The sequence below is a fragment of the Gymnoscopelus braueri genome, assembly GCF_963280865.1.
Source record: "Gymnoscopelus braueri genome assembly, chromosome: 18".
NCBI lineage: Eukaryota > Metazoa > Chordata > Actinopteri > Myctophiformes > Myctophidae > Gymnoscopelus > Gymnoscopelus braueri.
The window spans coordinates 22,669,467-22,741,555 of NC_137618.1; the positions used below are offsets into that span (position 1 = coordinate 22,669,467).

Here is a 72,089-nt window from a genome sequence, read left to right on the forward strand (position 1 = left end):
ATTTCACGGAGAGTCCCCTTCTCAGCCTGTCAGGTCTTTGCTACAGTATGTGCTGTATAGTGAAATGGATTAACCTTTGACACCGTGGCAAAGATGCAATGCCATTCTGATTATGCATTTGCTAGCAAAGAGCACTGATGTATGATATCAAGTCATAACATTGACAATAACCAACTGGAAAGGATTTTGATATATTTTCCTAACAATGATTTAAAATGTTCACAAAACACTTTTGGCATTTCCAAAATGTGTAAATCGTATGCTAAATGAGTATAAACTTCAAAAGTATAAAACGTATTAATTAAATAGTAACAGTTTCTTAGTACTGGCCTAACTAGTGTAGCCTTAGCATGTCTAATAACATTGTATTTACATGCACCACAACGTTTAATGAAACATAATGTTGGAAGCAGTATTTTCCAAATTCTTTTCATTTCCCTCAAGCGGTGGACACACTGTGTTGTACTGTAACCCTGCATTTTGCCTGATGACTCAAAGATTTAGCTAACGACTCCCTGAAGGTGCTTATCGCCCTCTGGCTAATCTGGTCAGCGAGATACATGTACAAGGATTCCAGATTTATTGTTGCTGCACCTCCCACCGATCGCAAACACGCCTTACATACAGTATGGGTTGGATGTGGTTTTTACAAGGGGTTTAAAACTGTCCCTATTTCTCAGTGATGTATGCTAAATCCATAAGGCCATAGCATGGAGCCCTGACCCATTCTCTGACATTTAGTGGGCTGGTACAAGGACATACCCTTCCTCGTCCCCTCCTTTCCCTTCCATTCCTCCCAGTTAATCAGACTGGTGTGAAAGGGAGGCTGATAAGCCCATTGTCCAGATGACAATGTCTTGGTGATAGGCCTGTGGCGGCCAACTGGATGGTGCTCTTCCCTCGCCCCATCCCATATTTCCTCATCCCTGAACCTCGCCGTCCTTTTGCCTGCCCCCCCTTCTTCACCCTCTCCTCTCATGTTCTCTCGCCCTCCTCGCTTCGGCACCGAGTCTGCACCTTCTCGTGTCCTCAGCCCCCGACGCGATCCCTCCCTGACCCGTTTCCTCTCTCTCTCTCTTTCTCCCTCTCTTTCTCTCTGTCCCTCTCTCTCTCTCTCTCTCCCCCTGTCCCCCTCCATTCAGCCAGTGCCACCAGAGGGAACTCATTAGTCGGCTGCTCCCAGGTTAATTGGCTAGCCCGAAGAAAGGACAGAGGGAGAAGGAGTGAAAGAGAGGAACACCCACTCGGTCCAGGGAGAAAGGGGAATCGACCTGTGTGTTTCTCACGCTGGCAGCTTTTCTAAGCGGTAATGCAGCTGCTGTCAGGGCAGACGCGATCCTCAACCGATGATTAGGGCCCACGCTCCCGCTAACTCACCGCGCGGAGGGAACGCTGGCCCCTGGCCCATATTGTTTGCACTATCTACGACGGAACTATGTAACAAATCTGTAAAAAGGCGTGCTGCATGGCAGGTTCATATTTCTCAGAGAAAGGGGGGGGGGTTGGGTATGGCTGGGGGTAGGGCGATACCATCAAACTAAATTGAAAGCCAAAGTGTTATCTGCTACCTATCTGCATGAGTCTATGCAGAGATACAGAGATGGCTTCTGCGGAATAGTGCCTGCTTGTGTGCGTGTGTGTGTGTGTGTGTGTGTGTGTGTGTGTGTGTGTGTGTGTGTGTGTGTGTGTGTGTGTGTGTGTGTGTGTGTGTGTGTGTGTGTGTGTGTGTGTGTGTGTGTGTGTGTGTGTGTGTGTGTGTGTGTGTGTGTGTGTGTGTTTTTTTTTGCATGTCCAAAAGAGAGCGCGAGAGAGAGAGGGAGGGCAAAGTGTGCTTCAGCATGCGGGAGGGCATGACATGGCCCTCGATGTCCTAGGCATAGAGGGAGTGTTGAGTGAGTATGTTGTGGAAGTGGTGCTCATGACAATACCAGGAGTGTGTGAGTGGAGCTTGGAGTGCTGTCCACTCTTTAATTAACCGCACCGCGTTTCCTGTCCCCGCGGGCAGCTGCTGTGTGGCCAAATGGCCTCCCCAAGTCATATGCTGTACGCACAAAACACTACAAAACAACACTACAAAACAAAACAAAAATGACCATTGACGGTTTTTCTTTTGCGCAAAAATTGTCACTGTGCAGGAAGTCGGTGGAGACATGGCAGGTTCAGCGCTAGCCTGGCTAAGTGTTGGTTTAAGAAATGAGAGACCTGAATGAAGAATACACAACACTCATCCTTCTCATCTCTGTCTCGTCCTCTCTCTCTCTCTCTCTCTCTCTCTCTCTCTCTCTCTGGTGAATGATATGATAACAGGATCAGTGGTTCGCAAGTGCTGGGCTGGAGCCAGCAAAGGGATCATATTCATATGAGAGAGGTTGAGTCTCATCCTTCCAGATTAGCTGCAGCACCTGACGAAGTGGGGATTAGGAGCAGCGATACAGCAGCGTTAGTCACAAGCTCATCTTTACATTCATCGGTTCTCCAACAGCTCTCTGCCTTTGGTTTGTCTGAGATCACTGCTAGTGCTACATCTCCCCACCCCATACATCCTCCTCCTCCTCCTCAGCCTCCCTTGTCTTTTCAACTGGGAGAGAGAGAGAGAGACAGAAAGAGAGAGAGAGAGGAAGGCGGCTGCATAGATTCCACTGCCATTGTATGTCAATCATTCTGTGTGTGTGTGTGTGTGTGTGTGTGTGTGTGTGTGTGTGTGTGTGTGTGTGTGTGTGTGTGTGTGTGTGTGTGTGTGTGTGTGTGTGTGTGTGTGTGTGTGTGTGTGTGTGTGTGTGTGTGTGTGCGTGCGTGCGTGCATGTGTGCATGTGTGTGTGCATGTGTGTATGCAGGCAGGCAGGCTCCTGAGACAGCCCTCCCTCCAGTGATTAGCTCTGTCAATGCTGGGATCTTGCTTCTTATAGAATATAATACAGTAAGGCCTTGAGGAACAGCAGAGAGAGGACAGAAAGGTGGTTTATGTCGGCCTGCCTGCCCAGCGGTCAATGGTTTCCGTTGGGGTGTGAATGTGTGTGCGGCGTGTGTGTGTGTGTGTGTGTGTGTGTGTGTGTGTGTGCGTGCGTGTGTGTGCCTGTCTGTCTGCATGGAAGGATATGTTTCTGGAAGTCAATGCGAATTTAATCACTCGGTTTTATTGGACGGCATGAAATCTGAGGTGTTCATCAGACAACAGCGGAATATGTGGAAATCCTGTGCCAAGTTATTTCTTGTGCTAAGCTGTGAGTGTGTGTGTGCATGTGCGTGCGTGTGCGTGTGCCTGTGTGCGCGTGTTATATTTATCCAGGGGATGCTGGTCAATAAAGTCACCCTCTGCTCGCTCTCTCTCTCTCTCTCTCTCTCTCTCTTCCCCTCTCCCCTTCCCTGTTCTATTGCAGTCTCCCTTCTCTCTCATTCTCTTGTCTCTCTTACACACACACACACACACACAGGTCCATTTCTACACTGTCAGAGTTAAATGAACACAGGGGATATATAAATACACACGCCCTCACACACACACACACACACACACACACACACACACACACACACACACACACACACACACACACACACACACACACACACACACACACACATGTCATAAGTGGGTGTGCAGGGTATCGCCTTGAGCTGCAGATGAACATGCAAACACAAACTAGGGGAAGTGACAGTCCTAAATCGGCTTTAGATCACGATGAAAAGGTAACGGATTAGAATGTGTTTTCCCGTCCCGGGGAGATAGGACACAGGCTTGGAGCCCTGCCCGTGCCTCTCGGCCCTTTATGGGGAAGGTTGTCTAACTCTCTAATCTTCTACACTGTAAAATACAGAGTGTTTTAAGACTGTGCAAATGAAACCAAATGTACCTGTAAGGGCCTATTTGTTTTGAGTCGCAAAAGGGATAAATGAACACAGAGGATTTGACAGTGTATAGCAACTGTTATAGTACACTACTATCACATATACTGTAGCATTCTATTTAATCGCACCAATTAAACATTCCGATAATAGTTTTTCTTTTATATTGATTGTTTGTATAAGCTAAATGTTGCACTGTACCCCTCTAAATAATGCTGTGAAAATGAAAAGCTTGCTTTCATGGCTGTAGCTACCGTACCATTATCCACAGTAATATGATCCATATAAATTTTAACATGCAAAAATCTGAATAAAACGCAGATTTGAGTGTTAAACCATAACACTCAAATTCATCTCATTCATATAGAAAACTTTGTAGTCACTCTACACTGTTCATTTTTCCACATGCACACACGATTCTGGCTGCCGTATCCCAGGTTTCATGAGAAGTTAATTCTGTGCAGAGACATGGATTTTAAAAAGTGGTTAACATGGGCTAGATTTCTTATAGCAGAGGCTCAATCTTTCTATAAAATAATTCACTTATTAAATATTCATTAAAGTTTTCTCATGAACCTGTTTTCTTCCCAATGAAACACAATTGACAATTGATTAAAAATAATTATAAACGTTTTGACAATGCTCTTGCGATAGCCTTGGCTATTTAATTTAATCCGTGTTTAGTCAAGGTGTTTTGCTCAACAATTGTTCTCTCTTTTTTTTTTACCATGATATGGGCTACCAAGGCGCACTTGGTGTTGATTATTGCCGGTTTTGTCAGCTCTTTTCGACCAAATTAGGCATGTAACCGTCAGCCAAGAGTGCTTTGTTTTGTCCTTAGAATGCTTTCTCTCATTTTCCCCTCTCGACTGCATGTGGGGAAACTCGCAACAAAATCAAATTACATTTTCTATTGAAAATGTTGCTCTTGTTATTCAGATGCCGGTTTGGGTCTTTTGTATGAATCTAATTATTCTCCACTATCAGAACGGTCCACGGGGTAATTAGTCACTTCTCACCGAAGTCCTCCATGCATCCTCAGATTTTTATCACTCTAAATTACATTTTAAAGTGAAGTTTTTTTTATAGCTACATTTTTTATTTTTTATTTTATGCTGTCTATTTATAAAAAATGTTGCCTTCATTTTAAGAGATATTTACAATTATTTACAAATAGCCAGTACTTGGAGGGGGAAAAAGCTGACCTTGTGTTGTAGCATGCTGTATATAAATAGTAATGTGACATAACGTGAGGGTGTTGTGTTGTAGACAAGAAGGGCTGTTCTCCTTTGCCAGTCCCAACATAAATGCTGTGTCGTGTGACAGAGTGAAGAAATGTGGAAGCAAACGAAGGATGGAGTGTTCAATCAAAATCAAAGGAGGAGATGAATAGGAGGTGTGTGTTGGTTCTAGTGTGGGCAGTGGGGATAAACAAGGATCAGAGCAGGGGGGGGGGGGAGACCATATCTGTAACACAACCTGATTGGACATCAGTGCCACTCACACAGCGTATTTGGTAAATTATAGCGCTCACATCCTGAAATACCTCTTCTCTGCATCCGTTTCCACCATCATACTTTATTTTGACTTATTAATTTGAAACCACAATTTTGGAGGCTCATGCCCTAACTAGTTCCACTAGATCTGTATGCATGCAATAGCCTGCAACTCTTTTTGGACCAATAAGATCATTATTATTTTTTTTTATTTTTTTATCTGAGACCCAAACCTTTTTATATATTCAACTTAATTACATTTTTATTTAATTTAATGAAAAGTCTATTGCTTTGCTGTTGGTGCAGAGTGAGTCTTCGTCCAGTCCTACATACGTTTTTACTATACATATTATTTGTTTCAAGCACTAAATATTTAAATATGAAGTATTAGGAGCAAGGACAAATCATTGTTCTCGCCTGCCTTATATTTGCACATGATCTTACCGTCTGTTGTAACTTTTCCCCTCAGAATACAAAATCATATAAATGTTTTTACATGGGCCCTCTTAAAAAAACAGGAAGTGCATTGGCTCTTAACAGGCTCAAATTCACCAGATCATGCTCATTTCTGCCACCTGTAGGCTATGACCTTCAGGCAAAACTAGGCTATGCATTTCATCAAAAAATATAACAACACAATGACTGTCCATATCTTGTGCATCACAACCGATTTATGTGTGACCTCTGCTGTCTCACATACTGTAATCGCAGTCAAACGGTTACATAATAAAAATCTCTCTTTTTATTACTTTTCACTCTTAACCACTTTCAACTTGGCATCCCTAAATGGGCATGTAATTATATGCAAAAAAACGTGAAAATAGCAAAAATAGCGGATCTACAGTAGATTAGGTTATTTTTCGCTATATGTCATATGACAAACTATTTTCTGTAGGGCTTAAGCGGTTAGCCCTTGTGGGTACACCCCCAGAGTTAAATGAACTCTGAGGATTTTGCCGTGTAGTGCAAATGTTACTTCTGTCCATCACAGTATGTAAAAACAGCCTAGAGGGAATGGATGGTCCTGCACAATGGGATGGGACAGACAGACGGGTGGGACAGCAAGACAGACAGGCAGACAGGGCAGAGAGTCAGACAAGCAAATCAGTAGATCATTGGTCGAGAGCTTCGTGAGACTGACAGCTGGAGCAGTGATGAGTTGCTGGTAATTAAGATGGGGTGATAGAAGAAACAGCATTAGCGTGTTCTTTGTCTGCGAATTGGTGATTCTTTTTTCTATGGGGGGGGGGGGGGAAATCTGTATAGGTGCCCACAACACTGCCTAAACATCCATTTATTTGTATTTCAAGGCACGTGTTGATAATATATGATTTTGTGGGTTTTGGGAGAGAAAGAGAGAGAGAAGGGGGGGCTTTCTAATCAGTGTCACTGTCGCTTTGTTGTCATCCGCTCCCAGACAGACAAAGTGGCATTTCCTGACTGTTCCCCATCCCCATCTGAGTTATCTGACACCCCAAAATACGACTACGGGAAGCAGGGAGCGGAGGCACCACGGCCTTATATCCCGGGAAGGAGATGGCTTCTTATCAGATCAGGCTAGGAAGTTTATTTTATGGAGTAAATCTGGATAGAGGGGATAAAGAAATGACACATCCCTCGCGGACACAAAGGGAGAAGGAGATTAGTCCTCCAGCAGCATATATGGCTTTAGTTCAACCTGACAGGCAGCGGATTGAAAGGTCATGAAATAATAATCCCCCTTTTCTTCCTGCTTTAATCCTATGAGGGTGTGTTTCACTATGGGAACGTATAGACTGCCGCGCTGCAGGGTGGATGTTCATTTAATATTGTCACTTCACTACTGTATTCAGATAGGCATCCGACGCTTATTGAAATTAATTAGGCTAATTATGATTGATGAGGTTCTTTTTTTTATGTGTGTTGCTTATGAATATCACTACAAATGCGTGTGTTTCTGGCACAGTAAAATCCCCAGGGTTAATATAACCCTGAGAACATTTGTTTTATTTAGGGTTTTTTAAGGCAACCGATTCATGATTCTATTTGTTGCAGTATTTGTCTTAGTGTGTGTGTGTGTGTGTGTGTGTGTGTGTGTGTGTGTGTGTGTGTGTGTGTGTGTGTGTGTGTGTGTGTGTGTGTGTGTGTGTGTGTGTGTGTGTGTGTGTGTGTGTGTGTGTGTGTGTGTGTGTGTGTGTGTGTGTTTGCTGTGCATGTGTGTATTTCGGAGTGTCATTTTGTTCTGTGTGTTCCCGCTGGAGGTCATTTCAATCTCCGGGGTCCCTGGCTCTCTCGTCCTCACGCATGCTAGGGTAAAGGCGAAAGGGACATTGCAAAAGTCCTCCCTGTCACATGCAACCCTTCCATTTTTCCACACCATCAGACCTGACAAACATGTCTAGCAGACCAACGATGCATACCTGCCCCAACCCACCACGCGCACAGCACGTGCGCAAGTGCATGTTTGTGTGCGTGTGTGCGTGTGTGTGTGTGTGTGTGTGTGTGTGTGTGTGTGTGTGTGTGTGTGTGTGTGTGTGTCTGTTGACAAGAGAAGAGAGAGAGAATACAAGTACAATTGTGCCATTTAGGCTTGAGTGTGTTGCTAAGAATTTGTTTGTTGTGGGTGCGTTGGTCAGTGTCTTGGGGTTTTGTGTGTGTGTGTGTGTGGTGGTGGCGGGGGGGGGGGTGTAACAATTATTACATGACCACCTAATCACAATTATTTGAGATAATCACAATTCTTTCACGTAATCGTTTCCATGTTGAAAAATGTTCATACATTTTCAAACATTTCTACCAGCTCACAAAGCGTTGCATTGTAGATCGGCTATCTCCGCTATTTGTTTCAATATTTTGAAAGAATAAAATTATTAAATGTTTTCAAATGTTCATTGCCAAAAACACAATTAAACTATTAATCCGTTATTTGTATCATCGTCAAGTAAACTTTCATGATCGTGACAGACAGCCCTACAGGAGGGGCAGAGTCTGTCCAATAGCCTGATAATCAAGCACCAAAAATGAGAGAGGGTTATTCAATGCAAAACTAATGTGTTCCACACAATTACTCGATTAATAATTCTTATTCTATTACAGTGCCATAGAGATTCGGAGAGGAGGGGAGAGAGAGAGAGCCTGACAGAAAAAAGAGTGAGAGATTTTCAGAGGGGGCAAAGGGAGCTGGGGGGGGGGGGGGGGGGCGTGTTGGAGCGACGAGTCGAGGTAGGGGAGAGGAACATCAGGCTAGAGATCTGCAGTAGCTGTATATTTCCCATCGCCTAGTTAAGGCTGCGAGCCAGAGGTCAGGAAACTTAATTATAGCATAAGTGGATAGAAACTGCAGAATAATAAAGAGAAACATGCAGACAGATTGGGATGGCAAGGACAGGTTTAATACTATCTTCCCCTGTCTGCCTCCCTCCCACAATACAAGCCAGGCCTGCAATCACACCAGGCAACAGCCCGTATGCCCGGCCTGACAATAACACTAATGCATATCAAAATTACATACTCCACAAAAGCCGGGCTCTTTGCATGACCACTATTACATTCCAATTTTGCACGTTCAAGAAAATGCACATGCCATGTAATAGTGATATCAGAGGAACTTATTTTCCATGCTGCCTGCAGTAAGTCAAAGTGTCAGATAAGGGGTTCACCTGTGGTTACAAGAGTTAATAAACCATATCTAATGTGATGGGTGCACTGAATAAATCAGCTATTGTTTAATTAATATTCCATTGCAAATTATTTGTCCTACAGATGATTTCATATTTCAATATTTTTAACCCCATACAGAATGATGTTGGGAAAAAAAATGTGTCTCGTAATTCATGTGATTTGGATTCGGCCCAGTGTGCCCAACCGGGCAGCCCCAATACACACTACTCAGTACTGACTCAGTAATGCTCCCGCAATCTATTTGCACTGTATGAGATTTGCATATCTCCTGCTCATAAAGCAAGGCTTTAATTTCCTCCTGGTGGAGATAAACATCACCTTGTTGGGGCAGATGGGAGGAGGCAGGGGGGTCAACGAAGGGGAAGCAGCACAATGCCATTGGTTCAGACACTGAATAGAAAGAAGTAATAAAATTGCACAATTTCCATACGGTGGCCAATTTTATTATAATTTTCTTTAATATAAATTAGGTTCAGATTTGATATAGATATTGTGAAATTGTCTGAGGCAGGAAAAAGGAGGTGAATGCAGTTGGAATGAGAATATTCCTCATTTTTAGCATTTAGATGGCACACATGATGTCAAAAAGAAAGTTAAGATGACTGTTGATCTATGCACGACAGAAAGCTTTCCCTGAATGTACATGTTGCGAAAGAAATAAAATGTGTGGTTGGGTAACTGGAAATATTGTTCGCTTGATCACTGACTTTGATGGCCGTCAAAATATATTTTGAAATAGTTAATTTATTCACACGATATATCATCTTTGTATACATTGAACTGGCTACTGTCTGTATTGAATTTAATTAACATTCTCACAAGTGCCCGATACTATTTCTTGCTACTGTTGGCACATTGTTCCGATCAAACCAGGCGAGAGGTGCCATACTGTATGAATTAGAGTGTCTACTAAGCACCTTTCTTATGACAATATTGGACACAATAGAAATGATTAATTAGCCTCAGAAAGATGTAATTTAATCAATGTCTGAGAGTTAGAATTGAGTTCATGTAGAGGAGGGGAGTTGGAAGTACAGTTGGACAGAGTGAACTTTTCGCAATTTGACTTTGACCCATTGGATGAGGCCTCGACGTTGCAGTGCATTCTGGGAACGTCCCTTTTGCGCTTGTTTTGGAGGGGGGAGATGGGGATACGGTGAAAATAGTTCCTGAATAATGATCTTGCTCATGCGGGAGTTATATAAACCTCTTGTTATTTTGGATGTGAAAACGTTGTAATTAAATTGCTTCTACTGGGGACGTCTGCTATTGCCTTGAGGAAGGGATGGTGTAAGGCTGGAGGCGGCTTGCAGTGGAGTGGAGTGGTTTATGTGAGGTGCAGTGGAGGGAGGTTGCGCTCTCGCTTGGATTATCATAGATACCTAAAGTACATCGTCGCTGTCGGGTGGAAACCTTGGATATCCAAAACTGTTCTTTTTTATTCATTTTCTTTTGTGCTTTTATAAAATATTGAAAATATTTTAATATCGTCAAAAATTGTGAAAAATATCGGCTTTTCGCTACTTTTGTGCGTCACTCTTGTAAGAAGAAGGCATTAATTTACAGGGGGGATAAAACAGAAAAGTTGAATTATGGAGATACAAGGTTTCTGCCTGACAGCAACGATATGCAAATCAGTGCCCCGAGTAATGGAGCCAACTAATAGTGCAGACAAGAGTAATTAATTAGTGTAGATGTACACGCCTGCACCTAAACACACACACACACACACACACACACACACACACACACACACACACACACACACACACACACACACACACACACACACACACACACACACACACACACACACACACACACACGCACGCAAATACTGTATGTGCAAATACTCTGATGGCAAGTTCAACAAAATAGTCGAGGACACAATGTGGGCAGATAGGGAGAGAAGAAAAGACAGGAAAAATCTGCATCACAGCGTTAATTTAATCAGACTTCTGTAATGCAGCTTCCTCTCTCCCCAAGCAGCTCGCGGCTTCTCTCCTATACCCTCAGGAGAAGATGAAGGGAGCTTTTAGCCTCTTAAAAGACGAGGGTTAAGGAACTGAGAGATTAAGAGAGAGAAAGAGAGAGAGAGAGAGCGCAAGTGAAGAGAGGGCCGGGGATTATGTCATCTGGAATTGATGTGCTCTCTTAATGTATCTTTAAACATGAGCAGTTGGTGTCTACTTTTATAACGTCTCTTCATTCATGGTGGGGTCAGCATATTAACCCAGAAACACTTTGGAACACATGCAGTGCACGTGGTTATCAGGGTTTATGTCACTTTGATATACAGTGTATGTGTGTGTGTGTGTATATATATATATATATATATATATATATATATAGTGCAAAGATCCACCTTTTCAAAGCAAGACCATTTCAGCTCTCCATGCTCTGTGATGCACTGTACTGATCTCCATATCAAAGGAGAGATCCTTTATCGAATGATCATAGGGACAAAATGTGTCTCTATTTCATCTTTGGCTCCAGTCAGTGAAAATGTGCCCACAATCCAGTCCAGCTTGGTAAAGGATTTTAATAAATTGACTGATTCCACATTAAACGCTTTGACTCTCCAATCGCTGCTTGTCTCAACAAAATGACACATGAGCAAGTGTGTAGGAGTTCTAAAGATCTTATCCCTAAGAGTGTTATGGGGTTAAGTGTCCAAGAAGGTGTGTGTGTGTGTGTGTGTGTGTGTGTGTGTGTGTGTGTGTGTGTGTGTGTGTGTGTGTGTGTGTGTGTGTGTGTGTGTGTGTGTGTGTGTGTGTGTGTGTGTGTGTGTGTGTGTGTGTGTGCGTGTACACACACACACACACACGTGCATGCATCATTGCATCATACATGTGTGTGTGTGCGTGCACATGTGCTCTTGTCTCCATGTCTGACTCTCTCTAGTGTGTGCAACCATTCGATTAAATCCACAGCTATCACTAACAGGATTAGCTGAGTGGACAGCAGAAGTCTATCATTGCTTATTGATTCCCCCCTGATTCCCATCAGCCCATCAGGGCAGGACATTCTGTGACTGTCCCCAGAGGGAGTCGCAGCTCAGGGCCCGGCTAACACATTGTGTGAGATCAGTGGTTCGTCAAAGCAGACACCCATCTTTCTGTGTCAGGTGAAGTCAAATAAGTCAAAGCTATCAGTGGCAACAGATGCTACTGCATCTCCTCCTTCCCTCTTGAAAAATACACTCCAACTCCATCTCAAGTCAAACGGTTGGGGATCAATCTAATCAATTGATCTCTGAGCCAGTAACGTGAGCAAGAGAAACGCATCATATCCATGAGTTGGCTTCTGCCTGGCTGTGCGGAAGATTTCAACATTCCATTTGGAATGTCTCCAGTGGTCAGTTTGTTCTTAGGAAACATTAGTGTTTGCCCCTTTTCTACAGAATCTGCAGTATATTAAAGGGGCTAATTTGTGTAAACAAGGGGGATGACACCTGCCTTTGCTGCCCCACATTGTCTCTCTGACATGCACTGTGCCACTATTTTGGTAAACCACCTGAATCACAGGAAAGTGACTGTGAGGTTCCAGTAACATCTGTGCCTGATACAGTGGACAGATTGACACAAAATAACAGTACATGAACTAGAGTGAGTGAAACATAAAAGGTGTTGCAGTTGCAGCAAAGATGGCTCCGTTTCTCCGAGAGATTTCTTACACAAAATTAGAGCTCTGATGATTGTTTATTATAGCCATTTTCTCTTTCTCTCTCTCTCTCACTCTTTCTCCCTCTCCCCCACTCTCTCTCTCTCCACAATTGACGACCACCATTATTTCCTTCCATCAGGGATGAGAGATGATAAAGCGATGAGTGAGAGTGGGAGCGCGGTGAGAAGGGCAAGGACAGAGGGTGTTGTGTCGTCTGCGAAAGAAAGAGATGGAGAGATACCAAAGGGAAGGTATTAATCCGGAGAGGAGATGACAGGGGTTCACCCTCCATGACTCAGGTGTCAGGGGGCTGAAAAGAGGGCGACACAAATTTGTGAAATTAATAATAGCGTTTGTCAAGGGGGGTAGGGGGGGGGGCATACACGAGGAGGTTTAAAAGTGTTCCTCTGGATGCAGCTGTGACAAGACTAGAAGAATTAGTCCAATTAAAAGTGGTAATTGCTTTGCTAATTTCTGCTGTTAATTCCTCTCTGAGTGTACGGAGGGGTGATGGCATAATAGGCGAAATGTTAACCCTTCATTGTCTCCGTTCCTTCGCTGCTCACCTCTTCCATCCTCACGTCTGCACTCTCTCTTTGTATTATAATAGCTCATCTTTGACTGCTGAAGTGACAGATCTATCGCCGTAACATTGGGAAGCATGTTTCTTAAAGCACATTGAAGAATGACTACAGTAAAGCGATGGCGGCTATGCTAGCAAGTATTTCCTAAACATTATTTGTGGTTTGTTATTTTTATTAATTAATTCTTTGTTTTGTTTGCTATTTTTCTCCACAATGTATTTGTTATGCCAATTCCTCTCAAACAATGAACTACAAATAGGTCTCTGTTGCTGCTAACCCCCACTTGTTGGTCTTCAGAAGGGTGTAGATAATCGCACGTGACCGTGAAGAGTTTCACAGGGAGAGCGTAAACAGGGGTTGGAAATTAACTACGTATTTTTTTGTAAGTAGTTTTAAGTAGTTTTTTTGCAAGCTCATGACTTTCACTCTGCTATATATTTCAAATAGAAATATTGTACTTTTCACTCAACTACATTTCTAGGAAGGGACTCTTGGGACCCAAACTTTAATACAAAAATATATTATGAACTAACCACTAACCACCCTATTTCAAAAGTAGTGAAAATATATTACAACCGTGTTGCGGTGCGTTGTGAACGCGAACATGCTGTCCCTCCCAGTTCCGCCCCCTGCTGTCCAGGCTTCGCACCCAACCTGTAGGTGAGTATTGTTTTCTTAGGACATGAGACGCGGCTTGTGCTTGTGATTGGCTGAAAGGGGGGTAGGGAGTGCTCGGCTGTGTTCACTTGGGACTGCGCGCGAGGCGGTGTAGACATGTCGGAGGTACCGAAACTAGGGGGGACGAGGATTTACGATTCTGTCCCTGTCGGGACATAACTAGGACGGCGCTGAGTCGGCAGAAGCAGACTTCGCAACGTTCGGCACTGCGACTCGCTCGCCTAAGCTCGCTCAAGTCTGCTTCAGACGGCGCGCCTTCGTCGCCTCTCGCCTCCTATGGAAACAATAATAGCAACCTGTAGGAGTCGCTGTAGTGCAGCAACAAAGAACACAAACCCCTGCCGGCTTCCCACTTTGTGAACACAGCCAGTTGTGTTTGTGGAGCACCTCGCCAAGCCAGAGGCACTGAGGAGGATTTGAAACCCAGTCTGTATCCACCATGGTGGGCGGATACTTTAGCCCGGCGCCATCCAGACACCCCTCTTATAATAATATATCATTATAATAATCTATCTATAAATTCCAGGAATCTCTGTATGTATATCTGTGCTTAACATGTCTTGAGAAATATTCATCCGATCTACTTCTGCTCCGAAAAGCATCCATGCCCCCCGAACGGGCAATGCACTAGCTACTTTAAGTGCATTGCAAATTGATTGAATACTTTATTAGTCAGATATGTAAACAGCACCTGGTACAGTCAGACATTTAGGCTAAAAGGATAACACAAAAAAGTCATCCGGACTTGTTTCCATTGTGGTCCTATGTATTCAATGAATCAACATAGCATTAAAAAAAAATCACAATAATATCATCAACAAAAACAAAACACTATGCTGGCTTTATATGTACGAAGGAGAAAAAGGAAAAATGTGGCAGTGAAGGACACCTCCTTTCAATGGGAATTTGCATTTATAGACACACCGTCTCCTGATAGATGATTTTTCAGGCCAGTTTTGAAAGAAACCAGTGACTTTAATGGATGGTGTAGATGGAGTTGGAGTAGTGGAATGAGAATTTCCCCATGTTTGTTCTATATTTGGGTAGTACCAGATCGTTGTCACTCCCTCTAGTCTTGTGGCTGTGGGTGTCACTCACTTCCAGTGGTGGAAAAAGTATATTTCTTACTTAAGTAAAAGTATCAATAGTTACTGCAATATAGAAATACTCTGTTACAAGTAAAAGTCCGGAATTCAAAATGTACTTGAGTAAAAGTACAAAAATATTGGCATGAAAATGTACTTAAAGTACCAGTATCTGTAACTAACGTTTTCAAATAAATGTGGTGGAGTACAATATTTGCCTCTGAGATGCAGTGGAGTAGAAGTAAATGTACTGGAAATTGGAAATGCTGAAGTACAAATACCTCAAAATTGTACTGAATTACAGTACTTAGGTAGATGTACTTAGTTACTTTCCACCACTGCTCACTTCGGAGAAGTAGTCAGGTATTGAGGGCACTGCCCCTTTGACTATCTTAAATACCACATTTTTACCACATTTTTATTTGCTTAACCCTGTCTTCTACCCTGAGCCATCCCAGACTAGCAAAGTGTGTTGGAATTAGGTGGGTCATGGGCTTTAGGCCGAGAAGTAGTTTTGGGAGGTCTGAAGCTTAGTTTTTAGACATTGAGATGTTGGAGAACCAAGAGGCGCAAGCATAGTCAAAATGGCATTGAATTAGGGCTCCAGCAAGAGTCTTGAGAGCACTTTTGTTGACAAAAGAGAAATTCTGGCTTCTACCCAAGAATCTTGTTCTTTGATTGACTTTCTTGATCACTTTTGATTAAAAAAATTCACCCTTCAGTTTGTCAAGAATACGGCCCAAATAGGTAACCTCTTCTTTGCTTGAGATTAATATATTGTCAATGCTGACCTTCTTATCATAGCATTTACATTACTTTTATATTACTAAGGGTATGTTTGGGAATGTTTGGACCCGAAAATAATGGATTCTGTTTTACTAAGGTGTAATGACAGTTTTTATCGGAAAGCGAAGGACGGATTTTGCTGAGTTCAGAACTGAAGGCTTCCTCAACTTGCATTTTGTCCTCGCCCGAGACCAGGAGTGCTGAGTCGTCATCGAAAAAGAACAAATTGCAGTTACAGGCTGCTTTCATGTCGTTAATGTATAGAAGAAACAGTAACGGCGCTGGTATGCTTCCTTGGGGAACCCCACAGTTCACTGGGAGGGACGAGGACAGGGTTCCATTGACATCAACCACTTGTTCTCTTCCCTCAAGGTAGGAATGACAGAAGCATACCAGCATCAGACCTGATTTTTTTTTTGCCAGAAATCAACATCAAATGCCTTGACACTGATGCATATATAGAGTGCGGTCCATTTGCCTTTTTAAGGCATGGTGATCAGTCCCATAAGCATGACTTATGGTGAAGAACAACACATTATACCAGCGTTCTTTCTCATCAGTCGATGTGATGCATCAGGGTGCTGCTTTTGAATGGAAAAGTTGCTGAGCCCGGATTTTCTTTACAGTGCAGTCATGTCTGACTTGGTTATAGTCAAAAAACACTTGTTAAACAATCATTCCAGGAGCCCACGGCTCAAGCCCCATACGGTGTCCGGCCATGGGATGTGTGTCCCTCCCGCCCCTAGCGTATAGAGCAGGCAGTCCATTGAATTCCCATCCGTCATGGTTAGTTACACGCTTGTCAGCTGCTCTCCCTCTGCCCAGCAGTGTATCCCTCACCCCTGACCTGGAAGCATTATATCTAAATCACATTACATGCCCCTGTGTTCCTTACTTCCCTTTTGAAGTCACCGGAGTGAGACATCTGTCCAGCCCTGTTTGAGTTAACTCCCCACTCAGCCGTCACATCTTAATTAGCTGATCTGATTTTCTGTGTGTGTGTGTGTGTGTGTGTGTGTGTGTGTGTGTGTGTGTGTGTGTGTGTGTGTGTGTGTGTGTGTGTGTGTGTGTGTGTGTGTGTGTGTGTGTGTGTGTGTGTGTGTGTGTGTGTGTGTGTGTGTGTCTGTGTGTGTCACATGTCTGTCTGTGTGTGTGTGTACAGTATGTTTGTTTGGTTTGGGTGATAGCCGTGTTTGTGTGGGTGGACAGTGGCTTTTCCGCCAGGCGAGGTGATTGACAGGCTGATGGAAAGATAATATGCTGAGAACGACGACGACAAAAAAACAGAACCTGGAATTCATTCAATGTGACGATAATGAATCTGAGAGAAAGCCCTTGTGTTTGTTCATTAGCCATTGAGTCTGGGTGACACGGCCTTCCAGGCTTTGTCAGCCGCAGATGTCCCTCACTGAAGGAGCTAGCAGCATCAGAGTCCTTCCTGGCTAATAAGGATGTAATTAGCACACCGGTGAGAGAGATGTATGGCCTTGTGACTAACCTCTCCATTTGGAAAAAAAAATGAAAAAACCCTCTAAATGTAAACAGTTCTGTGCTCAACTCAAATCAAGGCCATTCTAGTTCCACTCAAAGCCCTTATACCGGTTCTTTTCTTTCTTATACCATTTGTGCGCGAGCGCACACGTGTGTGTGTGTGTGTGTGTGTGTGTGTGTGTGTGTGTGTGCGCGCGCGCGCGTGTGTGTGTGTGTTATGGAGCAGACTGCATGAGATCAAATACATCGCTATTAGCCATATCCATCTGTGCCCTTTACACAATGTCCATGGAATTTAATGCAATAGAATGCTGCTCTGGGTTTTGTGGCTGTAAGAAAGGGGAAATCGGTTTCAGTACTGTTATGTCCTTGTCAGTTCTGTTATTTAATTAATGTCCTTCGACATAGTTGTGACCAACTGGCAGGAGGGGGAATCGATATAAATCTTCAGCAACATCAATGTGTGTGTGTGTGTGTGTGTGTGTGTGTGTGTGTGTGTGTGTGTGTGTGTGTGTGTGTGTGTGTGTGTGTGTGTGTGTGTGTGTGTGTGTGTGTGTGTGTGTGTGTGTGTCTGTCTGTGTGCTTAGGCGTTGTCCACCTGTCTATACAACCATAGCAGAAGTTTTTTCGCCTTTAAATGAGTCTGTAAGAGTTTGGGAGAAGGAAGAGGAGGAGGTGCTGGAGGAGACGTTAATGCTCCTCCACCGCACGGAGGGAGGCCAAGGACCTGAACCCACCGCTACAAACACGCTGCCGTAGAATGGACTCTATTTTTGTCTGCTGGAAAACTAATTAGCCTGTTGGTACTCGACCCCTACCCCCTCTCCACACTAATTCTGTGTATTGCTGGAGTTTTTTTTTACTGTATTACGCTGATTTAACAGAGCAATCATGAAACATTTGTACTGCCATGGCAGTTCCCATGAACTAGAAATATGCCACGTTTCAAATAAGATTTTACCCTGAAACTTTTAAATTTGATGTTTTTCGTATTGTCTGCGATGAGGCAGTGCCATTTAACACACCCTAATGCTGTGCATGAACAGATAGTAGATCATCAAGCTTCATTATCTCATTTCTAGCTTTGAATTTGATACTAATGTGGACACAGTTGATTTGCATGCATATTATTGACTTGTTTAGGCTTTCGCAGTTGGTTAAAGGGCACGACAAGGTAGGGGGTTCAAATCCTCCGGAGTGCATCTGATTTGGCTGGGCATTCCACGAACACAATGTGCCATGTTCGCAGGAGGGGGAAACTAGCCAGAGAGGGACATTTCTGTTGCTAGACTAGAAACTCCTACAGGCTGTTCAGTGGGGAATGCAACAAGGAAGAATAGTATGTGCCTTTGCATGCATTATGAGTTCCCGGTGGAACTCCTCACTGTCAGGTGAAAAGACACGGCCTTGATGTCACACGCATGGAGGGAGACATGGCGTCAAGGATAATATCTGATCCACTCTCCCTAGCACTTTGGACCCACTGTAGTTTGCTTACCATCCCAACAGATTTACTTATAAGCCATCTACCTGGTTATCCACGCCGCCCCCTCCCACCTTGACAAAGGGGGGGGGGACTATGTTGGACTGCTGTTTATTGACTTAAACCCCACCAGACTGGCTGTTGACCTGTAACCTGGGACCGAACTCCTCAAGAATGCCTATCTGGAAGAGGTGCCACGACAACAACCTCTTCTTGAACGTCGGTAAAACCAAAGCAATGATCGTGGATTTTTGTACACAGCGGCAGTGGACCCACACCTCTATGATCAACCAGTGGAGAGGGGGAGCTGTTACAAGTACCTTGGTGTGCACATGACTGAGGACTTGTTATGGACTGAGTACGCAGACACTGTCGCGAAGAAGGCTGCGCACTAGTGCCTGAATTCAAAGTCTTAAGTCTTATGAGATCCTTCTGCTCAACTACCACTCAGAGCATTCTGACGGGGGGCTATCACTGTTTGGTATTGGACTAGCTCCTCCTGGGTCCCACAAGCCCTGCAGAGGGTGGTGTGCTCTACCCATGGACTTCACTCCCCTTCCTGCAGGACTGGTACTCCAGGAGGTATTTGAGCAAAGCAGAGATATTTTAAAAGACCCACATCATCCCGGCGATAGACAATTTGCGCCGCTGCTGTCAGGCAAATGCCTCGGCTGTCACAAAGCCTCTATAGAAAGACACATAAATACTGTGGCATTTTCCCCTCAGGCTATACCTGAACAATGGCCAAACTGCCAGGTGTAAATACTTGCTCACCAAACCGCACACAGAGTAGTTGTATTTTTCATGTTTCTGGAAAATTTCTGCACAGATTGTATGTTCCTTAGATTGTATCTATTGCTCAGAATTGCTATAGTCCAACACATATGTACGGCTACTTGTGCTATGTATTTATACTTATAGCACAATTTATTCTCCCATTTATATTCTGTATATTCTAAATTCTGTATATTGTCCCCTGGCTAAAACATCCAATAGCTGTGCAAGATATCCTATAGTCCGGCAGCCAAAGGGCCTTTTTTGGCTGAAGTGTGAACTATAGACCGAATTTGCCACTACACCTCAGCGGCTGCCGGACTACTACATCAGTAACCCAGAGAAGATGCAATTCCAAATCCTGTTTTTCTTTTCTTTTTTTTGCACACCTATCAGTTTACTTTAAATGTTCTACACTTTACACACCCTTGATTTATAACCTCATTATATACTTGTATTGTAGATTGTTTTTTATTAAGCCTTGTTTTTATAATACGTATATGTTGGGACATTGTTTGCACAGTCTGGCATAGTATGCCACACCAACATTTCACCGCACATACTTGTATGAGCAAGTGACAAATAAAACCTCTTGAATCTTGTGTGACAGGGGCATTAGTACACACTTTGGCAATGGTTACACTGGGAGAAAGTGCCGGAGGGAAATTAAAAAGTAACAAAACAAGAAAAAGACAAGCATGAGCACATGTCAGCTCTGTCCTATAGCACCGTTACACTAGCTGAGATATTGCGGTCGCCTGAAAATCGGACGGTTCCTGGTTGGATCCCGGCCTCCCCCGGCACTGTCTAAATGTCCTTGAGCAAGAAACTGAACCCCTAACTGCTCCCTGAGTGCCGTTTAGTAGCTGCCCACTGCTCCTAATAGTTAGGGTGGGACAAATTCCAGGTATGTGCAAAAGGATTAGGCCAATACATTTTTTCACCTTGGTAGAAAAATCTAACATTTTGTCATACACCCTACCACCGGAGTACCAACCATCACATTTGGATTTTTTATGCTACTTATTGTATTTAAATACATTAATACAAATTGTCCTACTGCCATTGTAATTTATGTTACGTACCGGTATGTTAAATGGTGAATTTTAAAAGTAGATACAATTGGTGTAAATGAACAGAGTACCTACCTACAGTAAGTGACATAACCACTTCACCAAGTGTTGTGAGCCTGTAGATGGGCTTTTTTCTCAAAACAAATTTTCCCAAATATTTATTTTATTTTATTTTTGTCTATAATGACATCCCCAAAATTTGGAGGCCAGGTTTAAAGTGATTCACCAGAATAATTGCTTTTCTGAGTATATATTTTTCTGCACTTGCTGGGGGTTTAACTACAAGTCAGGTTAAGAGTGCTCTAGAAAACCAGTCAATAAATGACTGCCGTATGGAAAAAATGTGAGACTAGATCAGAACTAGTAGAACTTGGACAGTACTTTTATTATACCGTAGTTGGATTTAATTTTCTGACAAATTACATTTATGGTATTTATCCTCCCTGTACTTTGTCCTTGACAAACCATGCTTTATGATTCTTTCCACTGCAAAATAGTTAAAATTTCTATCACCTAGGTCCTAGGGAAAGGAAAGTGACCGTGTTTATTTGTTGTCCCACCCAGAAACTAAATTGTGGTGGTTACACATGGAATATTCCAAATCTAACGGTTACAACAAATATTCAAAATGCATTGGTTACAAAAAATATTCCCAATGTATTGGTTATGTGCCATGTGGCAATCTAATCAATCAATAACCCCATTACATTGGAATTACTTGGAGGTATGTAATATCATTTATATACTGTATGTAGTGCAAGAACAGATAAAAGCATGCTACATATTTAGCAGAAATTAGGAAGTTGAATATAAATATTTTACTACCGGAACTCAATACCCTTGGTTAGCCCAGTCTGATCAATGTGGCAGTGAGTGTGTGCATGCATGTGGTTCATGAATTATACCTTATTCACGCACAATCCTTCAGTTCACTCACGGATAAGAAATAAGAGGATAAGACATTGATGCTCTCTCTCGCCATCTCTGTCTCACACACACATGTATGCGCACACACACACACACACGCATCAACACGGACACACAAGTGTACATTAGCAGAATCTTTCTCTTTTTCTCTGTGCGCACACAGGGGCATGCATATACACACTCCCACCGAGAGTATACAAACAGCTTTTAGCTCCTTCTATTGTGGCATTCTCAGTCCAAGGCCGTGTGCTATTCAGACTGGGCTCTCTCAGAACCCACATCCAAACCTCTGCCACCTTCAATTAGCGTTTAACTCATGAGTGTCACTCAGCGTCTCCCTGCACCGCCAGCCAGCTGGGAATTCGATTTTTTTTTCCACTGCCTCACTCTCACAATGGACAGGGAACTGGGAAGAGAAAATCTAGAGATGATAGGGAGGCCTATCATTCATTCTGCATTCTCTCTCTTTCTCCCTAATGCTTTCTCTCACACTCTCTCTGTTTTTGTCTTCTCTCTCTCTTTTTAGTTTAGCAGTAAAACAAAAACAAAGCAAAAACAAAGTAACTAATAGGCTGAATGAAATGATATTATCAGTTATATTGTGATACATTTATTCTTCTTTGTAAAATTCTCAGGACTTTCTGACATTGAAACATAACATGTATTTCAGAAGCTGTGAAAAAAAATCAAGTTACTTTGATGAATGCAAGTGTGGAACACCCACACCTATACGTAGGTGTCCATATGGACACACAGGTTACAAAGCCTGCATGACCTACAGCTTAATTATTATCTTCATAATTATAATTGGTCCTCACTAATGCTCATTGGAACACATTTTGTGTACTGGCTCTGTGTCTCAGAGGTGGGCTGTGGACCTGCCTACCAATGACATCAGTGTGGTCATTTCAAACAAGATTTCCAAGATTGTTTCATTTATTATTGATGCAAGAACAATGGCTTCTATTTCAGCATGCTAACTTTCCAAGAAGAGAAAGGCTGTAGTTTCCATTAGCTTGGAAACCCAATTGATGATGGAGGCAGTTTTCTGAACTGTCCATAGCCCAACACTGAGATGCAGAGCGAGTATATGTAAATGGTGCCATCTTATATCGAGCATTCATGAGGACCAATTATATGAAGATAAGGTTGAAAACGGGTGAAGTGCTCCTTTAAGGGTGATTTATACTTATAGCATAATTACAAGCTCACATTGTGTGTGTGTGTGTGTGTGTGTGTGTGTGTGTGTGTGTGTGTGTGTGTGTGTGTGTGTGTGTGTGTGTGTGTGTGTGTGTGTGTGTGTGTGTGTGTGTGTGTGTGTGTGTGTGTGTGTGTGTGTGTGTGTGTGTGTGTGTGTGTGTGTGTGTCACTGTCTCATGCATAACTCAAGCACCGTCCGACGATCGACTTCAAACAAAATCTTTGTATGTATGTACGGTATGTAAAGTATCTGTCTTTGAGTGTGTGTGTGTCCCATTTAAATCCCATATATGGAGAGATCTCTGTTTCTGTCTTCCTGTCTGTCTGTGTCCGTTTTATGCATGTATGGAGATCCCTATGTCACCAGTACGACGTCATAGTACTGGCTGGCCTCCAAGTACTATGATATAATGGGTACTGCACTACTGTAAGTACTGTGACAACGGGTACAATGGGTATTCCATAAGTGAGGGCATGTGTTCCCAATGGGCATCAAAATGTAACTGTAACTTCCGGATTAGCCTTCAAAAAAACGTCACCCCTGCAGCACTCTATAGCATGGCCTGATCATTTGACTCTCTTCACAAAGCTCAAGTCTCTTCAGTGCGCTCGGATCCCCTAACTCCAATGGTTAGCAGTCATTTGCGGTGAGAGAACTTTCTTCATGTTGTGTCAGCAAGCAGCGGTGCATCTCGAAACTTCTTCACAAATAACAAGGATGTGTCCTTGTTATTTGTGAAATATGTGTGTGCGTGTATGTTGTGTGCGTGCGTGCGTGCATGCATGCGCACACACACACACACACACACCAGTCCATCAAACTCCTCTGTCTGTCTATCCAAGGCTCTCCGGCGACCTTCCTTCTCCCAAGGCCTGGCGACATTCAGACTGATTTATTCAAAGGGATGGTTTCTCATCCAATTTTCTCCATATTCATAAGCATGTTTCGCACCCCCGCTCTCGTTTTCCTTTTCAGCTCTAAATTAAAGGTACAGGAACGAGCCAGGCCTTTCATCTAGGGCCGGGGGTGGAGGGTTGTGGGAGGAGGGGTGGACTCAGCGAGGGGGGGGGGGAGCGTCGAGCCGAGGCTCTCGCCACTGTATTTATTAGCCCCCCTTTCCCCCAACGACACCTGGCGAAAATGATTCATTAATTCAAAAAAACAGCTTTTTATTTTTTTCATCCGTATTTCAAAGGCATCGGCAGGAAAAAGAGAGGAGTTGGAGTGGGGTGAGTGGGTAGGGGGGGGGGATGGGGGATGGGGGGCAGACCCGAGGTGTGTGAATGGGCAGAGTGCACTCTAAAGGGCCCTGCCACGCCAAAGATCAAGCTGCTGCTGCCGGGGCCGGCCGAGGCTGAAGGGAAGGATGGAGACGAGGCGTGTTCACCCTCACCTTTCACCCTTGCGAGGGCACTTTACAGGATGCTCTATGATGTCAGTAGGCTACTGCAATGTTGGCATCTCATATTTAGGCAAAGTTTTAAGCCCAAGCTGCCTGTCCATTGACTTCCAGGTTCAAAAGTAACTTTGAAAAAGTAAAATTTTAAAGGATAAAACATTGAAAAACGTTGCCCATGAACATGCCATTGCCTGGAACACAACAAGTTCCAGCCCAATCCTGGGGTGTGGTGTGTGTAAATATAAAAGACAGACATACAGACAATTTTTAATACATACATGTTATGCCTATCGCAATATGCTTTCTTGAATACATATTTGCAGACACACCCAATATTATGATTATACTTCATCATTATCAAAAATGCATAACCAAAACAAAAACTTACTTTTAGTCTCTCTATGCATGTTGGATGCATGCTAACACACACACACACACACACACACACACACACACACACACACACACACACACACACACACACACACACACACACACACACACACACACACACACACACACACACACACACACACACACACACACACACACACACAGTAAACACCAACCCCAGGATCATGTGTCGGCCACTCCCAGTCCAGCTGAATCTTTCATACGGCTGCAGATGATGCAGTTAATTATAGATGGCAGGACAAGCCGGGATCCTTAGCCTCAATTAGACAGGGCCACAGGGTTACTGACCTGCACAGCGACTGACTGTCAGTGCCTATTACACATTACACATGGCCACTGACAGAGAGAGGGGCTGGGGGCTGGAGGGCAGGGCTGGGTTACAAGGGCTACTTCTGTATTCTATTCTTTCCCGGCAAAGGCGTTTGTGCGCAAAGGCCCACACACACACTCGCATGTACACGTGCAAGATAAACACATACAGTATAACTAATATACCCACAATCATAAACCAAATCTTAATTGTTTTTACGGCATGCCTCTGCAGGAAGTTAGCCGTCAATGAGAGGGGGTGTGCGTGCGTGCGAGCGTGCGTGTGAGAGTGTTTCCAGAGCTAATCTACAAAACCGCTGGACCGTTCAGTGCCAACCTTTGTATGCACGCTGCCCAGTAGGCCACAGAAATGCCTCCACTAATTCTTATACTTTTTGAAATATTTAACTTTTATTTAATAATCACAGTGGGGCTGTGATCACGCTGAAACCTTGTTTTTCTTTTTCAAAAACACATATGAGGTGTAAACCACAACCGCAGAAGAAAGTGTACAGACAATCCCACACAGATACAATTGTGCAAATGTAATATACCCACACAGTAAAATATTACTGAATATTAATTTAACTCTGAGTTTGTAAAGATTTACCTGTAGTAGCCCACTGATTTTTTTACCATGCACAACCAAAACAACAAACCATTACTCCAACTAGAGTGATTGTGTGATCAAAGGATTTAATCAAATTATTAGCTTGGCACTGTTACTTGATTGTCAGAGTGTGTTTGAGAGTTTTTTTTGTTAAATCTCTGTGTGAGTGTTTGTCTGCAGATGCACAAGTTTGCATGATAGAATGTGAGCGTGTGGGTGTTCATCTTATATATTCTTTATAGCTTCAGATGTATTTATAAACTAAATGAATAGTGAAAGAAATAGCTTGGATCTTGTTTAGTCGATTCACTTATTTGTTTTAGCTCATGCTCATTTGATTTAGCTATTTTGTCTCATCTGTTTAAGGAAATAGGTAGCTGATATATTGCACTTTTACCTTGGCGCTAGGTATACTCTTGGTTGCTTGTTTTTGCAGATAATGCACTAAAGACTTCTGGTGATTAGTAGTTTTTGTTCCCTACCTAGGTTGAATACACTTATTGTAAGTCGCTTTGGATAAAAGCGTCTGCTAAATGACTGTAATGTAAATGATTGATGGCTTAGAAACAAATGGGTCACTTACGGGTCTGTAACTCTGAGAGTGAAATGAACACTGAGGATTTTACAGCGTAGATTGGGGTCCCAGAGATACAAATCTTATGAAATCTTATGAACTTTATTGTGAACTTTTTGGGAAAAAATGAAATTTGAATAATTTAGAAATGTTTTAACACAAATCTTCTTGTATTGGGGTCCCTGGCACAACACTTTTCAGAAGGGAGGTCTGTGGCCAAATTCATCAATTTGTGGGTCCTTGACATGAAAACGTTTAAGAACCACTGTCATGTACCACCGACGTCATACATGGTCACATGAAGTCTGATACCCACATTGGAGCCATGCCGTTTCTTTGTGGATCCCGGGAACCTCATTATTTCCTACTTCGTTAGAAAGGAGAGTGTAAAGAGACAGGAAGCTGAGGGGAGAGAGAGAGGGGAGAAATGTGAGAAATCGGTTTCAAACCGGGTCCCCACAACTCACAAGGAGCATGTGATAAATGCACTGGTTAAGTCACCACTCACCAGCCACTCCGACCTCGTTAAGACCCATGTCATGTATCAATCACTCAACTACTTTTGCTCTGGCGTCCCTATTTTGGCCATGTCATTATAGGCAAAAATAATAAGACTTCTAAATATTTAGAACATTTCTAAAGCAGTATATAGGGCCTTAGTGGTAAATAAACTATTTGTCCTTGTCAAAACATTTTAGTTTTCATTGTATAGTTCAATATGCAGAAAATGCCTCTCTACTAATACAGCATTCATGTTAATTTAATTCTCAGAGTTAAATGAACACTGTATAAAACAAACACTGGAAGTCCTATTTGAGCTAGTCTGGTTTCCTCCTCTATTGATCAAGGTACAGCATTGATGTTTGTCCTGTTTTCTCACAGAGGCAGCCATTGGTGTAGTATGTCCCATTCCCAGGGTGTTCCTCGGAATACTGTCTCTGGGAACAAAACCAGGAAAATGGCCCTGAAATCCATCATATAATGATCCAACTCTAATGACTGTGGCTTCAGGAGGGAGGACAGTCCTGGAGTTAATCACTCCTATCTGCCTTAAACTCTCTCTGTCTTGTAATTACCTCATCCCTCTGCCCCCCCCCCCTCTCTCTCTCGCTCTCCCCTCCATTGCCTCTTTATCTCTTCATCTCCTACCGTCTCACTCATCCAGCCCCTCCTTTGCAGGTACTGTACACTGATTCCCATGCTGTCTCCATACACACATGAGAGGGAATACATTTAAGCAGTTTAGTTTCAACCTGGCGTCCCTATTTTGTGCATGTCATTATAGGAGAAGGTTTTTCATGACAGTTACAAATTTGGCCATAATCTGAACATTTATTTAAAAAAATCATTTTCAAACATTATACAAAATGGTGAAAATAGCAGATCCATTTTTGCTATTCATTGTACAGCAAAGTATCTAGTGATTAAACTCGTTGCTATGGTTAGGAAGCAGTACACACATACACACACGCACACACGCACACACACACGCACACACACACACGCACGCGCATACACACGCACGCACGCACACACACACACACACACACACACACACACACACACACACACACACACACACACACACACACACACACACACACACACACACACACACACACACACACACACACACAAAAGCAAACTAAAATAAAAACAGTTTACGTTAGTACCTGAGGAAAAGTTTCTTTGGCAGAAGACGGTGTGATGAAGATGTGTGCACGTGGAACAAAATGTTAAAGTTTGTTTTATCCTTGCTGAAAACTGCTACATCTCTATGACATCCAGCCCCCCACTCCCCTTTCCCTCGCTCCCTCCCCTCCACATCCACCTCCCCCCCCCCTCCCCCTCTGGATCACCTGTAGACTCACCTGTGTCCGTCTGTGTGAGTGAGTGAGAGCCAAGCTCCCTTTGGGACCTGCTGATTAGGGTATTAAAAATAAATGGGGCCAGTTTAGGGGGGGTTTGGCGACACAGCGGTATATATTTCTGTTAATTTTTCTTCCCCCCCCCCGTCCCCGTCCCCTGCGTAGTGACTGATCAGGCTGAATATGATAGCACGGGCTGTCACGGCAATAATTAGGCCTATTTTCCGTGAGGTCATCTTACAGGGACGCCGGGCGGCTGTGGTTCACACACAGGGTGCTCTGTGCTGCTCTCCTGCCCCAGAGCCCCCAGGATATGATCGTACGCACAGGGCAACAAAGAATCACTCCGCAGCAAATGAGAGTGACAAAACCCTCCTACAATCCGATAGGGATCGCGGTTCGCAGCGCTTTGTACGGCAGTTTACCAAAGGAGTTACCTCACTGGCCTCTCACAGCTCACAAGCAAACTACATCTCACTCACATCCATGACCCGTTATACAAATGTTGAATAGCATTCGATTTAATTGCCTTTTAACTGATGGGGATAACTTGTAATTAATTTCCAAAGTCAATAAGAGACATATTTATATTGCCCATTGGTTCATCTCTGATCAAACTGTTGACTTTGGAAACATTGTGAGTCATACTTCAGTCAATGAAAAACCTTGATATTGTTGCATAGACATGAGAATTATTATAGCGATGGCTCTACAGGATCTACCAGAGAGCCACCAGTGCCAACTCAGAGAGCAGTATATTTCAGCTCCATTCAAAACACTCCCTGGTTGGGTCAACAGCTGCAGGCTAGAATTAGAAATCAATTATTCAGCTTCGACAAGCTCATTAAGTCTCTGAATAGGATTTTCTGTTCTGAGTCTGCCTGCTCATTTCTCCTAGCTTGCGGTTTCTAATTAGTATTTCTTTTCTCTTTAAAGTTTGATGGGGAGTTTGGGTAAAAACGTGGGCATTGACTTAACACTCCCAGGCCCGTTGGTGTCTGAACAGTATCATTAGCAGTAAAAGAGGCTGTATCGCCACATTGGAAGACCACTAAGGTTGTTTGCTTTCAGTTTGGGCACTATCTAATGATTGGAGTCATCGGGCTAAATCAACCATTAATAATAAAAGGAGTGTAATCTGGGTAAATTAGGCATTAATAATCAAAGAACAACTCAAAATTATCACACAAGCAGCAAATGAAGCAGCACTAATCAGCAAGAAGAGGAGGTGGGGGTGAGAAGGAGGATGTAGCGTTTTGAGAGAGAAAAGGCAAAATGGGAAATACATATGTAATCAGTTCCTGCAGCCGGGCCTGCTCTACTACGCTAATATGATTTATGTAAACGCAACATGTGACCCATTTTCATCTTTCTGTTGATGTTCGTTGTCATAGCGATCTGCCTCAAACCCACCTTGTTAGATCCTAGCCTAGCTGTAGACTTACATCACCTACAGTGCAAGGTGGCCTTTCACCAACCAACTCCATCCATCCCTCCTTTCTCTCCCTCCCTGCCTCCTCCTCCCATTCCTCCTCTCTCTCTCTCTTCTCCCTCTCTTCCTCTCCTCTCCTCCCCTCCTCTCCTCTCCACATTGTGTGTGTCTATCTGATCCCGTGGCCTTTTGTTGTGCTATGAAAGGCCTGATGCCACACTCATTATTTTCCCCTTTATCTCTCTCCTCACTGCTCTGATTAGAACAGTCGCCCCTGACAGACGCCCTCAGCCAGCTCCTATCCATTACAGTGTGTGTGTGTGTGTGTGTGTGTGTGTGTGTGTGTGTGTGTGTGTGTGTGTGTGTGTGTGTGTGTGTGTGTGTGTGTGTGTGTGTGTGTGTGTGTGTGTGTGTGTGTGTGTGTGTGTGTGTGTGTGTGTGTGTGTGAGCGTGCGTGAGCGTGCGTGCGTGAGCGTGCATGAGCGTGCGCTTGCACTCATGTGTGAGGCTACACTATTTCTATAAATGATAAATGTTTACAGTACAGTAAATGGCTGTGTTTTAACAGAGCATGCACAGTAAAATCCTCTCAGTGTTAATATAACTCGAAGAGTGTAAAAATGGACCCATAAGGATAGTTTATACTCATTTTTTCTCAAAAGTAGTTCCTGCACTTTCAGAGTTTGATTATCACTGAGGATTTTTCGGTGTATTAAGAAATAAAGAGGTGTCTGGAGACAAGATGAGTAAAGCGGTACCCCATACATTGTTGAGTGGAGTCCCTCAGGGCTCTATACTAGTGTATTTTCTGTTTTCGGTCTAATATCTTCGCTGAAAATAGCTGATCTACAAGCTTACAGCATGTCACAACGTGACGCATTCTAAGCTTGTAGATCTGCTATTTTCTGCGACGGTTTTCTCCAGAATACGGATGCTGGAATTTAAGTGGTTGATAATAACATATTATAATATATATATATATATATATATATATATATATATATATATATATATATATATATATATATATATATATATATATATATATATATATATATATATGTATATAATAACATTAGACACATTAGTCTACAAAAATAACTCTCTCTGAGTTACAATAACACTCAGGATTTTAAAGCAGAAGTTCTCTGCCTTTTCTGGACAAGGGTTCACTTGAAAAAATCTCAAAAGCATCGTCTGCCGTGTTAAGTGGTCAGATGGGTGGGCCACGTGCATTTTCAGAGCATGTTTATTTTAATGATCAATCGATTGTGTAGCAGCTTGGATTAATATACTTTAAAGGTAGGGTAAGTGATTTTCTTTGGTTAAAATAAATGTTAAATAGCTCTATATTCTGATAGTACTCATTGCTATAAAGTGTTTGTTCAGTAACAGGAGTCTCCATGTCTCTCCAGCTCTTTATTTAACAGAAAATGCATTTTCATACCGATACCAATTTTATCCAATCAGAGAACTCAGACAGGATACAGATTAAGTGAAATTGGAAGTGATGACACAAAGAAATGAGCAGACAAAATTGGAACTGGAACACTTCCTGATAAATTGCTAATCTCTCCTGATTGGCTGAAATTTTGCGACCCACCTGAAAATTTATTTTCTGTCTATTAAAGAGCTGGAGAGACAGTGAGACCCCTGTTACTGAACAAACTATTATTATCAGAATATAGTGCTTTAACCTTTTATTGTTTTAACCACAAAATATCACTTACCCTACAGTTCCTATTTATCACAATGAAAACGATTTTTTCAAGGTTTTAAAGAAAACATAGTACCATGAAGTTTTTTGTTTTTTTTTACATATATATTTTATATTATATATTATATGTTATATTATCAATCAAATCTTCAAAAATTATTTGGGGTCCCACTTGTAATATATTCATGGCCCACCAGTGGGCCCCGGCCCACAAGTTGAGAATCGCTGTTTTATATGGTGTACAGAGAATACTCTCTCTCTCCATGACTGAATGCCACAAGCAGAGTGTTCTGTTAGGGCTTTTGTGTTCCCAGTTCCACAGAGTTAGAGGGGGGCTGAATGAATGCTGATGCTGCTGAACTATTCTGGAAAAAAAAGTGCTCAGACTTTGACCATTGGTCAGCCTGACGTGTGTGCGTGCGTGCGCGCATGTGTGTGTGTGTGTGTGTGTGTGTGTGTGTGTGTGTGCGTGTGCGTGCGTGCGTGCGTGCGTGCTTGCGTGCGTGCGTGCGTGCGTGCGCTGGCATAGATCAATAGAGAACACCCATTCACACACCCTTTCGCCTACAAAAAAAAAAAAAAGCCAAAACACAAGCAAGTGCTCTACTCAGCGAGAGGGTGCAGTGGGGTGGGTGGGGAGCGTGAGGTCTAAAGGTGGAGGTCTTTCTTTTTCACCTTTTTAGTACCCTCTTGTCAACAGTAGACCTGGCGGTTTCATCCTGAAGGTATCAGGGTGAATATGGCGACATGAAATGTCATCAGTACAAAGTATGTAGAACATTGAGCATATGGAAGCATAAGTCGCTAATCTCCAATAAGCTGTTTACACTTTAAATATGAATTTATGCATAAACCAGTCACACATAATGATGGAAACACTTGTAAATATTTACAATTACATGTTTAAAAAAAAAGAGAGAAAAAAGGGGAAAAGGCAGAAGAAGCATTTACCCATATCCACATTTATTTTCTCATAGTTGTCATTTAGAATACACCCACGTCCACCCCCAACCCAGCAGCCTGAATATGTCATTTGCCTTTAAATTGCATTATCATACAAAATAAAGCAGAAATTTGATGAAACTCAGATGGATTCACCTGAGTTAATGGAATATGGGTTTAAGAGGGAACTAATTATCCCAGTTTAGCAGGGAGTGAATGTGTTTCTTTGGAAGGGGGATGATTTTGAATGTAAACATTAATGGCCTCTTTGATTAGCATTAGAATAGTGTGTTATTGTCCTGTTGGATATGCATCTGTGCAGCACCCATTTGAGTGACACACACACCGGCACAGACATACACACAGTGCCAGGTTTAATACTTATTACCTTGCCTTATCTACTAACGATGCCATTTCTGTTTCTAATGTTTTGCTAATCCTAAATATTCATTTCCCAAATCGAATTACAATATTAAGGCCCAAAGCCATTACTGAAAGTTTTTTTTTCTTCTGAGGCTGAGAGAAAATACTAACAAAAACAAATTTAAACCAAACTGAAGAGGTATGGGCAGTCGTTATGATGTACCTCTTTCTGTTGTCTTCACGTACTCTTTGAGAAGCCATGAAAGTTACTCAATCCGTAGTAGACCATTATTGCATAGAGAGGGAAAAAAGTAAGAAATAAGGGGATAAGAAGGGCTGAAGGATGGATGGGTGCACGGAGAGGAGGAGGCGGATGAGGAGAGTTAAAGGGCAGCCGAGGAAGAAAAGCTTTGACTTGGGGCCTCCTGGGACGATGACCTTATTTCAAATTCTGGGTTCGGGACTTCGGGAGTATGGCCCAATCATAGTTTAGACACAGAGGACCCCCTATCCTCTGGCTTCACATGCACACTCACGCACGCACACACGCACGCGCACACACACACACACACACACACACACACACACACACACACACACACACACACACACACACACACACACACACACACACACACACACACACACACACACACACACACACACACACACACAAACAACATACACTCGAGGCTCAACTCTGGAAGGCCCCCCTGTACTCCTTTACTTCCCTCAAAAGGCCAAGGTGCTGCCACCGTAAGGTTAGTACACACAATAGGTTACTACACACAATATTAATCCATGGCAAACTTCCTCTAAAGATGGCACTGAATCCTTTTTCTTCTTCTTCTTCTTCTTCTTCTTTTGAAAACTTGGTGACACAAATGTACTGTTTTTATATAAAGAAGTGCAACATGTTTGTTTGTTTGTTTGCTTTCTGTCTGTGTGCTAGAGACCTTCACCTGATGCCCAAGAGAGTTTAGGCATGTATAGACTGGGAGAATGTAAATATTGCAGCAATTCAACAAATACAATGACTGGAAGGCATTGCTCATATTATTGTATCTTTTCCAGACAGAAAACTTGGATAATTCCAATGCAGAAACATGTTGGGGTAACTACCCACCATCTCTCTCTCTCTCTCTCTCTCTCTCTCTCTCTCTCTCTCTGAGAGTGACATACGTTAGAGAGGAACCACCACACACACTATTTGCTCACTCGTCAGTTCTCCCAACAATGTTTGCCTGTCATCCAGCCTGTCAGCTTTAGCTGTGCACTCCATGTATTGCTACCGTAGCTGCAGTTTAGTGCTGACAACCATAAAAAAAAAACACATCACTGGCTGTAAGCGCTGCAGAGTGCATCAGTGCTAACAAGAACTAAGTGCCAAAGTGGTTAACTAGGAGACCGTCTCACTGCCCGCCTCTCCCTCGACCTCATCTCTGTCACTCTTGCTGTCTCTTCCCACCACCACCCCCTCTCGCCTCTTCATTTGCACCCCCTATGCTTTCTTGCCCTTCCTATCTTTGGCAGTGACAGATATATTGAGCATCATCCATTAATGGTCTCTGACCTCGGCTGACTAACAAGTGTGCATTAAAACATTAAAAAACATCCTCTGTCTATATAATCTCGCTTCTTGTTCCCTGCTCTTTCTGTGCACTCACTTCCATTTTGCCTCACCTCCTTACCATAATCTCTGGACATTTTCTCCTCGTATACATTTTTTTCTTCCCTCACTTTCCAACCCTTATCACCCCCCCCCCCCCCAACACACACACACACACACACACACACACACCTCACACACACACACACACACACACACACGTTTGTGCTCTTGCTTTCCTGATTCCCATTAGTGTTACACCCTATTACAGTGGTAATGACTGACTGTGAGCTCTAATTAGAGATATGTTAGGGAGACCTGACTGTATCGCCCCTCTCCTTCTCCTCCTACAACCCCCCCCCCCCCTTCCACCACCACCCCACCTTTTTCCACAGAGCTGTTACTGAGGAGCCATCGTCGTGGCGACACCATTAGCATGGCCCCTCTAAAGAGTTGTGACTCCCGACTGTTAAAACCATTACGCTCATTACCGACCAATCAGAGGGGAAGGTGTTATGGCTAATTGATAAGGCGAACAATGCATAAAAATCTTGTCTCTAATTGCCCGGTGGGGGAAAGAGAAAGAGCCCTGGGAGGAGACAGCGAGGGAGCAAGAGGTAGGGAGAGCGAGAGCAAAGGAAACATAGAGGAAGAGAAAGAAAGACTGCCGTGATTATTTCAAAATCTGATATTTTACACTCCTATTATAGGCCCATATCTTCCTCTAAACATGATGTGTAGGTTCTCTTTCTCTCTCCCTCTCTCTCTCTTTCTCTCCCTCTCTCTCTCCCCTTCTCTCTCTTCCCTAATAATGGGATGTTTCTTCGAGGTTTGTCATCTGTGATAAGATGATTATCTGAAAGGTCTGTGGCACATTGTGAAGAGAGTCTCACCCTCTCTGCTGGAGTAGGTAATCCTGGGTAATAGCATTATGGACACAGTGTTTTCCCAAAGCCCATGATTATCCATTGCTGTTTGCCATGGAATTGACACTGGTCTCTCCCTCTCTCTCCGTCTGACTTTTGCCACTTTGCCTCTGCCTGTCGTAGACACACTTACTCATACATGGTTATTGTCACCGACTCATCCTTCTATTCTTGTTATCATTCTGATGCTATTCAAAGAAGTACAGTAGAGGAAGTTGTGTGAGGCATCAATCTGCTTTTGAACGGGATATATTGGGCTTGTATGTGGACATCAGACACTCTGCTGATGTAATGCTCAATGATGAAGTGAAGAATTACACTGCTTGCAAAAAATGTAATTTTCATAACTTTATATCATTGCTTTTTTATATATTTTTAGAAAATAGGTGTAATGTAAGTTGGGATCAGGGTTGTGCAATATGTCACCACAACACTAGCAGGTAATGTATGATGTTGGCCACAGCTTCACCATTGTCAGAAGTGTATGTGCAAACTGTTAAATGAAAGCTGTGTTATTGAGTCTAGAACAAATTTCTGTGTAGGGGACATTAAAGTCCATCTTATCTTGTAAATAATTGAAAACTTTCTATAATGTTGCTTCTGTGTAATGCATCAACCTCACCAATTCCTTGTATGTGCAAACATACCTGCCAATGTGTATCATCATCTCTGTACATAGACATCAGTCCATCAAACTGTGACAGTTTTGACAGTTTCAATGCAAGCAATACTTCATTAACTCATATCATATGTGAAAGTTGTAGCAATGGGTATGTAAATCTGTCATCTTAGAAGCAAGCATTAAGAGTACGAAATGTGTAGTAATAATCAATTTGTTTGCAAGTGGAAGATTCCCAAAAAGTAATATCATGAATCTAATATATGATCCTTTTCAAGGATGGTAATATCAGTAGTTGGTTGGTTGGTTGGTCAGTCAGTCTGTACATCCATATTCATCCAACACTTTGGTCCCAAACAAGATATCTTGAAAACTACTGGCTGGATTGCTTTGAAATGTGCTCTGTATCTTCATGTTCCCCAGATGAACCCTATTGATTTTGGTGACACAATGGCCTTTCCTCTATTGCCATCTTCAAGCTACAATTTTCACTTGCACACATAGGTCATCTAATGGGAGGATTGCCATGAAACTCGTTGAGTGCATTCATGCTCTCCAGAGGATGAAACCTGTTTCAATGACACCTTGAACTTTCCTCTAGTACCACCCCCATGATGTCCAAACTTAACTTTGCACACAAGATGTCTCATAATCTAATTGCAGGTTGCAGTATTGCCATGGCATTAGCTCCTTCGTGCTCATTGTAGGATGTATCCTACTGATTTTATGGTGACCCCTGGCACTTTCTCTAGGGCTACCCTTAGGCCAAAATGTTCACTTGTTCTCCGTCTTAAAGGCACTTTTTAGCTTTTTAATTGTGATTCTTTATTTAAATTTAAACGTTTTGCTGTTGAAATGTACTAATCCTTGTGTATAGCCCCTCCCCTCAATTCTGGCATTACTACTACTACTACTAGTACTAGTACTACTACTACTTCTACTAAATTGCTTGCTCAGGGTGGGATTGTCGGGTCTCTTCTCTACATGTAAAGTGTCTTGAGACAACTTGTTGTGATTTGACACTTTAATAAAATTGAATTGAATTGAATTACTACCACCACCACTACTACTAATAAATAATCATCATCATAATCTGTCTATAAATTCACAAAATCTCTGTCTGTCTGTCTGTGTGTCTGTGTGTCTGTGTGTCTATGGAGAACACATCGAATCTCTGTGTGTTTGGGGGGGAGTGTATAGGTATCAGCTTCCCTGATTGGCCAACCCAACCCCATTGGCTTCTTAGATTGATGGAGCTTTGCATCACGTTTGTGCCGCTGCACCAATATACTGTAAGTGGTGCCGTGCGCAATACAACTCCATTAGTCTATGCCCATGTGTGTCATCAACACATAAGCAGTTTCTGACGACATCAGGGCTCCTGTGCCTCCTTAGTCGATCGGTCGTCTGTTAGTGGGTACCGCACTGGGTTCTCTGAGAACGGGTACTCTGACAACAAGAATGACGGGTATTGCATACATACTGTATACATTTCCAACTTGCATCTTTCCTGACTTGCATCTTTCCTGAGTCAGCGGGTACAGCGAGTACTCTGACAACCGGTACAACGGTTGCATAACTAGTGAGGATAATAAAATGGCTTTTAGCCCCAATAGTGAGTTCACAGGGCTCTGTTGATGGCAATGTCAGTCGGTTCAAACCACTTTGGTCAAGTTCAATGTGAGGAGCAGCACAGCTTCTAGGGTGGCACTAGATTGGCTTTTAGACTTTTGTCTTTTTTTTGTTATTCACATGCACCCATTGCCTCTGTGTCTGCATGTGCTTCTGAGCGTGTGTGTGCATGTGCCACCTTTGATTTGCACGTGTCGTTTTTTAGGATCTTTTTTTTTTTAAGAGCTGCTTATGAAGATTTGTTTTTGACAAACATGGACCACGTGAATAGAGCTAAGGCCCAATTTATGCTTTTAGCTGATTGGCTCACTCTTACCCTCAAAGCTTTTAGGCCTGACCCTGGCCTCATCCGCCTCTTTCTCTCTCTCTCTCTCTCTCTCTCTTTCTTTCTTTCTTTCTTTCTCTCTCTCTCTCTCTCTCTCTCTCTCTCTCTCTCTCTCTCTCTCTCTCTCTCTCTCTCTCTCTCTCTCTCTCTCTCTCTCTCTCTCTCTCTCTCTCTCTCTCACACACTGTCTTTCTATTCCTTGATCTCCCTGCCAATGGTTTCAACTTTCCTTTTATCATAACTTACCATTCCGTAGTCCTTAGAGTCCTGAAGTCCTGACGTCACTCGTTCATCCCCTGGGTTGCGGAAGTAATTTCTCTATGGAGAATAACTTTGGGTCATCTTAGAATCGTCTCATATAAGAATTGTGGTCCAAAAATAAACAAACTGTCCCGGCGATATTGTCAGGGAGGTGTCGCTGTATCGTTTATGATAGTCAGTCACTCATATTTGATAAAGTCTATTTCTGGCGAAAATGTTATATATTAGACTTGATATTAAACAAGTCTATGGGAATTCTGAATGGGGGAAATAAACCGCAACCCAGGTAGGATGAGTAAATTACGTCAGACTTCGGTGCTCTATTGGTTTATCCATATGTGCTGTAATTCTTCTGACTAACTCAAGTGATGAGTTATTGTCTCCGCCGTAGGTGGAGAGTATGTTTTCGCTTCGTCCCGCCGTGTGTGAGCAAACATTGTTAGCCAAGCTAACATTGGTCAAGCTCCACATGACACGTGTCAATATGTTGACACCAATGCCTTTGATTGGCTAGAGGGACGCATGACGAAATAAAATCCTATAAATAGGTGTGTCACTTCAAAAAGCCGTTTACATTTTTTGAAGTGAGGTAAGACAGGATCAATCAGTCTTGATTGGAACAGTACCTTCCAGTCCAAATCACCCGTCCGTGCGTGTGTGTGTCCCTCTGAGAACACCTAACATTGGTCAAGCAAAGGCGCAGAAGGCCAAAGCTAAGAAAGCATACTCATCTACAACAGTAACACAGAAGAGGACTATAGAGTTGAATTGATCCCACAACAACAAGGCCGAAGTCTTAATACTGTAACAATTGGCCACCTTGATCAAATACATTATGTAGCACTAGAGAAGACTGACATAGATCAAACACACCAATGAACTGCTGAAACTGTTCAAGACAACAATGAAGATGAAGAAGACAGACAAGTATTTGAACAAACCAGTCAATTACGACCACTCCCATATGACACATTGCTTCAAGAAGAACATTCTTTAGATGCAAACACTACATATTCAGTCGCCCCTGCAGAACACCAAAAACCACGCACATTATACCAACAGTACCTTGCAGTACAAATCACCCGTCCGTGCGTGTGTGTGTTCCTCTGAGAACACCTAACATTGGTCAGTTTTACGTGACATCACAATATGTAATATAAATATATAAATAGGAGGCTGAGATCACACAATGTAACTAACTCCCATTATGCAAACTAAAGAAGCAGCAAATGAGCATCTGAAACCTGATGAAGACGCAAAGGCGCAGAAGGCCAAAGCTAAGAAACAGAGAGAAGGAATGAAATTAAGAGTATGTTTTCGATTCGTCCCGCCGTGTGTTAGCATGGCCCCTAGCCAAGCTAACATTGGTCAAGCTCCACGTGACACGTGTCAATATGTTGACACCAATGCCTTTGATTGGCTAGAGGGACGCATGACGAAATAAAATCCTATAAATAGGTGTGTCACTTCAAAAGGCTATTTATGACTTTTGAAGTGAGGTAAGACAGGATCAATCAGTCTTGATTGGAACAGTACCTTCCAGTACAAATCACCCGTCCGTGCGTGTGTGTGTCCCTCTTGAGAACACCTAACATTGGTCAAGCAAAGGCGCAGAAGGCCAAAGCTAAGAAAGCATACTCATCTACAACAGTAACACAGAAGAGGACTATAGAGTTGAATTGATCCCACAACAAGGCCGAAGTCTTAATACTGTAACAATTGGCCGCCTTGATCAAATACATTATGTAGCACTAGAGAAAACTGACATAGATCAAACACACCAATCAACTGCTGAAACTGTTCAAGACAATGAAGATGAAGAAGACAGACAAGCATTTGAACAAACCAGTCAATTACGACGACTCCCATATGACACATTGCTTCAAGAAGAACATCTTTTAGATACAGACACTACATTCAGTCGCCCCTGCAGAACACCAAAAACCACGCGCATTCTACCAAGACGACCCGTTCTACCAAGACGACCCGTGCTATTAAAATAGCACGGGTCTGCTGGCGGAGACTTGTGCTCCGAGGAGCACATTTTCTAGTTGAAATTATTTTCACCAATATACTGTAGTACTGTAATACTGTATACTCAAACTGAACGCAGAAACTTCTAAAGGATACAACAGCTCAAGTTTTCTCAAGTGATTCCCTAGAGACAGCAAGAGATTAAAAATGGTTGCCTTGCCTTTGGTTACTGAACACCCCTGGTCAACCAGAGCCAACCGAGAGACATATGAGTCTCATCATGGCATTGTATGTAGGCTAAACTGAGGTGAGATGGAGAGTGTAGTGAACAATGTCCCCCTCCCCTTTGTTAGAGCACATTATGAAATACTAGCAAACCACATATTTTAGGTAAATGTGGAGAGGAATGACATAGCTTACTTCTCTACTGCATCTCTTTGTTCAAATCAACCACTTATTGTAAAGTTATCTCCGCACTAATGTTAAGCTGTCATTTGTTACATTTAGGCCTAAGGCAAGCAAGCAATGCTTTGCTGGTGCCGGCATATGGTGTTAAAGCTACGTTTTTCATGGAAGGAAATGAATAAAGGTATTTTTTGTTGTTGTTGTTGAAGTATAAATGAGCCTCCACATGAGATATCACAGACACCTGCCAGGCTGCTACTGCAGCCACAGGTTCAGCAGGCCCTCTTGTCTGGCAGCCCTTGGTGGGTGTGATTAGCAAGGGGGGTCTAATAGGGGAGTGGGGAATCAACAGCCAGGGCATCAGCCAGACACTGAATGATTCATTCACAGTGAACTCTGTGAGCCTATACTCCTCTAAATACTAAATAAAAAGCAATGCAAAATATTATCTCAAGGATACATGGTGGTATTTCAATTTGTATATTCTATACAATCTTCTTACTCTGGCAATTTACTGTTGGTAATGGTTAATACACTACATAGCCTATCGCTATATAGATGCGCGCGCGCACGTCCCTCCTGAAAGCTGCCAGAACCTTATGCTGGCAAGCTGTTCGGGTCCACATAGCCTACCAACACTAAAAATGCTGCCGTGAAGGACTGGCTGTGCACTTGAAGGTATAACTCTTCTGACGTTTGGCTAGCAGTAGGCGGCTGCAAGGCTGTAGAAAGTGAACGTGCGCGTCGGCTAAATGTTCTGTGAACAAGCAGCCTCCAAAGAGTCTCTCTCCTCTTTCTCCTCGCTTTCCGCCGTCTTTACCAGAATCAGTAATGCGAGCAGTGTTGCCATATTTTGTGAGAGAAATAAGCAACCAGGTCTAGGAAAACAAGCCCAAAAGAAGCAACTAGGCCACATGAGCACTTTATCGGCGATTTGAAAATAGCCGATCTACCACGCATTGTGAGCTTGTAGATCTGCTATTTTCACTCTTACATTAAAATCTGGAATATTTGTAATCTTTTTTTGAAACATTCTAATAACACAAATCTGGTACAGGGCTCCTTGCATGGCACAAAACATTTTCATTAAAATATTTGAGAACTGCTGGTTTAAATAATAATAATAAAAATTGTGAAGCAAGCCTAAATAAGCAACTTCACTTTAGAAATAAGCCCACAATAGAAACTCACAACCAACATAGGCTACCAATATTTACAAGCAACTTTACAGAAAAACAAGCCCAAAGTATTTTTTGGGCCAAATTGACATTTCTGCCCAGCTGCACTCTCCTTCATTGTGCCTTATTGCCTATGTCCTCAGCCTATCAGAACGCTTGTTACATTCCAAATGACTTAGGCAGAAAGTGCTTTTAAGTCAACTTTGACTTAGGCAGAAATGTTTTGATGTAGGCTACCAAAGCATTCTGATGCTGAGGACATAGGCAATAACTAAGGCAGGATGAATCAGCAGTTGACTAGAGTTAGGCAAAAATAAATGAAGGCATATAAACATGACTTGGACAAAATTATTTTTTTCTTTCTTTCTTTTTCTTTCCTAAAAACCTTGAAAATACGACGTAGGCAATTATGCTATGAGGCTAACGTTATAATAAGCGGACATGGCAACGCTGAATGCGAGTCAGTATCCTGGAGGGAGGACGCGGAGGGACGAGGCTCGCCGCCAAGTCCCCGCCCCTCCTCCCCCTTTCAGAACCCAGCCGCTCCAACCCATTCATCCTCGGGAGCGAACAAAAAAGTGGCTATTTATTAGAATAGTTGTTTTGTATTGTTCCGCGCCACACAAAAGCCCTAGCTTCATTATGTCAGAAGCAAACCCCCTTTCGTCGAGAGAAACAATAACTTGAAATTGTCTTTTAGAGTGTGTATAATAAAATGTCATTTCTCCTTGGGCGCGTTCGAAAATACAGCACTGAGCGCACTGGCCAATACAAACTAATAGGCGAGTGTGCTCCGGTGCGTAATTTCCGAACGCACCCCTTGTCTCTCCCCTCAGTGTGTTGTGTTGAGTGTTGGGTTTGGGGCACCGGGTATGGATGGATGGCCTTGGCACGCTGCGGCCAGATTTGAGTGGGAATAGCGGTGTTACATGAAGCTTTGGAGGGTTTAGGACGGCTTTAGGAGTATGGAGGGAGAAATCTGCCCACATGGTCTGAGAGGGACATGGGGAAATATGCGTGAGTTTTGGACTTCTGACAACCTTCTCTCTCTATACGCAAAGGGTTATTATATGCATATATAAATATTTAGCCTGGAGATGTACCCTCTCAAACATCGTGGTGGAAAGGTTCCGTGCAAAAACAGGTAATATAGCGAAAGTGAGTGGCTCTCTGCGCAATGATTGCTTGCAGTGCACTTTATTTCTATGCTGTATTATGTTCTTTCAGTGCGGATAATTGTGTTAGCTTCGGGCTACCGTTGTATTTTGTGGGAAATAGGCTCCGTGCGAATCTGGCTGCGCAGAGCAGAGCGCACGGTGCTCGTCTATCCAATGGTACCTATTGCTTGCTTGCTATCTCACCTCTCGCGTTTCAGTGTGTCCTGAACGATTGTTGTTCCTCCGAAGGAGAAAGTGTTTCGGCATTTTTTTTTTTTTTTCTAATGTTGTTGAGGGTAAACGCCTGTCATTTCACAGTACTTCTCTTTTTGCTGAATTTAAGGGAAATAAATAATCATATAATATTTTTAATTGCTGAATTATATCACTGGTGCTTACTGAGACAGAGACCTTTAAATAAATGTTTAAAGGTAATTGCCCATTTTGCTTTGTGTGCAGGCGTATGTGCGCGCGCGCGCGCGCGCGTGTGTGTGTGTGTGTGTGTGTGTGTGTGTGTGTGTGTGTGTGTGTGTGTGTGTGTGAGCGCGCACGCGGTAGTTGCGTGATGTTCAACTTTCAACAGGCGGTAGGGAAGTTGATCAACAGATCGCTGTGTGTAGGTCAGAGCTCGTTATGGATCTCTATGAAACAGGTGTTTTCATGCGATAGAAGAGTCAAATAATTAACCCAGACCACCTCTTATGCGGCATTGTCTCATATGTCGAGGTGATCAGTCCTCCTGTTTCTCTTCCTCTCTTTATCTCTCTCTCTCTCTCACACGCACGAACATGCGCGCGTGCTCTCTCTCACACACACACACACACACACACGCACACGCACACGCACACGCACACGCACACACATGCACGCATGCGCGCGCGCACACACACACACACACACACACACACACACACACACACACACACACACACACACACACACACAGCTTAAGAAATGAATTCTATATTTTAAAGAGTCAGAGAGAGAGATAGGCTATATCTCTACATAGGCTATTTGCCATATGAGATAGCTTACATTATAAATATGCAATATAATTTGCAGTTTTCCTATGTTACAGTGAGTGTTAGGAATTAGGTTACCTTGATGGGCCTACAACAATCCGTTTTAAACGTGTCTTTTAAAATAGGCTATAAAACGTTTCCGCATATATTATTATAAGTCTATTTTTTAATTATAGATACATACAGAGTGCATGTATTACCTTTCTTTCACTCGTTAGTGAAACCTTGATTTGGCATTAAAAAAAAAAAATCCCCGTTGCCCTTGTTTTCTTTGGGGGCTGAATAACTACCGTGACCCTTGACACATGCTCGTGCACCACGGCAGTAAAGCACACAGCCCATTGCAGAGAGCACACACAGGAGCAGGGAGCATTGTAAAGAGAGAGGCGAGTGATCGAGAATGACATGGGAAAGTAAATACGGGCCACGAGGGTCCCTGTGTCATTCTGCGCACTAATCCCTTATGTAGTCTACAACGCTAAAAGGGTAGGCTACACTTTGAGTTTTCACTTAACAATGACAATTATGACAAAATAATAAAACGGGATTATGATTATGATTATGTCTTATAATAATAATAATAATAATTATTATTATTATTATTACTATTATTCAATTAGTTTTCTAGATAAAATGTAAATATGATCAACAAACCTTAAAGTGCTGTCCATGTGCTGTACATGAAGAACATTGCTTGTGTCTAATAACACCTGACCCGATGGACTCTCTGGACTAAATCCACAACGCATTAAATAATAATAATGATAATAAGCTAATAATAATAATAAGACATAATAGAAATGGTGCACTATTCTATTCATTAACTTTTATGAACCAGTTAAAGGCGCTTGGCCTGTCCCTTTGATTGATTAGGATAAAAGAATATAATAACCTGTCATTGAAAACGGACAGTTTATTTGTGTTTTTATTGGGTTACCTTTGGGAGTAACGGCCATCAAGAATTATAAAGGCTACTCTGAAATTCTTATAGAAAATAGAACATTAGATTTGACTTATTTTTATAAATGTATTATTAGTGGCCTATTTCATTCTGGGCCACATGGTTCGGGAATCGTTAGCAACTTAATTATTTCATTCTTATTCTCATTAGTAGTTGTAGCGGCTATATATTGTAATATTAGCCTATTGTTACATTGTAGGCTTAACGGTTTTTATTGTGCCGTTATGGGGTATTTTTATTGGACAAACAAGTTAAAAGAGTCAATTTACTGGGATGTATCCTGGTCCAGAACAGTTTGACGGGAGGGCTCGGGCTCTCTCGGTGTCATATAATGCAGTGGTTCTCAACCTGTGGGTCGGTATTCCCAGGGGGTCCCCACATGATTTTTTTTTTGGGGTGGGGGGTCCCCAGATGACAGTGAAGTGACAATTTAAGGACTTTTAAGACCTTTTTAATACAAAAAAAATACCATTACAGCATCAAACGCAATCAACAAACTGAAAATAGCCGATCTACAAGCTCACAATGCACGGCAGCTTGTAGATCTGCTATTTTCACAATATTTATCTGGGGGGGTTCAAATATGATTATTTTGGGGGGTCACGGCCTGAAAGGTTTGAGAACCACTGATATAATGTGATCTAGCTCGGGCCATAAGCCACATGGCGTGGATCGCTGGAATGTTATTGACCATTGTGATTCCGTTAACCCTATTACCGAACGCACACGGATACGACTACGTCTGAATGATCCCGCTCCCACAGGCCTAAACAGGGACCTATAGGGCTACATCAGGACGCGCTCTTAATTAAATGCTGCAAAGTATGATAGAATGATTAAATCGTTAGTCTCGCCGCGGGGAAGGGATATTTTGTTTTCCCTTTCAATTAGCGGTTGATTGGGCTTTTCAGGGGAGGTCAGCTGTGAAATTTGAATTATATGGGCTAGCCTGGTGATAGGCTACCTACTGCTAGACTTACTCAGATGATTTTTTTCCCATCATGATTTCATAACATTTGACTGTACTTTAAGCTATATCTACTTAAATCGGAAATCATGCCGTTTGCATATATGTTTTGCCCACGTTGCCCATGGGGAATCAGCAGAATGAATTCACCATCACCTCACCAGTAGACGGCGATGACACTTCTTTGCCCCGAAACCAGTGGGTCTAGGCCTGCTCTGTTTCTCTATTCATCTGTTAACCAAATCACTCACATAATGTGCATTGAGTGTAGCACTAGCTTCCTCTGAAATCAGAACCTATATCTTTACTCTTGACGAGAATGGAGAGAGAATGAGAGACACGGATGAGATTCTGCGAGAGAGAGAGAGAGAGAGAGAGAGAGAGAGAGAGAGAGAGAGAGAGAGAGAGAGAGAGAGAGAGAGAGAGAGGGGGGGGGGAGAGATAACACAAGAGGAGAGAAAAATAATTTACAATGTGCATTTTTTTTAAACAATATTTATTGGCATATAAAACATGACAACATATGGCTCTTGTGTTAATGCCTATAAACAATCAAACAAAAACAGAGCAGACATACATCATTTGATTGGAGTGTTACGTGCAAACATTTTCAGATTGATTTGCTCCCATGGTGTCAAAACAAAAAACTTTGGTTATGGCATCTGTATAGCCAATGATTGGGGGTGATATCAAGGCCTAATTGGATTTTCTTCCGACGTAGACCAAAAGGGTCTTAATGTGAGTGATAGCTAAACTTAAATTGCTGTGGGAACTTTTATTAAAGTCATTATAGTGTGTATTTGGAAAAATGTCATATATGCCACCTTTCCAAGCTCATGCCATTTGGTGGGGGGGGGAGTGGGGGGGGGGCGTCCTTTCACCCGCCCCCCTCCATCCTGCCAGCTTGTTCTCCCTCCACGAGCCGAGAATCACGTGACCGAACGCCATGCAAATCATCCTGCTTCTAGAACGTCATTGGCCGCTTGTGGCTCATTTAACCGCTGTCAGAGCGCATCATATGGCCGCCGCTTTAACTAACTTCTCAACTCCGACAGAGAAAGTGGCTCAAATGCGCATTCTATCGTAGTGGACGTGAACTATCAAGCGAAGAACGGGTAAATATTTACTTGGAGAACATTTTTTATAATATTCTTCTCGGATTATTTGTCGCGTTTGCATTTGAATTATTTGGGTTAATAGTAGCGTTGTAACCTCGTAATTCGGTACGCACCTGCCTATCTTGTGCGCGACTAAGTCTTGAATAGACTTTTTTTTCTCTGTTGGTGGCGAAGTTTGAAAAGCAAGGTGAATGTATAGCATGATGATGGAAACTGACCTTCATTCCCCTGGACCCCAAACGAACACGAACACGGGACAAACGGGGCCGAACAGTGCGTCCAAAGCGAACCAGGACCGGGTGAAGAGACCGATGAATGCGTTCATGGTGTGGTCCCGTGGACAGCGGAGAAAGATGGCCCAGGAAAACCCCAAAATGCACAACTCCGAGATCAGCAAGCGGCTGGGCGCTGAGTGGAAGGTGATGTCCGAAGCTGAAAAGCGACCCTTCATCGACGAGGCGAAGCGGCTGCGTGCGATGCACATGAAGGAGCACCCGGATTACAAGTACCGGCCCAGACGGAAGACCAAGACGCTGCTCAAAAAGGACAAATATTCCCTGGCCGGCGGACTGCTTTCCGGGGCCGGCGGGGGCGGTGGAGTGGGTTTAGGGATGGGTTCATCCGGGGTCGGACAGAGGTTAGAGAGCCCCGGGGGCCACGGGGGCTCCGCGAGCTCCGGCTACGCGCACATGAACGGCTGGGCAAACGGTGCGTACTCAGGGCAAGTCGCCGCCGCTGCAGCGGCCGCGGCGATGATGCAGGAGGCTCAGTTAGCCTACAGCCAGCACCCGGGCAGCGGGGCGCACCACCACCACTCACACCACCATCACTCGCACAACCCCCAGCCCATGCATCGCTATGACATGACGACCCTGCAATACAGCCCCATATCGAACTCTCAGGGCTACATGAGCGCCTCTCCATCTGGCTACGGCGGGATCACCTACACACAACACCAGAGCTCTGGCGTCTCCTCTTCAGCTGCCATGGGAACGTTAGGGTCGCTGGTGAAGTCGGAGCCGAGTGTAAGCCCCCCCGTCAGCACACACTCACGGGGTCCTTGCCCCGGAGACTTGAGAGAGATGATAAGCATGTATTTACCGACCGGAGAGCCGGGGGACCCGTCAGTGCAAAGTAGACTCCACGCCTTGCCGCAGCATTACCAGAGCGCGACGGCTGGAGTGAATGGAACGGTCCCTCTAACTCACATTTAGAACTCATAGAATAACTACAAACTGCAAACCAACACATAACCAAATATTTACCTCTTTTCTAAATTATCCCGGCCCCCACAACTACCTGCATTTTGTACAGAATGTTTATGATATTGTAAATGAAGGTTATAAATAGCATATTCATCTCGGCTTTTTGAATAGCCAACGGTGGAATTATATAACGATGTTGATATTGGTTATTGTGCTATCATTTTTGTCCATTAATTAACACACTCTATAGTTGAGGGCTATGCCAAGTTCACGGGAATCTTTGGTTATCTGTCTTATAATTTGGGGGTTCTTGTAAGTTATTGAAAATGAGATAAGATGTGTCATACTACTGATAAAAAGTGCTTTAAAATATATGGAAAAAAATCGCATTCCTTAAACATTTGTGTTCATTTGCAGAAGCTTATGTCTATTAATTCTCGAAATCATATCATTTTATTGTAATAACCTAAGTATTGTAAATTGTGAATAATTTTAATATTTCGAAGACTGACGGGCGTCTGCTGTTGTAATTTAAGTGCTTTTCGGCAAGTGAAAGGCCATGATATTGCATTGAAGAAGAATTGAATAAATTTCACATATGTTGCTTTGATTCTTAAGAGAGCGGTCTTAGATTGATTATTTCCACTATACTATGTCTTGCAAAGATATTCCAGGTTTTAGTCTGGAGAATGACATCCAAGTAGAATTTTGGCCCCTATACATTTATTCAAATTTTGAGTTTGTTGTTTGGCCATAGATCACACAGACTTTCGAAGAATCTAATTGTGTGTAATTGTGCGTAAAAGCACGTAAACGCCTCCTTGATAGGATTATGTGATTATGGCTGCTGATAAAGCTATAGATTTTAATAATGTGTCTTTAGGGCTAGCTTTTTAAGCTTCATTTTATTAATGTGAGACAACAATATCACAAAATCATTTGAAATATTGGTGCATTTATTAAGCCATTTTGATAGCCTTCATTTCTGCATCTTTGCATTTTATGCTATTTCAGAATTATTCCTCACTCGCAAATGAGCTGTTTATTGCAACGGGTTTTTTTTATTCAAGGGGGATTCTGTGCACAAACGTAGTCAAACGACCAGTTAATGTAGGCCTATTATTGCAACAATATCCTAACTTATTATGTCATATAGCTTAAATTATTCATGTAATTGCAAACAACACATTGTCTCATGAGAACATTTGAAAGCTTGGACCGAAAGTTTGCATACATGCTGAGCATGCAATAGGCTATTTCACCTATCTTCACAATATCATGTACTTCTATAGTCTATACTGATGATCAAATCATATTATCAGTGATTTTGTTTTATTTAGAGGCTAACATATAGCTATACTAAATCAAGCCACACGCATCAGTTTTATGAACCAATCACACCGTCCTATTTCAGAGCAACATTTCGATGTATATTTTTAAATGACTTCTTGCAAAGTGGTTAGGATGTGGTGCAAGGTCTCTGCATTAAACACAGCGCACATAATATAGCGTATAGTGACACAATGATGAGAGAAATGTATTTAATGCCGAGACAGATTATTTTCTCTTTTTTGGACTGCACACCATTTTTTCCTAAATCAATTTACCTTCAGAACAAATTAGTTGCATTATTGCCTCTTCTGCCCTTTGTTGTTTGATTACTGTTGGGGTGAATACATATACGTCTCGTTTTGGCTGAAAGATAATTCGATTAAAATAGTTACAAATATTTCAAATCAAATCTTCGTCTTCATCAAAACGAGGGGACGAGGGAAAATATATTTGATTGAGTCTAAAGTCTAAACTATTTGAATTCTTTAAGGTGTATTTTATTAAACATTTCGAGACAATGAAAAATGTCAGTAGTGTGTAAGATCAATCAAGCATTTAGAATGTGATTTCAAACATTTAGAGAATATCCAACCACTATTTTGTCCATATGATGGATTGTGACTTCTTGTCAGCAAGATCATGAGTGTCAGTTTCAGTCTGAGAGCGTATGCATAGAACAATCATGGTTCACTGAAACTAAGGACTGAAACTCAGGTAGCCTATACTCTCGTGCACATCACGCCAACAAGTGCCTGAGCACCTTGCCCGATCTTTAGGAGAAAGTGGCCTCATTTATGTCCCTCTCACTGATCCACAGTTGCTCTCCGCCCTGCTCTCATTCAATACAAAGGCTATAGGTCGTTTTGTCCCCCCGCCTGATAAATCTGGTATTAGGTATTCCCTAGAAGTGGTTCTCAAACTTTTTCATGTCAAGGACCCCCAAAATGATATGTATTTGGCTGCGGACCCCATCTCAAAAATATTTGGTGTCAGGGATTTTTCAAAAATAGCAGATATACAAGCTCATAGCAGGGCACTCGGTGCCGCGCTATGAGCTTGTATATCTGCTATTTTTGAATAGCCAAAGTATAAAATATGGTTAAAGTGGTTAAAATGATTGTGACGCTATATTAACTGATTTCGCTGGGGACCCCCTGGTACCCCCCAAGGACCCCTGGGGGTCCCCGGACCCCACTTTGAGAACCAATGCCCTATAGAAACAAGAGAATTGGCGTTCTCTACTCAAAAGTCTTCAGAGTTTGATGTGTGCCGACCAAAAAAAACAACAACTCGCAAATAAGTAACACTTGTACAGTAACAGCAGCAGGAGGAAGCAGCATATATAGGCCTCCATCAGCGTTTCTGAGACATGTTTGTATTAATAAGTCTCTTTTTAGGACATGGCTAAAGCATTTATTCTTGTGCACGTCAAGCCCACAAGTGTGAATTTACTATAGGTTCCATTAACAGGCTTTTTAACTATTAATCTGTCAAAAGAATTAGGGCTTGTCTATTAATCATTATCATCCATATTTTTAAACTATAAACTATAGGCCTATAGCTGTTCAGTTTTGCTTGACTGGATCTGGGTTGTTTCGCTTCTCTATAAATGTGTCACTGTCCTCTATAGTGAATAGACAACTTTCTTCTTCCTCTAAATTCTGTTTTTATTCGGGGGGGGGGGGGGGGCACCTGCAGGGGGCACCTGCACTCCCAAAAGTCTGTGCATGGTCCCGGTGTTGAACTTCTATGTGGGATATTCCATCTTTAACTTAAATGGCACTTGATTGTGAGTTAGAGAAGTGCAGATGAGTAATTATTTCAACAATTAAGGACAAAATGACTCAATTGATTATATAAATGAAACGATAAGGTGCATAGATTTGAAGCTTTTTAAAGATAGGCCTATATCCGAAGGGGAAAATGTTACCCCACCTCCTCAACACACAGTATAAGGGGGGTTACAGTCTGCAAATACATTACATTCACAATGCAGTGCACGTGCAATCATTTAGGATTATATGCTTTAGCTACTAATATCTCTAGTTGAAGTGATAACTGTTGCACACTGGAGGAAATGTAGGCCCGAATCTACCCAATTAAGCCAAGCAGTCATGCAGGTGTTTCTTGTGGAGTTATTGATGACTCATCAGAATCTCAAATCTGAAGATGTTCAATGTTGCATTGTGTTTGGTTTTAGAACACTGGAGTGTTAGGACCTGTGGTCACTCACAGTCACCTCCATATTGATAATGTAACAGAGGGACGGCATGGGTTGCGTCATCATTAAAACTGATGCTCAGTAACATCAGGTCTATTTTGACGCTATATGTTTTTTTTGTCTATAGGGCTATACATAAATGTATGCTTACTTATATATTGGATTTTTTAAAATAACAAATCAATTGCAAACACATAAGGGTCTATTTCACAGTGATGAAGTGACGGAAGTGATGAAGAGTTGCATCATGTCACGTCAATTAAATCCGTTTGGCCTCAGCAACTGCGCAGTACACCCAATTCAATGAAATAATCTGGAACTGGAAGATTGTATGACAACTGAGTCATCATAAGTACAAAATCCAGGTGAAATGCCATCTATGGAGACATCTCATTCAGTAAACGATTGAGTGTAATGGACACGATGCTTTCCTCTGTGTTTTGCAACCATTTCTATCTTATCTGCTAATGTAACGAGACGCGGATTAACACAGAAAACCCAGAGAGGCGGAGCGCGTCACGGTATGTCGCCAGGCTAAAAGAGGAGCGTTCTGGCAAATTTAACCCGAATAAATTACACCTTGAGATGGAGTGAGGTGCAAGGTGTAGTGGCGGCTGTGCGTGTGCGTGCGTTTGTGCGTGCGTGCGCGTGTGTGTGTGTGTGTGCAGTGGTGTAAAGTAACTATTTACTCAAGTACTGTAGCCTACTTAAGTACAATGTTTAGGTACTTTTACTTTACCGGAGTATTTCCAATTTTCAGCATACTTTTACTTACTCCACTAAATCTCAGAGGCAAATATTGTACTTTTACTCCACGACAATTATTTGAAAACTTTAGTTACTAGTTACTTTGTATATTTTGATTATTATTACAAAACATACATTAACCACTTCAGCCCTATAGGCTACACATTTCTGAAAATAGCCGATCTACAAGCTCACACTGTGTCATGATGCCATGCATTGTGAGTTTAGATCTGCTATTTTCAAAATATTTTTAAACATTTTATACATTTGAAAACTTGTGAAATGGGACATTCTGCATATTGAGTTCTTTTACTTTTGGTACTTTAAGTACATTTTGATATCAATACTTGTGTACTTTTACTCAAGTAGGTTACATTTTGATTGTCGGACTTCTACTTGTAACAGAGTAGGCTATTTCTACATTGCAGTAGCCTATTGATACTTACTTAAGTAAAACATTTGAGTACCTTTTCCACCACTGTGTGCATGTGTGTGTGCTGTGCATGTGTGTTGGGCGCGCGCGCGTGTTTAGGGGCGCTGACCAACCAATAAATCTCTCCACCATGCGATAGTCTACTCTTATCTTGTAGCCACCGATATATTCCACACTAGGAGACCATCAGCTTCGGCGCACACTCGGTGCTCGTAAAGCCCCGATCCCTTGCACTCCCTGTCCTAAATGGGGATAATTAGCGTCACTTTATCACGCCTCTGCATATTTTCTCCGTTCTCCCCCTAAAAAAAAAATTACCAAGCAGCCTGCTCTCGTCGCCCGCTCTGTCACAGAAGATTATGGAGACAGATTGCACAGAACGAATGTGCCGGGCGAGATTAGCGCGGAATAGAGAAAGCAACTGGGCCAATGAATTCCTCGCGAGGGCCTTATCGTGCAATTACACGTTGACATGTTTAACAATCTTGCTGCCTCTTAATCCTGCGGTCTTCCAGGAGCGGAGTGCAGTGTTGCTCTTCTATCTACCCACAGCTACCATGCTGTATGCCGGCAAACAGACCTAATGTACCAAATCGCATGCTCAAATACACTGAAAATTGATTACGCTTTATTTTTCAAACTTTTCCCAGCACATACACTATTTTTTTCCTCTATAATGAGACCTATAGTCAAATTGCTTGATTTCCATTGCAACGTTATGTGCCTAAAACCATGTAGCCTAGTTAGTGATCTGAATTAAAAGTAGCTTATACTGTTATTTCTAGGCCTATATATCTGATCTGCTATTGGTCAAATAATTATTTCAAATGACAACATTTGCAAATAAAAGCATCGTGTCGCTATGTCCGTGCCAAAAAGTGATGCTAAAAACAGGCCATTTGTTTAGAGTTCATTTTGGACTTTTCTCATCTCTCCATTCTTTCTTTTACACCCCCACCCTCCCCATACATCCCTCTCCCCCCCATCCCTCCTGCCTGGCGGTATAGCGGGGCCTGTGTGGGAGTGATTGTGAAGCGCCACTGTAGGAATTTGGCAGCGGCCGTGGTTTGGAGAGCCGCCCCACGCTGAGCCTCATTCAGTGGCCAGCGCGCTGTGAGGTTGGGAAGTTTCAGTCAGCCGTACAACTCAATGCCCTCCACAAAGGCGATTACAAGCCCCAGCGCATTCCTGAAGGGACCGGGGAGCGACGCAGGTGCGAGGGGACCGGGGGTAACCCGTCAGAGGGGTGATAAAAAACGGGACAGTGCTGCTGGGGACCACACAAAACCATGCGGGCTCCGCGGGAACCGGGGTGCTTTTGGGGGGAAGGAGAAGAAAAGAAAGAATGAGTTTGAAGAAGATAGAAGTTTTTGGGGGTGTTTTGCCCCTGCCGGCCTGCCCTCCCTGTCCATCAATGAATGAAAAGAGCAGACCTGTTCCGATGTGGACGGAAAATATAGTCTTAATTGGAAATATAGGGTAATTTGCTATTGGAACATCATCCCCTTTTCTGTCAGGTTAAATCAGTACTTCAATGGTTTTAATATGGATTTAATAATCTAACATAGGAGTCAATATCGCATACATTTGGGACTTCCCCATTCCCCCCCCAAAAAAGCTGAGATTTTCCATTTAACTTTATATTCATTGTATCAAGTAGATGTTATGCTGTTAGAAATGCATGTTGGTCAAGCTCCCGCACACAGCTATAGCTTTCCTTTACGTGGAATAAAAAATATACTCTTCTAATTCCTACTCAAGTTAAATAACTGGTTCACAGGGTTAACCGCTTTGCTTAAATCGAAAATACCCCCTTATTGCACCAAAGCGCATACGTTTGGCCGGCCATATAGGTCTCTATCATGGAGACAGCCGGTATATTTGATTAGGGCTGCGCCTAACTATCAATTACCGGGAAAAACAGAGGGTCCCCGAGGAGCAGTAATCAGCGCGCCAGCAGCTCGCGGACCTCTCATTTCCCACCAGTGTATCATAATGAAGGCGCGAGGCAGCGCATGAGAATGAGCCTCCACTCGTAAACGAACTGCCACTCAAGCCTCATTTATACTTAGTTGCGTGCCGGTGTCGTGCTCAGTAAATAGCAGATCTACAAGCTCACCACGCGTCACGAATGCGAGGCGTGGCGAGCTTGTAGATCTGCTATTTACTGCACGCAACACCAGCATGCAACCAAGTATAAATGAGACTGTACTGGGAGCAGCAGTGCACAAGGCTGGCTGTTCCACTGTCTGTGGACACACAGGCGCACATACCAGTAAAGAAATGGAAGAAAAATCAGAACACTGGGGCCATAGTTAATTTCACTCCTACAAAACCACGGAAAGACAATTAGACTAGCTTACACTTGCAGTGGGACTATAGCCTATATGGAGTGAAAACGGTCATAATGAATAGGGCCAAAAGCTTATAAAGCAAGGGAACGGTGTTGCCCCTATAGGCCTTTCATTGTTAAGCAGCAACTGTCCCTTTGGATCTGGTTAAATTGAACATTTCGTGAATGCCCAACCGCAAAATAAATAAATAAATCACTAGGCTGAAGTGTCTCTATAAACTTCAGATTATTTTTTAGCATGGACATTCAATTGTCTTACCTTATAGCCTGAAGTCTTAAGAGGAATCTCAATCCAGGTCAGCAACGCCTTTCCATGGGGATGAGGTCAAGGGGACACCGAAAGGTTCTCTCAATATGGAAACGATAAAACATCAAAGTAACTAATGGCAGAAGATTATTTTATATATAATGCTGCTTGAAAGTCTTTCAGCCTTACGCCTTTGTCATTTAAGCCGGCTGTGTTGAAAAGTATAATGTTACACTTGAGTAAATACAATAAAACTTACTGTCTATTTCAACACCCTCTATTTGCACAGTGCTCTGCTCTCCTGTTACATCTGTGAAATTCTATCCAAAATGCTCCGAGTTCATCTATTTGAATTGGAAAACAATATATGACTGACTGAGATTGGGCTTTATAAGATGATCATGAATAAAATTCAATCTAAAATAATATGATACTCAAATAGAGACTCTAAAGATCAGTCAGTTTTAAAGGCCTGGAATGACAGTGATATATCACCTGACTGAAGAAGAATAAAATTAACGGGAGAAGAAAAAACAAGAAAAACAAAAGCAAAACAAAAGTGAAGCTACCCAAATAAATAACCCAAAATAAATAAATAAATACTTTTAAGAGATTCAAAGGTCATTCAGGATGATTTTTCCTCTAAATCAAACAGAATAATAGGCTACACACGATTTGTCCTTCACTCACTATTGTGGGCTACAGGTAATTTGCAGGAGCTGTCCAGTTCTGAAATGATGCTGCACCATATTGACCCGTAGTGCTCTTCTTATTTGACCTCTGTCTGTACAAAAACAAATGCGTTTCTCACCACAAAGCAGCTTGTTCAACCAACAATGAATTGTATTCACAGGCCACCAAACTAATTCAAACGTAAACAAAATAAAAAACATGGGGGTTGGATATACTGTAGTTTCATTCCAAAATGAAATAATAGCCTCCAGCTCTTACAGCCCGCGGTAGCCTATGCCTAATTTATAATCCATCGTGATGGTGTCCCGCTCCATATAAATAGCAGATCTACAAGCTCAAAACATGTCATGATGCAATGCATTGTGAGCTTGATCGTCTATTTTCCGTGTGGGCCGCCGCCGAACAACGAAGTATAAATCAGACTTTAGGGAGCGACAGCAGACTACGTGATAAGTAGGCCTAAACATGACTTTATGAAATGTATTTTGCAGTAGAGCCGCACTTCATTCTTTGGAAATAATTGGAGTGAGAAAAAAAAGACTTGATGCTTATGGATCACACATTGATTTAGTCTAGCGGTTTATTTGTTTATGTGTTGTGTGGAACACGGCCATTGTAAACAGATGTGGGGGGGTAGCGGGTGGATGGTGCTTGCAAGGATGGTCGATGGCAGCAGGTGCATTCTAACCGTGCATGTGCCCGTAGCCGTTATCGGTGGGAGTGGAGTTGAAATAGTTTGGCAGTAATGATGCCTCCTGCAGAGTGTCATTACTTAAAGACCACATGGCCTTGAAACAGGGCGAAATTGTCTTTCTTTCTTTCTTTCTTTTTCTCTCTCTCTCTCTCTCTCTCTCTCTCTCTCTCTCTCTCTCTCTCTCTCTCTCTCTGTCAATCCCATACTCTTACACAACAGCACATGTACAGTACACAAAACCCAATGACCTTAGCATTGCATTGTAAGCCTACAGTATCTGATAGATATATTCAGTCAGTAGTATGTTCTACTTGAGTGTCTGTCTTGAACAACAATAGGAGGTGCAGTGCTCCTTGCTGCCAGGATAACTAATCCATTTAGTAACACACTGCTGGAAAATCTTTAGAAATAACCTCCCTGTCCCCGTCTCTGTCTGTCTGTGTCTGTGTGTCTGTGTGTCTGTGTGTCTGTGTGTCTGTGTGTGTGTGTGTGTGTGTGTGTGTGTGTGTGTGTGTGTGTGTGTGTGTGTGTGTGTGTGTGTGTGTGTGTGTGTGTGTGTGCGTGCGTGCGTGCGTGCGTGCGTGCGTGCCTGTCTGTCTGTCTGTCTGTCTGTCTGTCTGTCTGTCTGTCTGTCTGTCTGTCTGTCTGTCTGTCTGTCTGTCTGTCTGTCTGTCTGTCTGTCTGTCTGTCTGTCTTTTTCTTTCTCATGCACTGTAAGCATGCTATAGCCGAGGGACTGACTGACAAACTGATCACCAGAATGATCAACAAAATCACCTGCTCACTCCCTTGTTCACTTGCTTACTCACTCATTCGCTCACTCACTCCCTTGTTTACTTGCTCATTCGCTCATTCACTCAATAAAGCATGATGTACAACAACACCCTTGCTCTCTATCGCCTGCCCACACATGCACAAACACACTGGATGCTGTAAAGGATTTCTATACCTCGGTGGCAGGTGATAATTTTCAAAGTGGTAGAGATGGGGTTAATGGGGGGTCAAAGAGTTCAGATAAGAAACAGCAGTTTTATGGTTCCCTGCAGCGCACTGATAGCTGTTTGAACCAGCTGACCTTTGAACCCATCAGGGTCAAGTGATCAACAAACCAGGTCATTTAGATAGGTCAGCTTGGAACATGTGAAGGATGTGTATTTTGCAGCAATCTGTCAGAGCGGTACAGATAAATAACAGATAAATTGCCCTTAATGATTATGATAACACTACTCAATTTGTTTTCACTGCCATTAGATTGCTGTCTGCTATCAGACAGTTTAGCAAAGATGGGTGATATGGGATACATTTTTATCCATTTATAATTGAACTGATAACCTGCTGGCTATTAAGCAAATTTGCCTGATTGCACTGTATGAATAATTGATTTTGTGCGCTTGTGTGTTTATATGAGCGTCTGTTTGTCCATGTCGGCACAAGCATGCACAATTATTTTTGTGTGTGTTTACATAATTATGTATTGCGTTGTACTGCCAGTCACTAAATATATTTCCTAAAGCCTAGCATTGTGTAAAAACAAGGCTTGACTGTCCCCCAGTAAACTGCACCACCCAAAATTCAATATTCTATATCTCTCCCTCTCCTTCTGTCCAGGGTGCCCATCATGACTACTGCTAGGGAAGGCTGGCCGCGCATCACCACGGGGACCTGTGATTGACAGATGGTACCTTGTCTCATGAGCTGGCAGGCCGTCATTATGAGCAACACTAGAAGATATGCTCCATGGGCTGGGATACCATATGGAAAATGTCAGTGACAGTCAGAACCCCAAATTTAACCCCCCTCTACACATTCTCAGTCTTTTCATTGTACTACCCCCTCCCAGTGACCTAATGTCTTGCATCTAAGTAGAATATTTCATTTAATCTGCATCAGAAGTTTCAAATTCCTGTGGATTCCTCAGCCAAAGATCAAGCACTACATAACCCAGTTAACTACCCCCAAACACCAGCCATGTATAACCCAAATGAATTTCACCCATCTCTGCAAAGCCCCCCCCCCCCATGCCTTAAACACAAAACACCCCTCACTCAAATTCCCTTTCACTTGAGCCAACCCCACTGTCTTAAAGCCCTTAGTCCCTCAGTTGGCATGTATTCCAGGAATCCTTTGCATATTCGGATTTGTAAAATCCATCAGAATGCCTGTAATGGATATTTGTAAAGCCTTGCATATATTTAACATGCAGTTTGACCACACAATTAGTGAAATGTGTACATACTGTATCTGGCACTTGCACCATATAATCTTAGTAGAATATTAATTGTCCCTCCTATATTAAATGGCGGTCACAGGAACCCTTGCAATGAATCTAGCGAGATAACTTTGTCTGTGTTCCAGAATTGATCAATTAATATTATGACACAGTACCATTGATAGAATATCTGATAAGATGAGCAGCCAATATAAGTGGACCAATACATTGCAAATAAGTCACTTCTGTTTTTCTGTTTTTATCCTCATTAATTATCAATGGATGTGCTGTGGCTCTAATGAATTAGCATTGCTTGTGCATGAAACTGCATGTAGTTCTGTTTTCTTTCTAAATAAAGTATTAATTCCAAACGTTTTCTACATGTTTTCTACTGTTATCCAATGGCATACAGTTACAGTATACTGTTCATATTGTCTTGCATTATGCCCAAAAAGAGGGGATAGATGTTAATTAATCAGTCAAGGTGATTGTGATTGTGATTTTAGCTATTGGTATAATAAGAAAATTTGTTATAATGTTATTGCTGTGCAGAATCCTATATGGAACACATTTGAGTCTGTACATTAAATTAATTGATTATTCAATTATCAATTATTACTATTATTTTTGCCATTGCCGCAATTGATTTTGTAATAACATGGGGAATGTCCTGTGCCAGGGGAAAAAAAAGGTAAGAAATTAACAAAATACTACTACAAATAATAATAATGAAGCTAATCAGAGACACTACTAGGGTCATGATACTGATTTCACTTGAATTACATAATAACATAAATGCCATGTGGTTGTGTAGCATAGTTAAAATTAAGTCTCGCTTCTATCTGCCTTGAGCAATGCATCAGTAGCCTACATCGTATTTTCTGCGTAAAAAATCGAAATAAATTCATCTCGCTTCCCTTCCCTTCCTTCCCCTTTTTCACTCACACATGTGCAAACAAAAGCAAAGGCACACAGCTGTGAGGTCATGAGCACTCTCCTGCAGTGTGGTGTTTGTCTACGTGAAGGGACCAGGCAAAGGAAGTGCGCAGGGACGGAATAATGAGCATCTCAGGTGACTTAACGCAGCGATTACCAGGTTGTTGGTGTTATAGGAACTATATCACATAAACATATGCTCCCACGCTGCGCGCACACGCACGCACGCACACGCACGCACGCACACGCACGCACGCACGTGCTCGCACACACACACACACACACACACACACACACACACACACACACACACACACACACACACTCCTGAGAGATCCCTGGTTATCACACCCTTCCAGATTGTTCTGAACTACTTATGGAAACACACACACACACACACACACACACACACACACACACACACACACACACACACACACACACACACACACACACACACACACACACACACACACACACACACACACATTTCAAGATGTGGCCACTCTTGCCAATGTGAGCCCAGTGTTAAGAACAGTTGTCGTTGTCGTCGTGTTCTTTTTTTTAGCATCTCTAAATTCCTAGCGTTGCTAAGGTGCTTTGGGAAGGGATTAACGGAGGCTGGCGCCGATGAGCAAGCCTTGCAGATTTCCAACCAGCAGAAAAAGACAAAGAAAAGAGGGGAAAGGAGGAGGGGAAAACAGCAGAGGGTTAGACAACAGGGAAATAGCAGTAACAGCTTGTGTAAACATGATGACTTGAGAGAGGTAAAGAAGTAGGATAGGAATGAAGAAGGGCTAAGAGACGTAAAGCAAGAGACAGCAAGGTTCGCTGGCAGGTAAATTGAAACAATAATTATCCTAAAAAGAATACCTCAACTTTCACACTGACAAGAGACATCTCTCTCTCTCTCTCTCTCTCTCTCTCTCTCTCTCTCTCTCTCTCTCTCTCTCTCTCTCTCTCTCTCTCTCTCCCTCACACTAAAAATAATAGTATAACTATAACTACTTTTCTCTCTTCTTCCCTCTTTGGTGCATGCCCCCTCTCTCCTCTCTCTCGCTCTCTCTTTCTCTCTCTTTCTCAGTCTCTCTCTTATCGTGTATCCGTTACTTGCTCTCCACTCCCCCAGAGGGCAACCGTTTTAGATCCAGACACTTTTGTCTTCTCCCTCTGTCACGACTTCAAACAGCGGTGGTGTTCGGGTCATACTGATGTGCCCGGAGCATCGCTGACTCCATGCCGTCTCAGGTGTACAGTACTACATCCCCCAGAGTGTCCTTGATGACACTCCCGTCTCACTGCTTTTAATTAGTGCCGCGAAGAGCGGAGACAGTCAAGAGCCACCACGTTTACCAATTATCGACCTGCTCAGAGGCACCTCTGGGACAGCTGCAATGCTTTCAGTACTTTTGTGATACAAAACTAATTACAAATGAAGTGACTCACAGGACCGAAGTATATCTTGATTTTATTTTTTCCCCCCCAAAAATCCCTTGAGAGTTGCTGCAGGGTATCATGTGCCTCTGGGTGACACCGGGAGGGGTCGTCAGAACGTATATTTCTTAGTGTGAAATATATTTCAATCATGCAGGTTGGAGTAACAGTGGGATGGAGGCCCAAACACTCTTTAGGCTCAGTGTCTCAGGTAGAAGGTAACTGGATGCGGCATGTTTGTGGAATAGAAGGCACTTGACTGAGGGCCAGCCTGCACCTCCCTCCCATCCGCTCTTACCCCGTCTCCCCCCTTCCTCCTATCTGTCTCCTACCTGTGTCAGGTTACCCCCTCAGCCCTCTCTCACTCTCCTCCTTGGAACAGTGGCAGGCAGCTTAGAGATGTTTTCGTCCCTCTGTCTGTATATGCATGTGTGTTTCTATGCATGTGCCGAGACATACATCCGCATATAGGGACTTTGCTAACCTCACCGTGGGCCGCGCATCTGGGCTTGTGTAACTGTGCCTGTGTGTTGGGGGGTGATGCTGGCTGGTGTGGCTGGCGTTGGCTGAGGTGTGGCTGCTGCTGTCAACTACTGATCTGTCTGAACCGCCCATCTGACCAAGCATGATCCGCGCTTCGCTGCTGCTGGGGTCACACAACCCAACCCCGGGGTTAACCAGCTAATTACAGCACACCCCTCACACGTCGCCCCCCCATCTCTGCCCCCGCCACCTCACCCCACCCCCGTCATCACTGCATTTAGGGGACAAAATAGAGAAGGGAGATTGTTGCATAGATGCGTGTGTGTGTGTGTGTGTGTGTGTGTGTGTGTGTGTGTGTGTGTGTGTGTGTGTGTGTGTGTGTGTGTGTGTGTGTGTGTGTGTGTGTGTGTGTGTGTGTGTGTGTGTGTGTGTGTGTGTGTGTGTGTGTGTGAGAGCGAGAGAGAGAGAGAGAGAGAGAGAGAGAGACAGACAGACAGACAGACAGACAGACAGACAGACAGACAGACAGACAGACAGACAGACAGACAGACAGACAGACAGACAGACAGACAGACAGACAGACAGACAGACAGACAGACAGACAGACAGACAGACAGACAGACAGACAGACAGACAGACAGACAGACCAAATAAATAGAAACATGGGATGCTCACTTAGACATCAAAAGGTCAATTGTCGTCGACTTTAACAGAGTAGTGCTTTCTTTATATTCCTCAGTTCTGTGGTCATGAGCGTCAGCAGTGGGCGCATGCAACAGAGGAAGAGAGAGGTCTCTGGTTTCCACAGTCCTCGTCACACCCTTACAGCCTTCAGGCAGGGGATAGGAGCCAGACCTGTGCGACCACAAGGTCTGTCTGTGGATGATGTGGATTTATGTGTCAGCCTCCCTTCAACTTTAACCACCATACTGGTTCTGTGTCAGTGTCTGAGTTTAAATCTGCATGTCTTTGACTCTGAGATTTACAGTATCGTAGTGTAAGACAATATAAAGTTACTACTTTAATATTATCTCCTGTGAGCCCTTAGCCAGGCACTTTCTCTGGGAAGACTTTTGCTGCATGTGGGGGATTAAGGATTCTGCAAACTGGCATCACACTGCCTGTTCATTAATCACATACAGTATATTGGGGCTTCCTAATCAACATGGCATATTAATAAATAAATAAATCTACATTAATCACAGCATGAAGTGGCACTATAGTCACACCTATGACAATACCATCTAATTTTGAACATGTTACTCCAGACTGAGTTAATGATGCCACCCAGGGCTGCGCAAATCAACCTCTCTGCTTTCCTTGACATAATAATGCGCTGACCATGAAGAAATTGGTTTTATGGTAACCAAGTTTACTTGTTTTGCTGGTTTCCTGATGTCCAGGAGTCTGTGAGGCAAGGAACCTATATAATGCTTGATTTATGCTGACGAAATTAGACAATCTACAAGCTTGTGAGCTACGACACCATTGTACGGTGGACTATAAATTAGGTGTTACTCGCAATGCTTTTTGGATGGTCATTGCAACCCTGTGTTGAAATTCTATTAGCTCTCTAGACCTGAGTTGTTAGATGATTTATTAGCTGTTGCCTGCTGTGTACAAGTGGGGATATGATCTGTTTAAAACAAAATGCTAGTGATGCTTGCCGGGTAGATTTACAGAGATGTAGAGATTAAACAAGATAGATTTACATGGGGCTAATATAAATAGTAACATTATTCATGTGTGAGAGCCAGGGAAAAAGGAATTGCTGTTGTGGGTGGGGGGGGGGGGGGGGTGCATGAAAGTCTGCATATGTGGTTACACTGCCCTCTTTTGAATGCAATGCAGTGTATCTCAAGGTGATCAACACGGAAATAATCAACAGAGTGCAAAAGGTAACACCAATGATGTTTATTTTACATAAGAAAATATCTTTATTTAATATTTTATCGCTGTCCAAACTGGGAACCCTTATAAGTGCCATGTAGAACATTTCTTATATGGCTCTAGTTAAAACTCTGTTATAAAGCCTGATTCTTGAACACAAGTATTAATGAAAGGTGGAATCATCTGACATTCTTACAGGACATATCATCAAATCTTTATTAGCGGACTTGGGTCAATACACTTTACAGTGTATGTCATACATTATGGAACTGTACTGCCTAGAAGCTATAAAAAGCTTTTTTGCGATCCCTTTTACCCGGAGAACGCTCACAGTAAAATCCTCAATATTAATTTCACTCCGAGCTTACATTTTATTATCGTTTTTACATTCTCAGAGTTGAAGATTTCACTGTGCTGTTTTGAAGTAATAAGCCCTCCGGTATGAAAGCTTCTCATCCATACGACCTTAGAACCCTTATTTATTTAGTCACAACCACCTTTAAGTTTGGGTTTGAAATTATATTCTCCAGCAGGATCACACACTGCAAAATCCTGAGTGTTACTGTCAAGATTTACCCATAAGGGTCTCTATTTATACACTCTCAGGGTTAAATTAACACTGTAGATTTTGCAGTGCACTGTTGGCAGGTGTAGCAGTGTCAGGGACATGCACCAGAGAGCTGTCCCTTCTTGAACCCTTGTCCTCTGCAGAGCCTTTTATCAGTCTGTGAGTTGGAAACCAAAACGTGTGCAGCTCAGACGGATCTGGTTTAGATCTGTTTAGATCTGTTTTTTCAGCCTACGAGCTTCTCACCTGGTCATGTTTGTGCCGCGGTTTATACGGCGGCCCGGTTATTGGCCCAACACTGCTCCCTGACCGCAGCAGCCTGACAGATCAACTCCGATAAACTCATATCACACATTACAGGGAAACTGTAGACCCGTTCTAATTAGCGAGCAGGAACGAGGGAGAAAGGGAGAGAGAAGGAGGGAGAGAGAGAAGATTGAAAATCAAAACGATGAAGACTTTATGAACCAGTGACCCCTGGTTATTTATTCATGGGATTACTAAAGAGGACTTTGGAACAGAATGCCCTGCCAATTTCTGAACAACCATGTTGTGGCTGGTTGCTGTTTTGATCCTGATAGGTTGCTAAGCATCACACGCCACTATGACATGCACAGATACACACGTGCGCGCACACACACACACACACACACACACACACACACACACACACACACACACACACACACACACACACACACACACACACACACACACACACACACACACACACACACACACACACACACACACACACACACACACACACACACACACACACACACACACACACACACACACAGCAAACCACACACATGCACTTGACACCTTACTCACAAGACTCACCTGTCCAGGTATTCCAGTAATCCAGGCCAAGCCCTGTCAGGTGGAAGAAAGTCTATCCCAGGGAGGAACAGGGGAGGAGGTGGGAGGGCGAGTTGGGGCAGAAAGTCTAGCCGGTGGAGTGGTAGGGGGAGGGGGAGAGGGCCAGAGACAGGGGGCAGGTAAAGGGGGATCGTATTCAGGCTCCTGGGGACAGGAGGCCTGGCGCGGCACCACACTGCCCACCCAACATCAACAGTCTCAGGTTCCCTGGCTCAGATGGGCCAGATAATCACCCTCTCTCTCCACAGGGACCATCTGGAGTCGGGGAGGGAATAGAGTGATATTTTATTTCCATAAAACATAAATTCACTCATCCGTCGGCAAGATGAATGAAAAAAGAACAACACAAACTTACACACTCTATGTCTGCCTGTCGGCTGGCAGATTGACATTTACATACATATCTGTATGTGAGCATAACATATAATATCACACCACGCATGTGCACATGCATAAACACACAAATGTATATGCATGTGCAAATACACACACAAACACACACATAAACTCTCACACACGCACACACACTCATTCATACATACACACACACACACACACACACACACACACACACACACACACACACACACACATACATACATACACACACACGTACAGCGATTCAGCAGCTTTCCCTCTCATCTCTGAAGATCCCTGTGTTTGATTGACACTCCTATCCCAGTGGAGATCAGAGCACAGCCACTGTGATTATCATCTCACAGTAGTAACCGAGACACCCCTAATCCCATAATAATCCTCAACAGTCAGTCAACACAGGAGTACCTTGACCTCCTGCTAGAAGAACACACATGCGTGTGCGCGTGCGCACTGTTAACACGTGCGCACACATTCGACAGGCTTTTGGAGGTAAAATTGCACATACTGTACCTAAAGATCAAGAACACAAACTGGTGAAGCAAATTAGATTTTGTTTCAAAAACTAAAACTGTTGAGTCTTGCTAAATGTTTGCGACAGCCTAATGAGAAAGTGAAAGGGAGACCGATTTTCTGGAATCAAATGATGTCTGTTTGAAGCATATATTCAAGTGAGCTGCATAATGTGATAATATGGTAATGCACTTACAAACCAGAAAATGGATTGGAGGTTGGGACAAACTCTTGTATCTAGCCGAGGGGCAAACTAATGAATGTTCACTAATACAGGCCAAAGTGTCACTGTAATAACATGTTGAATGAATACTCAAATTGAGTGGTATTCTCCTTTAATGACAGCCTTTGTGCACCACAATATGGTCATCTCTCTGTCTGGCTGTCGACGCATCCAGGCACCCGTCCGTGACTCTGTTCGTATGGAACACCTACACACATGCCACTCTGTGTTTGGTATATTCCCTGCTAGGCAGGTTAAGCCCATCTCCATTGTTGTTCAGCGTCTCTGTTCCCAGTTGAGGCACCCAAGGCTTTTTTTAAGGAGTGGAGTGACGGTTTGCTCCCTCCTCTGAAGCCCTAACCACAGTTACATGTGCCCAGCAGGGGGGCGGGAGTCAATGGATGTCACACTGTAACAAGCTGTTTTCGTGCAGTTCCATAGACAAGAAAAACTACAGAGGGAACAAAGAAAGGCCCTACCAATGCGTGTGTGTGTGTGTGTGTGTGTGTGTGTGTGTGTGTGTGTGTGTGTGTGTGTGTGTGTGTGTGTGTGTGTGTGTGTGTGTGTGTGTGTGTGTGTGCGTGCGTGCGTGCGTGCGTGCGTGCGTGCGTGCGTGCGTGCGTGCGTGCGTGCGTGCGTGCGTGCGTGCGTGCGTGCGTGCGTGCGTGCGTGTGTGTGTGTGTGTGTGTGTGTGTGTGTTTTGGATATGGTAATGACATATGACTAGGGTTAGCAGGTTGAGGGGGCCCTCATGTCACCCTATGGGGGGTCCAAATTGGGTTGTCACTTCTCCAAGGAGGAAATTGGTTGTTCTGAAATTTCTCAATTTCTAAATACCATGCTCGGTCCTATATAAAGGTAGAATAAAGTGTTGGAACTGTGCTGCAGTGACATGCAAAAATGATTAGGTGTAGGTAGGTCTTCTAGCTAAGCTACAGTAAGTTAATGAGCTAAAATGAGGTTAGCCAGCTAGCACACATAGCTTACCAAACTATAGGAGATGTGTTCTCTCCTCTGCTCCATTCACCATCTGACACACGCACGCACCCGCGCATGCATGCACGCACGCACACACACACACACACACACACACACACACACACACACACACACACACACACACACACACACACACCCACTTGAAGGAGCACTTCACCTATTTTCAACCTCATCTTCATAATTGGTCCTCACTAATGGTCCTCATAAGATGGCACAATTTTCATCTAGGCCTATATTCACTCTGTCTCTCATTGTTGGGACTGTTCCTAAACCTGCCTACAAGTGACATCATTGGTGTGGATTCCAAGCTAATAGAAACTGCTGCCTTTCTGTTCTTGGAAAGTTATCATGCTATAATAGAAGCAATTGTTCTTGAAATCCTGTTTGAAATGACCAAGCTGCCTACCGATTATGTCTCTAGTATAGTCAGGTTTCTGGAAGGACGGACGGACGCGGACGGATGGACACACACACAGACAGGTGCGAAAACATAATCTCCGCCTGTCGGTATGGTGGAGATGATAAAAACATATTTCACCCGCAGCACTATTTGACATCCCTAGGGACATTTGCCCAGAGCATGCAGGATTATAGCTGTTGTGGATCAGGTGAATCAAAGTGATTCTTGAGAATGTTTGGATATCAGACATCAGTGTGATGGTTCATCGTAGCCTATTACCTCCATGTACCCCGAGGGATACACATACCCCCATTTGAGAAACACAGATCATACCCCAAAAAGTCACACATATTGGTTTCTTCCAAAAGTTGTGCAACAGCAGGTACTGGAGGAGATTTGGCGTTGCTGAAGAGGTTTGTAGGCTAGACTCTAGCATAAAATGCAGTTATACCCAGTTTATTGAAATTGAGAAATATAGGTATAGTTTGATTTTACTTTGCAAGCTAGTTGGCTAGTAGCAAGAAGCTAATTCAGTTAGCTAATAGCTAGCCAACCCTCAATCTGTTGTTTAGTCTTCTGGCTAGCTAGTTGTGACCATTAGGACATAGTGACTTGTGACATCATCCTATTTAATTTTGGTAAAAGAGAGATGCCTGGATCTTATGGTAGTGAGCTGGTATCGTTTTACTACCACTATCAGAGGTTATAGCACAAGTTAACAGTTCATTTAATTTGATATGTGATATGTTTGTATTGAATTTATGCCACTTTTTGGGTGAAGCAGACAGGATTTCGGGTCCTCACACCTACGTTGCACCGCCGATTCAACCTTTGTCAGAGTACCCCTTGTACCCGTCTGTCTCTGTGTCCCTTTTGTTTCCATACACAGAGATGTCTGTTTCTGTCTGTCTACCTATGTCCCTTTTATGCCCTTATGGAGAACCCTGATGTCATCAATATTGGAATGCCCATATGTGGGCATATTGGTTGGATTGGCGGTTCTGGAAAACTGGATATCCGAACTACTCGAAGGCGGGCACTCCCTCGAGTCCTTGCCACTGCGCACGTTGAGTTTGAAGTCGTTGTACCCGGCTGTCTGTATCCCTTTTGTGCCCATATATGGAGATCTCTGTATCTGTCCAACAGTGTTGATCTGTCAGTCCTTGTCCCTTTTATGCCCATATATGGAGATCCCTGATGTCATCAGAATATGCCCATATATTGGAATGCCCATATATGGCCATATTGGTTGGAACGGTGGACAACTGGATATCCAAACTACTCGACGGCGGGCACTCCCTCGAGTCCTTGCCGCTGTGCACGCCGGGTTTGAAGTCGATCTGCACATGACCATATATGGGCATGGCAGTCGGATCTGTGGCTCTGGACAACCAGATCTCTGTAACTGTCAGTCCTTGTCCCTTTTGTGCCCATATATGGAGATCGCTGATGTCATCAGTATATTGCCCATATATGGGCATGCCCCCTTTTGTGCCCATAATGTGGAGTTGACTAATTTGTTTGCGCCTGATGCGATGCCATAATGACACATTGAGGTTAGACAACACACTCCATATTTGGGCGTAGCTGCATTGGGAACTCCTGGTTATGGCTGAGTCTTTATGACATGAGAGTGACGACGTAGTGACATGAGCCCGTCCTCCCTTAAGCCAATTTTAATATAAGAAGATAAGTGGCAGCAGAAGCTAGTGAATAAGCAAGGGTAATTTTCAATAACCATAACAGCACAAATAATTGACGTGAAGTTCTCTAAATAACAGTATTTGCCCTAATGTAAAGTGGAAGATTACTGAGCTGCACAAAAGTGATTTAATTAAGTTTTGTTAACACAAGTAATCCCTCTGTCTTTTAATATACCGGTATGTCATGCAAATGTCAGCATATGTCAGAAAAAAACTTCATCCCCTCCCCACAATTGTGTGCCCCTTCAGAATTTTGGGTTGCATGATGCCCCTGGTCAGTAAATCTATGTTGACGTTTAATGTTGAAACATTACAGCACTGTGTGCCAAAGAAGATTCTATAGGCTATACTATATGAACCTCTTTCTTTGAAAAAAAGAAAAGAAAAGAAAAGAAAAGAAAAGAAAAGAAAAGAAAAGAAAAGAAAAGAAAAGAAAAGAAAGAAAAGAAAGAAAGAAAGAAAGAAAGAAAGAAAGAAAAGAAAAGAAAAGAAAAGAAAAGAAAAGAAAAGAAAAGAAAAGAAAAGAAAAGAAGAAAAGAAAGAAATAACAGTGTTTCTGAAATTCTGATTCTAGAAATGATATCTGCAACACTCCACTGTCACAGCTACTCTTCCCCTCTGGCTTTCCTCACTTGCTTCTCTCTTTTTCACACACACAAACATTCACATTGAGAGAATGTGTGGATACATGCACACCCACTCACATGCACGCACACACACAGGCTTTTTGGAAAGAGTGCACATGCTCTGCACTAATACTACCGAAAATCACTAATTTATGTCCAGGTCTCAGTGGCATAACTACAGCACACATCCATCTCCCTGGCATTAACGTGATAGATGTATTTTTCAAGCTGCCATTAGGGCTGGAGCAGTTTGCTGTGCAGGGCCTGTGTATGCTAATGTGCCCTCTCACACCTGCAGTTTCCAATTACCCCTGAGGAATGGAGCCAAGGCTCCGTCTGCAGCCACCAGCAATAATATGAGTAATGGCAAAATTGCCCAAGTGCTGTATAGGACTGTATAGGAAAAAGAAAAAGGAAAAGAAAAAAATCTGTCAAGTGAGGGTGGAGTGTGGGGAAAGAGAAGGGGTAAAAAACGAGAAAGTGAGAAAGGAGGCATGGGGAAATGTGCTGTGGGTGAGAGAACGAGAGGAAGGAATGTGTGAAAAGCAGCGACGAAGCAGGGGCGCTGCCATGCACAGCTTGAGATGTTTTCCTGACACATTTTCATTTTCAACAGATATTGATTTCCCCTCCGGAACGCTTTTTCCTGTCAATATTGTGAGCATGGATTAAAATCATAGCATTCCAACATCGAAAGCTGCCAGCTTCCTGTCTCTAATGTGTAATTTTTTCTTGTTTTCTTTCCAAGGTACTTTTAGATCAGCAATCACTGCAGCCTCAGAAAAAAAACGACAGATGTGTGAGTAGAAATAGAGATGCCTAAATGCATCTGCTTAGATCAATTTTGTGGAGCGTAGAATCATTTCATCCCTGCCACTCATATGTTCTCTCCTTCGTGACTGATTTATGTTTCATTTTATCTCTCTCTCTCTGCCCCAACCACACTAATTGTTGTGGTATTGACCAAGGAAATGGGTAATTTTTGTTTAATATATACAGTATATATATACATATATATTAGAGTTAGGGTTAAAAAGATTCATATAGGGTTAGAGTTAAACTCTATTATGGTAGAGTATGTTCATACAATTCAACTTATACAACTGGGTTGGTTGTATTGAGACATTTTGATCCTGTGTCTAGGTTGGACACAACCTTTGTCATGATCCTGTTTCTGGTTACAGAGCAATCAGGCAGGCTCTATTAGCTCAGTGAGAAAAATGTCAGCACTTGCACACAAGACCTGCAGGGTTCTAATCTGGGGTAGAACAGGAAAGTTACATAGTGTAGCTTTAAGATTGGGCATTTACTGAGATTATGATTATAGGTTAATTTTAGGTTAAGGGATAGGGGTTTTGAGGTTAAGGTTAAGGTTAGGGTTAGGTTGAGCCAGCAGATTAAATAAAAATGGCTTATTTAATGTTTTCTGTTTAGATAAACACATGCGTGTTAGTGTGTGTGCATGTGTGCGTGTGCGTGCGCTTACGTGTGCGTGTGCGTGTGTGTGTGTGTGTGTTTATATCACCCTTGAGTATTAGGGGGACATTGTGGCTGTTGCCCTTGATAACAGGAGGCGGAAAATCAATCACCTGAATTGACAGATGTGTGTGACACTGAAGGGTTGTCACTGGGCCCACCCATTTGTTTTCCCCTCTCTCCCTCCCTCTCTTTTGGCCTCTTGTCGTTCTAGATCTGTTTGCCTCTTGGAGAATAGAAACGTATGGCCTATGCGTACGCATGCACATTTAACGTAAAGTCCAGAGTGTAACATTTCAGATTTCAATTTATATGCCAACAGACAGACACACACACACACACACACACACACACACACACACACACACACACACACACACACACACACACACACACACACACACACACACACACACACACACACACACACACACACGCTTATGCACGCAGCAGGCACCTGGTAAAGACCTAGCAGGATTAGTGTGTTGCATGAGATGGTTACCACGAGGAACACGTGTTCAGGTCACCAGCACTCCGATGACACAATGTCACCGCTATAACAACACTGCTCGTCTCATCTCTCTCTCTGTCTGTTTTTCTTTTCTTTCTGTCCATCCTCAGCCCCCCCTCTCTTCTCTCTCATGCTTTCTCTCTCCCCCTCTTCCTCTCTCTCTCTCTCTCTCTCTCTCTCTCTCTCTCTCTCTCTCTCTCTCTCTCTCTCTCTCTCTCATATGCTTTCTCTCCCTTTCTGTATTTATGTGTGTGTGTGTGTGTGTGAACTGAAAATGTTTGAGGGGTGAGGGGGGCACCGAATCCGAAGAGAGGACTTGGCAGTGGCTCCTCTCCCTCTCGCTTCATCGCTTCGGTCCTCCCCAAATCCTATTTCACAGTGCCAAGCATCCGCTCCCTGGATC

At 43.0% G+C, this 72,089-nt stretch overlaps 1 protein-coding gene across 1 annotated transcript; it reads left to right on the plus strand.

The window, feature by feature from the left end:
- Positions 1–46,721: 46,721 nt before the first annotated feature.
- On the plus strand, positions 46,722–47,744 carry sox1a (SRY-box transcription factor 1a; the record flags this gene model as incomplete). The annotated part of the gene is made up of 1 exon (XM_080412687.1): positions 46,722–47,744. The coding sequence occupies one exon, from the start codon at positions 46,722–46,724 to the stop codon at positions 47,742–47,744; it is 1,023 nt and encodes a 340-aa protein (XP_080268813.1).
- Positions 47,745–72,089: the final 24,345 nt, after the last annotated feature.